The sequence below is a fragment of the Heptranchias perlo genome, chromosome 42 (genome assembly GCF_035084215.1).
Source record: "Heptranchias perlo isolate sHepPer1 chromosome 42, sHepPer1.hap1, whole genome shotgun sequence".
Classification (NCBI taxonomy): domain Eukaryota; kingdom Metazoa; phylum Chordata; class Chondrichthyes; order Hexanchiformes; family Hexanchidae; genus Heptranchias; species Heptranchias perlo.
Genome location: NC_090366.1, coordinates 8,665,391 through 8,736,981, shown reverse-complemented (window position 1 = coordinate 8,736,981; position 71,591 = coordinate 8,665,391). Strand labels below are relative to the sequence as shown.

General features: G+C 48.2%; 1 protein-coding gene across 4 annotated transcripts; it reads right to left on the bottom strand.

Moving 5' to 3' along the window:
• Window positions 1-25,433: 25,433 nt before the first annotated feature.
• LOC137306168 (guanylate-binding protein 1-like) lies at window positions 25,434-56,742 on the bottom strand. Of its 4 annotated transcripts, none has more exons than XM_067975230.1 (16): window positions 56,525-56,742; window positions 52,553-52,764; window positions 50,717-50,844; window positions 46,951-47,054; window positions 46,051-46,238; window positions 43,297-43,521; window positions 41,688-41,848; window positions 40,263-40,491; window positions 37,412-37,539; window positions 36,232-36,341; window positions 33,962-34,149; window positions 31,841-32,083; window positions 30,738-31,018; window positions 29,679-29,891; window positions 28,326-28,428; window positions 25,434-26,944 (listed from the first exon to the last, which is right to left on the bottom strand). In XM_067975230.1, the coding sequence occupies exons 2-16, from the start codon at window positions 52,743-52,745 to the stop codon at window positions 26,538-26,540; spliced, it is 2,901 nt and encodes a 966-aa protein (XP_067831331.1). In that variant the 5' UTR covers window positions 52,746-52,764; window positions 56,525-56,742; the 3' UTR covers window positions 25,434-26,537. The 4 variants fall into 4 exon arrangements, with proteins under 4 accessions (XP_067831331.1, XP_067831330.1, XP_067831332.1 ...); XM_067975229.1 differs by having other exon boundaries at window positions 56,587-56,742; XM_067975231.1 differs by lacking the exon at window positions 56,525-56,742 and adding an exon at window positions 55,370-55,652.
• Window positions 56,743-71,591: the final 14,849 nt, after the last annotated feature.

Genomic DNA, 71,591 nt, shown 5'->3' with positions numbered 1-71,591 from the left:
TACATCAAAGATGCTATCCTCATTGACCCCTCCTTGTTACATCCTCAAAAAATCCAATCAAGTTTGTCAGACATGATCTTCCCTTAACAAATCCATGCTGACTCTCTTTGATTAATCCATGCCTTTCTAAATGATGATTTATCCTGTCCCTCAGAATTTTTTCCAATAATTTGCCCACCACCAAGTTTAGGCTGACTGGCCTGTAACTACTCGGTCTGTCCCTTTCTCCCTTTTTAAACAACAGTACAACGTTAGCCTCCGGCACCACACCTGTAGCCAGAGAGGATTGGAAAATGGGAATGATTGAAAAGTAACTTTCTCTTAGTTTTCCTTTATTCTTTCGATAAGAGAGTTTTCAGTATGTCTGACTGTCTCTGTATTGTGCTGTTCATTCTAATATGCCTAACCACTGAAGCTCCTTGTACTCACCTATCTAGCTCTTAGCCAACCTTGGCCCCAGCAGACCAATCACCCCCTGCTAACGGTAAAGACCAGGCTGAGATATTGACACACAGGCCTAAACCGACACCAGTATAACCAATGTAACAGCCAGAAACGATAATCGTAAATCTGGGCTCGTAAATAGTTAGCAACGCTGGCAATAACAGCATCAATTAAATATGCAATTAAAGCCAAGATTAATTGAGATTAACATTTCTAATCGCGATTAATTTTTTTTAATTGCCTGACAGGCCCTTTGAAAAGTTCTGTTCAGTACGTGTAGTCCTCCCATGGAACTCTCCTCCTATAATACTCTCATTGAACAATACCGTATGGTACCTGTGCAATCGGCGAGAATAGCCCAGAACTGCATCTGAATTCACAATAAAGGACAGAATGGGAAACGGTGTCCGTGTGGAATTGGAATGTGCTAGGCCGAAGTTACATCATTTAGATTTGTATTTTATTCAGGGAATAACAGTTTAAACTGGAGTATGGTCATCTCCTTGTTTGTAAGTGACTCAGCAACTACTGTGACCCCATCAGCCCCGTGGAATCACTTATGATTCGGGTGGTTGGGTGCCCATTGGCAACAAGAGGAGGTTAGAGTCACCGTCCAATTAACAGCTGGGCGATACCATACTTTAACTTCCTGGGGCTCTATTCTGACCTTTGAACTTATTCTGTTGTCCAGCCGAATGCAAAAAATTCCAAGCAGCAGCGCAGAAAAGTAAAGCAAAGGAAGAAATCCAACGAGCCCGTGAGCAACTCCCGGCAGATGAGGAGTGCATGATGGAGGAAAACTATCTCCAACTCAAAGAAAAGCTGGAAAAAGAACGTGCAGATTTTTTGGAGGAACAAGAAAGGGCTCAGAAGCACAAAATGGGAGAATGGGTAAAATTGTTTGCGGAATCTCTCAATCAACAATCAGATAAAAAGCAGAGGGAGATAGATGATTTAAGGAAAGACCAGAAGGAAACTGAATCCTCTTCCTGGTTACAGTCTATTTGGGAATATGTGTTAAGATTTTTTGAAATTCTATTCCTTAAGTTTCAATTAGCTCTTTGCCGTTTCAGTATTTTGAAAACTGCCCAATGCATATTATGATTTTGTACTTCCACAGATGCAGTAATATAGAAATATCGTGCACCCATACTCCGTGTTGCCTCATTGTAACATTGAGTAGTGTATTACTTGCCCTTCAAAAGAATCATGCCAAAATTTGCTGAAAAAAAATAACATCCGTTCCTTACACTGGGACTTCAGCAGTCCTTCCTCCCTGAATCAACCCATGTAATCAGACATGCGGGTGCCAAGGCAGGCACCAAGCCACCCACCCCCTCCCCCATGGTGTGACGCCTAGGAGATTTTAACTCCCAGAGGTGATTGTGGTCGGAGAGGAGGAGGTAAATCCGGGGTAAGGGAGGCTTGTTCTTCCCGGTCTACAAGGAAACCTAAAAAAAAATAAAAATACGTACCTTTTTAAGCCTCTTCTAGCTCTGCTGCAGCCTGCTGCCGGCTTTCACTAGTGTCTGGCCTCACTGCCGTGGTTGGCAGTTAAAATAGCCTCAGGGTCCAAATTATGTCATCGGGCCCCGACATTTAAATAAATAATGGGCTCCCCCCCACCCCGCGTTCAGTGGGCAGGTACGACGCTGTCGAAAGCCCAGCAGTTAAAATGGCAGCAGGAGTGAACATTTCGAATGCAGCGGGAAGCATCCGACTGCCATTTTAACCACCTGCCCGCCCACTTTCCGCTGGGCAGGCAGGGTTAAAATCTGGCCGGTTGTCTTTTCTCAATGACTTTGCTCGTTTTTGTAGTGACTCTCAGCGTAGCAGCGAAATGTGTCAATACGCAGCTGCATCTTACGCTTGGGTCTTCACTTTACGTGTATCGCTGCTAAACCCATTTCTGAGCTCAGCATTAATGAGACTCTGTGCCCACTCACGAGCGGAATGAATGGTCACTCCAGGATGCACATCGAACAGTAGTCACGGTTATGTAAAGATGTGGGGGCTTTACAGTGCATTCCCACCACATGCCTGGTGGAAGAGTGGCAAAAGTGCCAGAAAATAGGCTGCATCTCGGATATGCCAGGTCCCAGCCTTCTCCGCCAGCCTTATTTGGGGAGAAACCTCCGCCAACTCCAAAGGGCATCAGAAGGCCCATAGTGAGGGGAAGGGGAGGCCCAGGCCGGGAACGTCGTCGCCCACAGCCTGGTGGAACAGTCACATTGGGTCAGTGTAAGGAAAATGCCTCTAAGTTACCTCAAACGTGTCCTCAAGATGGAGTTTCAGCTTAAAATGGGCTCGATAGTTAAATGGCTGGGAAATTGAAACTAATTAGGAAAGAATTTGCATTCATATAGCACCTTTCACTTCAGGATGTCCTAAAGCACTTTAGAGCCAATGAAGTACTTTTGAAGTGTAGTCACTATTGTAATGAAGGAAACACAGCAGCCAATCTGCACACAGCAAGGTCCCACAAACACCAATCAGATAAATGACCAGCTGTTTTAGTGGTGTTGGTTGAGGGATAAATATTGGCCAGGATACTGAGGACAACACCCCTGCTCTTCTTGCAATAATGTCATGGAATCTTTTATGTCCACCTGAGAGGGCCTTAGTTTAAGGTCTCATCCGAAAGACTGTACCTCCAATAGTGCAGTACTCGCATTGAGAGTATCAACCTAGATTATGTGTTCAAGTCTCTGGAGTGGGACTGTGAACCCACAACTTTCTGGTTCAGAGATGAGAGGACTACCCACTGAGCTAAAGCTGATACTCTTACTTAAAGCCATAAAGGCTTGTGTATTTAGACAAAACATTCCTCACTCATGATGGAAGGACCTGTGTTTGAAGACACAGGCCCGATGATAGCTCGTGAGTGGAATTTTAATATGTCATGCCTTATCTGGTCCTGTATGAGACCTTTTGTGGAAGAGTTAGGGAGCAAAAGTGTGACTTGGCATGTCTAGGTATCCATGCCTTGTTAACTGGAGATCTCCAAGAGCACTTACATAGCTGTTAGAAGTGACTGACACCAAAAAAAGGTGAACCCATCTGACACATAGGAACACAGGAAGTGCTAGACGAAAAAGACCGAGGTCCATCTAGTTTACCTTTTCCATCCCGACAGTCATGATACAATGATAATGGAGTTGTTAATTAATCATAGCAATCAATCTCTATCAATTAATCTACAACATGAGGCGAGGAAAACCCCAGTGGTGGAGAGTTTTGGGAACCATAGGTTCAAAGTCACCTGTTCCTCCAAAACATACTACACTTACCACATGTCATGTTAAATATTATTTTCAAAAAGAAATCTATCTAATTTGCATTAGAATGAATCAATACTAACTGCTTCCACCATCTCCCTGGGGAGCCTGTTCTATAGATTGAACACTCGCTCACTAAAATAATATTTCCGCAGTTTAATTTTGAATTTACCCCCCTAAAATCACAGAAATGTGTCACTCAGATTGGTCAATTGAATGGAAAGGGTTCTTTTTAATTCACTCTCTGCTGCACACATCAAGTAAGCATTATCTATGGGTCCTCCACAGTGGGAGGAAAACTGCAAGAAGAGGGCAAAGGAGGAGCCCCTCCTTCCCATGGCAATTAATGTGCTTTACTCTGAAACCTTTACTGTTCAAATAAAGTAACTCCCTTCACGCTTTTTCAAGATTTCTTTAGACAGCCTTCCATCCCTTCCCCACCCCCTCCCTCCACTCCTTTCCACCCACTCCCCACTCCCCACTCCCCCTTCCCCCTACCATCTGCTGTGGCTCGGAGTGACTATTGACAATGCAGCAGGCCAGCAGTATTGACATTACAGTAACTATTGACAAGGAACCAGACCAGCAGTGTTGACAACGTGACTAACCAGCATAGTGACATTACAATGACTACTGACAACGTGACTGACCAACATCATTGACATTACAATGACTATTGACAAAGCGACTGACTGGCAGTGTTGGTATTACAATGACGACTGACAATGCGACTGATCGCCAGTTTTGGTATTACAATGACTATTGACAAAGCGACTGACTGGCAGTGTTGGTATTACAGTGACTATTGACAACGTGACTGACCGACATAACTGACATGGTAGCCTACCTGCATGGTCTCACAGACGAGTCACTAAACAGCATCATGAATTGTTCATTCAAGGAACCTTCTTTCTGGCACAAGGGATCCAGGTATTGCAATCGTACCAATCATCCATCTGATTCCACTGTAGTATCTTCAGCCATTACCTACCTTTCACCCGCACGAGAGCTGGTTTCACCACAATGACCATTCCCCATAATCAGCACTCTGATTCCCATTTTGCAGTCCCAGTTTAAGTGGTCCCTGGATTTGGTGTCACAGTATAAGTGGTCCCTACATTTGGTCTCTCAATGTAAGTGGTCCCTGGATTTGGTGACACAATATAAGTGATTCATGGATTTGGCGTCACTGTGTAAGTGGTCCCTGGGTTTGGTGTCAAAATGTAAGTCATCCCTGGATTTGGTGTCACAATGTAAGTGATCCCTGGATTTGGTGTCATGGTGTAAGCGGTCCCAGGGTTTGGTGTCACAGTATAAGTGGTCCCTGAATTTGGTCTCTCGATGTAAGTGGTCTCTGAATTTGATGACACAATGTAAGTGATCCCTGGATTTGGTGTCATGGTGTAAGTGCTCCCAGGGTTTGGTGTCACAGTATAAGTGGTTCCTGAATTGTTCACATTACAGTGACTATTGACAATGCAGCAGTGTGGAATCGTGACATGACAAGGACTATTGACAACGTTACTGAACAGTATCACTGCATGACAATGGCTATCAACAAAGAGACCGACCAGCATCAATATGACAATAACTATCGACAAAGCGAAAGACCAGCATCAGTGACATGATAATAACTATCGACAAAGCAACCGACCAGCATCGTTGACATTAAATGACTATTGCCAACAGGACTGACCGGCATCGTTGACATTACAATGACTATTGACAACGCGACTGACCGACTTCAGTGACATTACAATGACTATTGACAACGCGACTGACCAGCGTCAGTGACATTACAATGACTATTAACAACGCGACTGACCAGCGTCAATGACATTACAATGACTATTGACAACGCGACTGACCAGCGTCAGTGACATTACAATGACTATTGACAACGCGACTGACCAGCGTCAATGACATTACAATGACTATTGACAACGCGACTGACCAGCGTCAGTGACATTACAATGACAATTGACAACGCGACTGACCAGCGTCAGTGACATTACAATGACTATTGACAACGCGACTGACCAGCGTCAGTGACATTACAATGACTATTGACAACGCGACTGACCAGCGTCAGTGACATTACAATGACTATTGACAACGCGACTGACCAGCGTCAGTGACATTACAATGACTATTGACAACGCGACTGACCAGCGTCAGTGACATTACAATGACTATTGACAACGCGACTGACCAGCGTCAGTGACATTACAATGACTATTAACAACGTGGCCTACCTGTATGCTCTGACAGACGAGTCACAAAACAGCCTCATGAATTGTTCATTCAAGGAATCTTCTCCCTGGCACGAGAGATCCAGGTGTCGCACTGGTTACATTCAATCATCGGGCTGCCCGAAAAGAGCGTCTGACAATATGTGACCAGGTCCCACCAATCGTCCATCTGATTCCACTGTGGTAACTTCTTCCATTACCAACCTTTCACCCACACTAGAGCTGGTGTCACCACCATGACCATTCCCCAGACTCGGCACTCTGAATCCCATTTTGTATTCACGGTGTAAGTAGTCCCTGCATTTGGTGTCACATAAGAACATAGGAAATAGGAGCAGGAGTAGGCCACATGGCCCCTCCAGCCTTCTCCACCAATCAATTAGATCATGGCTGATCTTTGACCTCAACTCCACTTTCCCACCCTATCCCCATATCCCTTGATTCCCCTAGAGTCCAAAAATCTATCGATCTCAGCCTTGAATATATTCCATAACTCGGCATTCACAGCCCTCTGGGGTAGAGAATTCCAAATATTTGCGTGAAGAAATGTTTCTTCATCCCAGTCTTAAATGGCCGACCCCTTATCCTGGGACTAGGACCCCCTAGTGTAAGTGGTCCCTGGATTTGGTGTCACAGTGTAAGTGGTCCCTGGATTTCATGTCTCGGTGTAAATGGCCCCTGAATTTCATGTCTTGGTGTAAGTGGTCCGTCCATTTGATGTCATAATATAAGTGGTCACAGGATTTGGTGTCACGATTTAAGTGGTCCCAAAATTTTGTGTCACAGTGTAAGTGGTCCCAAGATGTGGGGGGTGTGGCAATGTACGTGGTCCCTGGATTTCGTGTCTCAGTATATGTGGTCCCCGGATTTGGTGTGACAGTGTAAGTGGACTCTCAGTGTAAGCCTTCCCTGTATTTGGTCTCCCGGTGTGAGCGTTCCTTGGATTTGGTCTCTCGGTGTAAGCGTTCCCTGGATTTGGTCTCTCGGTGTAAGTGTTGCTTGGATTTGGTCTCCCGGTGTAAGCATTCCCTGGATTTGGTCTCTCGGTGTGAGCGTTCCTTGGATTTGGTCTCTTGGTGTAAGCGTTCCCTGGATTTGGTCTCCCGGTGTAAGCGTTCCCTGGATTTGGTCTCTCGGTGTGAGCGTTCCTTGGATTTGGTCTCTCGGTGTAAGCGTTCCCTGGATTTGGTCTCTTGGTGTAAGCGTTCCCTGGATTTGGTCTCCCGGTGTAAGTGTTCCCTGGATTTGGTCTCCCGGTGTAAGCGTTCCCTGGATTTGGTCTCCCGGTGTGAGCGTTCCTTGGATTTGGTCTCTCGGTGTAAGCGTTCCCTGGATTTGGTCTCTTGGTGTAAGCGTTCCCTGGATTTGGTCTCTCGGTGCAAGCGTTCCTTGGATTTGGTCTCTTGGTGTGAGCGTTCCCTGGATTTGGTCTCCCGGTGTGAGCATTCCTTGGATTTGGTCTCTCGGTGTAAGCGTTCCTTGGATTTGGTCTCCCGGTGTGAGCGTTCCCTGGATTTGGTCTCTCGGTATAAGCGTTCCCTGGATTTGGTCTCCCGATGTGAGCGTTCCCTGGATTTGGTCTCCCGGTTTGAGCGTTCCCTGGATTTGGTCTCTCGGTGTGAGCGTTCCTTGGATTTGGTCTCCCGGTGTGAGCGTTCCCTGGATTTGGTCTCTCAGTGTAAGCGTTCCCTGGATTTGGTCTCTCAGTGTAAGTGTTCCTTGGATTTTGTCTCTCGGTGTGAGCAGTCCCTGGATTTGGTCTCCCCGTGCGAGCGTTCCCTGGATTTGGGTCTCTCGGTGTAAGCGTTCCCTGGATTTGGGTCTCTTGGTGTAAGCGTTCCCTGGATTTGGGTCTCGGTGTGAGCATTCCCTGGATTTGGTCTCCCGGTGTGAGCGTTCGTTGTATTTGGTCTCCCGGTGTAAGCGTTCCCTGGATTTGGGTCTCTCGGTGTGAGCGTTCCCTGGATTTGGTCCCAGAGAGTGAACTCGAGGTCACCGCCCCAGGCACTTCCCTCACATGCTTTCCATCTTTTTCCCAGCTCTTTCTTTTTTCAGCCTTCGAGTTTTGCTCCTTTTTTTAATGCGGGGAGGAGCTGAATCTCTTTCCCTTTCGAGCCCCCTCGGCTGCTCCATGCCCCTGCGCTACCTCTTATGATCGGGTATCTGGCGAGTGTGAAGGAGAGCGAGGGACGGGCTCGAGCCGCGCGCTCGAAGCCCAACCGTCAACGCGCGAGCGCCCGCTGAGAGAGCGCGGGAAAAAAAAGACAGGGCCGGGATTGGAGGACAAGTGAGCACGTGGGGCCGGGGGGGGCGGGGCTGAGCGTTCGAACCCCAACCGTCAAGGAGCGAGCGGAACAAAGGCAAGCGGTGATTGGAGGACCGGCGAGCACGTGGGTCGGGGGAGGGGAGGAGCCCGGGACCGACCGGTCTCAGGCAGCTGGAGAGATCGGGAAAAGGGCTGAAGGGCTGTCCGCCTCTGAGGGGAAATCTGGGGGCTGGATCTGGCATCAGAGGGGGTGATCCGTGGGGTGTGAGTGTCCCGTCCCCCTCCATGTCCCCTGTCCCCCTCCATCCCCGCACCCCCCCCTGTCCTCTAGCCCCCTCCATATCCCCGTCCCCCTCCATCCTCCTCAGTCCCCGGTCCCCTTCCATCCCCCTCTGCCCCCTGTCCCCTCCATTCCCTTGTCCCCCTCCATCCCCCCCTGTCCCTCTCCACCCCCTCCGTCCTCTTTCCCCCTCCATCCCCCCTGTCCCCCTCCGTCCTCTATCCCCCTCCTTATCCCCATCCCCCTCCATCCTCCTCTGTCCCGTGTCCCCTCCATTCCCTTGTCCCCCTCCATGTCCCCTGTCCCCCTCCATCCCCCTCTGCCCCTGTCCGCCTCCATCCCCCTCAGTTCCCCTGTCCCCTGCCATACCCGTCGCCCAACATCCCTCTGTCCCCTGTCATCCCCCTGTTCCCCGGCGTACCCCTCCGTCCCCTGGTCCCGCTCCATGCCCCTCTGTCCCTCCGTCACTCTGTCCCCCGCCATCCCCCTGTCCCCCTCCAACCCCCTGTCCTCCAACATCCCCCTGTCCCCCTCCAACCCCCTGTCCCCCTCCAACCCCCTGTCCCCCTCCAACCCCCTGTCCCCCAACGTCAAGTGGAAAAAACAAATTCGGAAAGTGTAGTTTCTGCATCAGATTTATCATTTAATAATCTGTGAGGCTCAAGTGGAGCATAAATGCTGGCATAGACCAGTTGGGCCGAATGTCCTTTTTCTGTGCTGTGGACTCCGTTTAACTTGATGAACAGTGGAGCGAACACAATCGCCACCCTCTTATTGTTTGAGAATTGCATTCTGTGCAATATTGCAATCGCAACACAGACTGGAAATAATCCATGAGCCAAGTTATGGCCAAATGAACGGTGCTCGATTCAGAATAAAATACCCCATAAAATGTGGATGCTGGATTGGATGGTGTCCCGACCGTGAATTTGAGGGTCTCGGAGTAAGAAGAACGGAAACTTTTTTTGAGTTCCCACCCATTCAACCAGATCCCAAGAGAAATACGGATGCGAGAGGCTATTGGATCCATTCTAGTTCACCCATCCAGAAATACTCTGAACCCTCCCCGTCTCCCATTGCGGCATCGAATTGTTTCTTAAATGGTTGTAAAGTCTTGGAGGGTTTTATGGGCTCCCACAACCAATACGGGTAAGTGGTGTGCACGTGGGGTGGAGACAGTAACAAGCTAAACTGCAGACAGATTCACTTCCGCCCCTGGTTGAATAGCTTGCTGCCCCTGATGACGACATGGACAAGGGACCAGGAGGCAAATCAATAGCCATGTGTAAGAGTCTAAAAGGAGTAGAGAAGCAAAGGGATCTAGGGGTATAGATATACAAATCAGTAAAAGTAGCGACGCAGGTTAGTGAGGCCATAAAAAAAGCAAACCAAGCCAAGCACTAGGGTTCATTTCTAGAGGGATAGAATTGAAAAGTAGAGAAGTTATGTTAAACTTTTATAGAACCTTGGTTAGACCACACATGGAGTACCATGAACAGTTCTGGTCTTCATATTATTAAAAAAATATAGAGGCACTGGAGAAGGTGCAAAAAGGATTCACAAGGACCACACCAGAACTGAGAGGTTATAACTATTAAGAAAGATTGAACAGGCTGGGGTACTTTTCTCTAGAAAAAAAGATTGAAAAGTGACCTGATAGAGGTCTTTAAAATTATGAAAGGGTTCTATAGGGTAGACGTAGAGAAGATGTTTCCACTTGTGGGGGAGATCAAAACTAGGGGCCCACAAATATAAGATAGTCATTAATAAATCTAATAGGCAATTCAGGAGAAACTTCTTTATCCAGAGAGTGGTTAGAATGTGGAACTCACTGCCACATGGAGTAGTTGAGGCGAATAGCAAAGATGCATTTAAGGAGAAGCTAGATAATTACATAAGGGAGAAAGGAATAGAACATAAACACCGGTATAGATTAATTGGGCCGAATGGCCTGTTCCCGTGCTATAAGTTCTATATAATTCTATATATAATGTACCTGTACTCTAGCATCCCGCCATAAACTCCGTTCCCTAGCCGCCGACTCCATCCCTCTCCCTGGCCACTGTCTGAGGCTGAACCAAACTGTTCACAACTTTGGCTTCAGATTTGACCCTGATCTTCCGACCCCATATCCCCTCCTTCGCCAAGACCATATGCTTCCACCTCCGTAACATCGCCAGTCTCCACCCTGCCTCAGCTCATCTGCTGCTGAAACCCTCATCGATGCTTCTTTTTAACCTCTAGACTTGACTATTCCAATGCTCTCCTGGCCGGCCTCCCATCTTCAACCCTCCATAAACTTGAGCTCATCCAAAACTCTGCTGCCCATACCCTAACTCGCACCAAGTCCTGTTCACCCATCACCCCTGTACTCACTGACCTATATTGGCTCCCAGTCAGGCAACACCTCGATTTTAAAATTCTCACCATTGTTTTCAAATCCCTCCATGGCCTCGCCCCCTCCCTATCTCTGTAACCTCCTCCAGCCCTACAACCCTCCGAGACCTCTGCGCTCTTCCAATTCTGGCCTCTTGTGCATCCCCGATTTTCTTTGCTACCATTGGCGGCCGTGCCTTCAGCTGCCTGGGCCCTAAGCTCTGGAATTCCCTCCCTAAACCTCTCCATCTCCCTACCTCTCTCTCCTCCTTTAAAACACTCCTTAATACCTACCTCTTCGACTGTCCTAATATCTCCTTATGTGGCTCGATGTCAAATTTTGTTTGATTTATGCTCCTGTGAAGTGCCTTGGGACATTTTACTATGTTAAAGGCGCTATATAAATGCAAGTTGTTGTTGTTATATTCCAATTCGGGCTGTTTTTGTGTTTTACATCTACAGAGAGGTATTTATTTCTTTTCGTTGCTTTCAATTAATATTTAATGATACATTTGTTTCTCACAGGTGGTGGGATTTCTGTTTTTATCCTGGTGTTTATGATAGCAGGAAAATTGCTGTGAGCGGTATTATTAAACAAACACATCCCCCAAGGCAGCAGGTTCTGCTTCCACTATTTGAACAGAAGAGTCAACCATCTGACTCAAGAGATTTCATTCCTTCCAGCAGCAAGAAAAGAAATTCTAATCCGCACGCTTTCGCTGCTGCTGGAATTGCAATGAGTGCAGTCATTTCCAGACTCACATCCTGCTTTGTTTTAGTGGGAACTGTTCCTGTAACTGGAGCACATTGGGAATGAAACAGGTGGAAATTATACTGTGTTACAGAGCAATATTTCACTCCAAGCTGTAATGTACAGATTCACTTGCAAGTTCTCAGCATCGAGTCAGTGTGCCTTCATTTAATTTGAAATATTGGACTGTTTACTATAGTCAGTGATACTATGGTGTTATTTAAAGTGTGATGCATGCCTTTGACGGAAACCAATGTCTGCTGTTCTCACTTCTCTATTGGACGTCATGCTGCTTGTCAGAACTTGGCCAGTTAGCCCATTGTTTGTGTGTTGACCCGGATAGAAATGGGTGATTGGCTTCTTGGCCATCAATGGCCAGCCAGATATCTCGCTGTTTCCCAACCGCAGTCGCTTAGCAGAAAGCTCGAGTAGATTGGGATCAGGAATGGGAACTGTGACTGGTGGATCTCTTACAGCCTTGGTACATTGAGTCTGACTGAAAGAATATGAATGAATGAATGAAAGACTTGCATTTATTGAGCGTTTTTCATGACCTCAGGACATCCCAAAGCGCTTTATAGCCAATGAAGTATTTTTGAAGCATAGTCACTTGCAATCTAGAAAACGCAGCAGCCAATTTGTGCACAGCAAGATCCCACAAACAGCAATGCGATAATGACCAGATCATCTGTTTTAGTGATGTTGGTTGAGGGATAAATATTGACCAGGACACCGGGAAGAACTCCCCCTGCTCTTCTTCGAAATAGTGCCATGGGATCTTTTACGTCTACTTGAGAGGGCAGATGGGGCCTCGGTTTAAAGTCTGATCCGAAAGACGGCACCTCTGACAGTGCAGCACTCCCTCAGTACCGGCACTGGGAGTGTCAGCCTGGATTATGTGCTCAAATCTCTGGAGTGGGACTTGAACCTACGACCTTCTGACTCTGAGCTGAGAAAGACACCACTGAGCCATGCCTGACACTGTTTTATGCCACTTTGACAAGATGGGAACAGCGCAGCTAAATGGGTGGAAACTCAGGGAAATAATCTCGATAAGGGACCAACCAAACCACAGCAGATCTGAGAGTTAAGTGAGCAAGGATCAAAACAACAGCAGTGGAGAACCAGGACATTGAATATTCTGTTACAGGAAGCTGAACAGTGAATGTGGCTTGAGTAAGTTACATTAGATTGATTGGTTTTGTGACTTTGGTCATTAGATACATCATTCTCTGATTCTGTTTGCAGTAAATATATGCAATTCTTTCTGACTTTAGACATTAAAGGGAACAGTTCTCCATGATTATTGCCTGCTACATCTTTGAATGTTCGATAAACGTGATTTATTTTTTGTAAAATAAGAACACGCTTCTTCACAATGAGTTTAGGATTTAGGTGTAGTGAGAATACGAAAACACTCGCCCTTTATTGTGATGTCACTAACACTTGTCGATCACAGGAAAGATCACCGTTACTAAGGTAGGTAACATCGGAACAACAAGAGGCCATTCAGCCCCTCAAGCCTGTCCTACCGTACAATTAGATCATGGCAGATCTGTATCTTAACTCCATCTACCCACCTTGGTTCCGTAACCCTTAATACCCTTACCCAAGAAAAATCTAACCAATCTCAGTTTTGAAATTTTTAATTGACCCCCAAGTCTCAACAGCATTTTGGGAGAGAGAGTTCCAGGTTTTCACTCCCCTTTATGTGAAGAAGTGCTTCCTGACATCACCTCTGAACGGCCTGGCTCTAATTTTAAGGTTATGCCCCCTTGTTCTGGACTCCCCCACCAGAGGAAATAGTTTCTCTCTATCTACCCTATCGAAGCCTTTAATCATCTTAAAATTACCGTTAAAGGATTCCTTAAGCAGTTGAATACATTATTGCCTGCATTTGTTGATTACATTTCATATTTACGTCAGATATTGGAGTCAATTTTCACTTTTATCCCCCATTTCACATCCGGATTTCCGTTTCCATTGAACTGGTGGCTGATCCGTTTCTCAGCCGGCAGTGAAAGTAAAAATTCGGAAAAGGAAGGACATTGCTGACTTAAAGTGATAATGATATTATTTGGGACAGGTTTGGTCTAAAATGATATGCATTGATTAATACTTCATTGGACGTTAACCACTTATCAATAGCAGGGAAAGAATTAAATAACTGATGTATTTTATTACATTGTTTTTTTATGCATTGACCTCCTTTCCTACTATTCCAGACACCACCCTGCTTCTAACTTTGCTGCCTGTTGCTGCTCACTGTTTCTCTCAGTTTTGGTCTCCTTCTTTATCTCAAGCTTCTGTATCCTTGATCCATTCCTTCAATCTGCCATCGTCCTTCTACAATAAGCAACGGAACCAACAACTTGCATTTATATAGCGCCTTTAACGTAGTAAAACATCCCAAGGCACCTCACAGGAGCGATTATCAAACAAAATTTGACACCGAGCAACAGGAGGACATATTAGGACAGGTGACCAAAAGTTTAGTCAAAGAGGTAGGTTATAGGAGCGTCTTAAAAGAGGAGAGAGAAGCGGAGAGGTTTAGGGAGGGAATTCCAGAGCTAAGCCGAGACAGTTGAAGGCATGGCCGCCAAAGGTGGAGCGATTAAAAGAGGCCAGAGTTGGTGGAGTGCAGAGATCTCGGAAGGTTGGAGGACTGGAGGAGGTTACAGAGATAGGGAGGGGTGAGGCCATGGAGGGATTTGAACACAAGGATGAGAATTTTAAAATCGAGGCGTTCCCAGACGGGGAGACAATGTAGGTCAGCGAGCACAGGGTGGGCTGGGCTCCTTCAGCTCTTCCTGTTTCTTGCTCCAATCATTGTTCCCAGGCTGACCCCGTCTCCCAATCGGCTGCCTTAACCCCCCGTAACCCGTTCAATCCCTCCATCAAATAAGAAAGCCCAGAGTGCGGGGACCAAGGTTACCCCCTCAACCATCAATTCCGCATCACAATATCTGCACCTCCTTCCGCAGGTTAACAAGGCCATTAAAAAAGCAAACCAAGTATTGGAGTTCATTTCTAGAGGGATAGAATTGAAAAGCAGGGAAGTTATGTTAAACTTGTATAGAATCTTGGTTAGACCACACTTGGAGTATTGTGAACAGTTCTGCTCTCCACATTATAAAAAGGGTCTGGGGGCACTGGAGAAGGTGCAAAAAAGATTTATAAGGATGATACTGGAACTGAGAGGTTATAACTATCAGGAAAGATTTAACAGGCTGGGACTCTTTTCTCTAGAAAAGAGAAGACTGAGGGGTGATCTGACAGAGGTCTTTAAGATAATGAGAGGGTTTGATAGGGTAGACGTAGAGAAGGTGTTTCCACTTGTGGGGGAGACCAAAACTAGGGGCCATAAATATAGGATAGTCACTGATAAATCCAATAGGGAATACAGGAGAAACTTCTTTACCCAGAGAGTGGTGAGAGTGTGGAACTCACTCCCACAAGGAGCGATTGAGGCGAATAGCAAAGATGCATTTAAGGATAAGATGCATAAGTACATGAGGGAGAAATGAATAGAAGGATATACAGATAGGGCTAGGTGAAGTAGGGAGGGAGGAGGCTCATGTGGAGCATAAACACCGGCACAGACCAGTGGGCCGAATGGCCTATTTCTGTGCTGTAAATTCTATGTGATTCCACAGCCCATCATCCAATCCCAGGTTAAAATCAGAAGTCATTGAGATTGGTTCACGACCCTTGTTGGTTCTGCGGGTCATCACCCTGTTCTCTCTCAGTCGTTGTCTGCTAAACAACCTCTTCTTCCTTTATTTGTCTATTTCCACCCTTTTTATTCATCACCTTCTATTCACGTCAAACCCACCTGAGGTGTTTTATTTGGTTCCGTTTATTTGTCTCAAATTCATGATTGCTTCTCTTAGATATTTCCTTCAAAAGACATGAGTCGGCTTTGGTTTAGTTTTCAATTCAGGGAGTGTGTTGCAAGATTCAGATTTAAAAACAGTTTTGCCTCTTTCTGAAGTTCCTGAACCACTTTCAGTCAGTTTCTGACTTACCAACACTTATAAGAACACCAGAAATAGGAGCAGGTGTGGGCCATACGGCCCCTCGAGCCTGCTCCGCCACTCATTAAGATCATGGCTGATCTTCGACCTCAACTCCACTTTTCTGCCCAATCCCCATATCCCTTGATTCCCCTACAGTGCAAAAATCTATCAATCTCAGCCTTGAATGAACTGAACGACTCAGCATCCACAGCCCTCTGGGGTAGAGAATTCCAAAGATTCACAACCATCTGAGTGAAGAAATTTCTCCTAATCTAAATGACCGACCCCTTAACCTTAGACCACGCCCCCTAGTTCTAGACTTTCCAGCCAGGGGAAACAACTACTCTGTATCTATCCTGTCAAGCCCTCTCAGAATCTTATGTTTCAATGAGATCACCTCTCATTCTTCTAAACTCCAGAAAATATAGGCCAATTCTACTCAATCTCTCCTCATAGGACAACCATCTCATCCCAGGAATCAATCTAGTCAACCTTGTTACACCACCTCTAAGGCAAGTATATCCTTTCTTTGATAAGGAGACCAAAACTATACACAGTACTCCAGGTGTGGTCTCACCAAAGCCCTGCACAATTGCAGGAAGACTTCCCTTACTCTTGTACTCCAACCCCCTTGCAATAAAGGCCAACATACTATTTGCCTTCCAAATTGCTTACTGTACCGGCATGTTAACTTTCTGTATTTCTTGTACGAGTACACCCAAATGCCTCTGAACACCAACGTTTAATAGTTTCTCACTATTTAAAAAATATTCTATTTTTCTATTCTTCCTATCAAAGTGAATAACCTCACATTTCCCCACATTACATTCCATCTGCCACCTTCTTGCCCACTCACTTAACCTGTCTATATCCCTTTGCAGACTCTTTGGGCAGGGGTGCAGGTTCTCGGCGGGTGGGCAAGCCGCGCCCGGTGAAATTAGTGGGTTTCCCGCGCGATCGTAGCAGGCAACGCACTAATTGGAGCCACTTACCTGCTCCTCCAGGTTCCCCACTGCTGGTCTGCGCGTCGGGCGGGCTGCGCATACGCAGTAAGATCTGTCAGCTGGAGGCGCTCTATTTAAAGGGGCAGTCCTCCACTGACAGATGCTGCAACAAATAGCAAAGATGACTGCATGGAGCAGCCCAGGGGGAAGGCTGCTCCCAGTTTAATGATGCCTCACCCCAGGTATCAATACATGGGGTGAGGAGGAGGGGGAGGACAGAGATCTTCCTCCCGGCGGGCAGGAGGAAGCGGCCTGCCTCTGCCACCAGGAAGGCCTGGCTCGAGGTGGCAGAGGAGGTCACCAGCGCCACCAACATATCGCCCACCTGCACACAGTGCAGGAGGCGGTCCAATGACCCCAGTAGGTCAGCCACAGTGAGTACACGTAGTCTTTCCCCTACACTCCGTCTGCCACATCACCGCCCTCACCCCACATCTCCTTCTGCACTGCCAACACTACTCTGTCACATCACCCCTCATACCCACTCAAACACCATCCTCATCTTACCTGCACCTACTCACCTCGCCAGTACTCACCCCGCCACTACCACGCAACCCAATCCTCATAGAATCTCATGGCTCTATCCCATACTCACCCTCTCGTGCATCTCTCTCACGGCCAGCCTCACTCAACCTGCCACCACCTGTGCTGCAGCCACAGGGCATGCATCACATATGTGCAGTAGGCAGCGTAGGGCAAACGTGTCGTGAGCATGAAGGGGATGCACAAGGGTGTTTGAGGGTTTGTCATGGTTGTTACTTATATTGAATTTCAGAACAACTCACATCACACATTATATTGGCACCATTACTGCCATGTCTTCGCAATTCCTGTCCGGTTTGTGCAATAATGCCCACTCCTGGGTATCACTATGAGGACCCACCACTGATGCCACCCATTGTGTCACTGCAGAGTGGGTGTAGGTGTATTTGCAGGGCTCTTCTGCGCAGACGACTGAGAGACATCAGCGATGTCCCCGGTTGCACCCTGGAAGGCTGCGGAGGAGAAGTTCGGGAGGGCAGTGGTGACTTTGACAGCGACAGGTAGGAAGATGGTGCACGGGCCAGCCAGGAGCAGCTTGGCATGAAAGAGGCTGCAGATGTCCACGGCTACATGTCGAGTGACTCTGAGCCTCCGTGTGCACTGCTGCTTAGCGAGGTCCAGGAGGCTGAGCCTCGGTATGTGGAACCTGTGGCGAGGGTAGTGCCCTTTGCGATGCATCTCTCTCTGCGGTAGCCCTCCCTCCTGCAGTACAGGTGGATGTGTCACAGCACTCTGTTGTGGAGCTCCACGTGTCAGAGGTGGACGGCGTGGATGGCGAGGCTGGTGAGGCTGGTGATGCTGTTCGCCCTCCGAGGAGGTCATGACTGCAGCTACGGCGGCCCCCATCCGCAAGATGTACATCTGAGGGGGTCCGCAAGGTAGGTACATGTCTCCGGACCCCGGGGTAAGTGTGCAGGTTGGTGACTTTGACCGTCAGGAGGAGGGTGGTGGAGGCCAATCTTTGTCCCAAGTGACAGAGTGGCCTCCTGCAATGGGTGAGGGTCTCCCCCCCCCCCCGCCCCCTGTCAAATGGACCTTTGCAGCTGCCACAGGCTGACAGCTGCAACACGTCCATTCGATCTGGGAGTGTTTCCCCCAGTGTGGGAAACAGTCCCATGTTGATCCAAAATCACACACAGTCCCTTAATCAGGTCAGTTAATGACCTGAAATAGCTACATAAATACTCTCAAGTGGCATCCCGCTGGCTTTAATTGCCTGCGGGATTCCCACCAGCGGGGGCTGCGCGCGCACGCCGGCGCGTCAGCGGGGAACCCAGAAGTGGGCGGGATCGAGGCGGGATCCGGTCGGGATCCTGGATTTTACGATTTTCAAGGCCCCCCCGCCGAGAACGCACCCGATAGCGGGTGCTAAAATCGGGCCCTTTATGTCCTCCTCACAACTTACTTTCCCACCTAGCTTTGTATTGTCAGCAAACTTAGATACATTACACTCGGTCCCTTCATTGAAGTCGTTAATAAAGATTGTAAATAACTGAGGCCCGAGCATTGATCCTTATGGCATCCCACTAGTTACAACCTGCCAACCTGAAAATGACCCGTTTATCCCTATTTTCTGTCCATTAACCAATCCTCTATCCATGCGAACATATTACCCCTAACCCCATGAGCCCTTATCTTGTGTAACAACCTTTTGTGTGGCACCTTATCAAATGCCTTTTGAAAATCCAAGTATAATACATCCACTGGTTTCCCCTTATCTACCCAAGATCCAACTCTGCTTTTGTCTTTTGAGAAACCGGATATGTACTTCCCACACGAGCTGTTCCACAAATTCCGTATTTACGGAATCATCCAGGCTAAATTCAGAGAGCAGTTGAAAAGCTAGGTGAAATATCCATTAACAATAATTGTTAAATTATTTAAACGGTAAAAAAATGGGCAAGTTTTCTAAAGTTGGAATACAATTCTGCACCTTCTTGGACAATCAGGCCTTTGCCACAGCGGGTAAAAGGAAACGATTCACTCCTGTCTGGTACTACACGGCCCATGTGGGGGTGTCTCAGTGTCAGCTCCTGTACATGTACAGTACACACTAGGTATGAATTCTAGGCCAGTTGGGATGTTAGTTTTCTCTTGCTCTCTCTGAGTTTGTGTCACTCCTTTTCTCTGATTCTGTGACTGTGTCTGTCTTTTTCTCTCTCTCTGTTACTGTTTCGTTCTCTCAGTCCTTGTCTCTTTCTTTCGCTCTCTCTGTCCCTGTTCTTCTTCTCTCTGTCTCCCTCTCTTTCTTTCCCTCTCCCTCTCCCCATGTCTCTTCCCCTCGTTTTGTCTCTTTCTTTCCCTCTCCTGATCTCTCACACTCTTGCCCCATGTCTTTCTCTCTCCCCTCTTTCTTTCCTTCTCCCTATCTCACTCTCTGTCCCTCAGTTTTTCTTTCTTTCCCTCTCCCTAGCTATCACTCTGTCTCTCTCTCTGCCTTTCTCTCTGTCTTTCCCTCTTGTTATCTCTCACTCTCTGTCTCTCTCCCTCTTTCTTTCCCTCTCCCGAGCTCGCAGTCTCTCTCCATGTCTCATAGCATCATAGAAAGGTTACAGACGGAAGGAGGCCATTCGGCCCATCGAGTCCGTGCCAGCTCTATGCAAGAGCAATCCAGCTAGTCCCACTCCCCCGCCCTTTCCCCGTAGACCTGCAAGTTTTTTCCTTTCAAGTACTTTTGAAGGCCATGATTGAATCTGCCTCCACCACCTGCTCAGGCAGTGCATTCCAGATCCTAACCGCTCGCTGTGTAAAAAAGTTTCTCCTCATGTCACCTTTGCTTTTTTTGCCAATCACCTTAAATCTATGTCTTCTGGTCCTTGATCCTTCTGCCAATGGGAACAGTTTCTCTCTATCTATTCTGTCTAGACCCTTCATGATTTTGAATACCTCTATCAAATCTCCCCGCAACCTTCTCTGTTCCAAGGAGAACAACCCCAGCTTCTCCAGTCTATCCACGTAACTAAAGTCTCTCATTCCTGGTATCATTCTAGTAAATCTCTTCTGCACTTTTTCTAAGGCCTTCACATCTTTCCTGAAGTGCGGTGCCCAGAACTGGACACAATACTCCAGTTGTGGCCGAACCAGTGTTTTGTAAAGGTTCATCGTGACTTCCATACTTTTGTACTCTATGCCTCTATTTATAAAGCCCAGGATCCCGTATGCTTTTTTAACCACTTTCTCAACCTGCCCTGCCACCTTCAACGATTTGTGCACATAAACCCCCAGATCTCTGTATTCCTATACGCCTTTTAGAATTGTGCCCTCTAGTTTATATTTCCTCTCCTCGTCCTTCCTACTGAAATGTATCACTTCGCATTTTTCTGCATTAAATTGCCATCAGCCTGTCTATATCCTCTTAAAGTCTATCACTATCCTCCTCACTGTTTACTACCCTTCCAAGTTTTGTGTCATCTGCACATTTTGAAATTGTCCCCTGTGCACCCAAGTCCAAGTCATTAATATATATCAAGAAAAGCAGTGGTCCCAGCACTGACCCCTGGGTAACACCTCCCTCCAGTCCGAAAAATAACCGTTCACCACTACTCTGTTTCCTGTCCCTTAGCCAATTCTGTATCCATGTTGCTACTGCCCCCTTTATTCCATGGGCCGCAATCTTGATAATAAACTTACCGTGCGGCACTTTATCAAACACCTTTTGAAAGTCCATATTCACTACATACACTGCATTGCCCTCATCGACCCTCTCTGTTACCTCATCAAAAAGCTCCATCAGGTTTGTTAAACACGATTTGCCTTTAACAAATCCGTGCTGGTTTTCCCTAATCAATCCACACTCGTCCAAGTGACTATTAATTCTGTCCCGGATTATTGTTTCTAAAAGTTTCCCCAAAAGGCTCTTACTCTCTTTTTTTGCCTCTCCCTATCTCTCATTCTGTCTCTCTCTCTTTCTTTCCTTCTAATTATCTTTCACTCTCTGTCTCTCTCCCCTTGTTTCTTTCCCCCCACCTCCTCTCTCTCCGATCTCTCTCTCTCTCCCTCTGGTCACAGTTTCATATCATGAAGCAAAACCGTGAAGCTCAGGAGCAAACTGGTTTGAATTTGATATTTTTAATCCTACATTAATTTGATCCTCAGCTCATGTGACAAATCCATCCTGATAATAATTATGGCCAGAATTATGGGATGACTCACCCACACTCTGGGCAGGACCCAGCCTGTTTCTGATCAGTGTGCTTAGTCCCATACACCCTGGGGAATGGGCTCAGTCACCCATCTCCTGTCTCTCGGAAATGTTTCACACATTTCAACTCTCACCAGTCAGACTGGCGATTGTGTGTTGACGAGGACGAGGGCTGGTAATAGTTTGAGACCCAGTGAGGAGGTGAGAACGGAGCAGCAGGGAATGATCGCAGAACAATCGGGCCCACCAGCTCACTCTCTGATCCGTGTGTCCGGGACAATACACAACACCTCAGCTCCAGACCAGGAACAGGGAGCTGGTGTTAAAGGGGCCCTGTCCTCACAAACTGCTGGAACTGGGGGATGGAAAACAGGCTTGGGTCTCAGGTGGTGTTATAGGGGCTCGGTGCCTCATAGAAACAATGATTTATATTAAAGAGCAGGGCTCTGCTCCATCACAGCCTGATACAGCACACGGCAGAGTAACGCACTCTCTAAACCGTGCCATTAAATACTCCCACAGCAAGTACAGCACCGGTTAGATACAGAGTAAAGCTTCCTCCACACTGTCCCATCAAACACTCCCAGGGCAGGTACAGGGTTAGATACAGAGTAAAGCTCCCTCTACACTGTCCCATCAAACACTCCCAGGGCAGGTACAGGGTGTTAGATACAGAGTAAAGCTCCCTCTACACTGTCCCATCAAACACTCCCAGGGCAGGTACAGCATGGGTTAGATACAGAGTAAAGCTCCCTCTACACTGTCCCATCAAACACTCCCAGGGCAGGTACATAAATGCAAGTCTATTTTTCTTTTCTTTATTTCTCCCTCTGTTTCTCTCCTTCCATCCCTATCTCTTTCTCTTGTTCTCTGGTACTCTCTCTCTGTTACTCCGTCTCCATCCCTTTCCTTCCCATTCTCTGTTACTCCCTCTCCATCTTTATCTCCAGCTCCCTGTTACCATCTCTCCATCGGTCTGTTACACTCTCTCCACCGTTCTGTTCATCTCTCTCCATCGCCCTCTGTGACTCATAGAAAGTTACGGCCATTCGGCCCATTATGTCCCTGCTGGCCGAAAAAGTGCAATCCAGCTTAATCCCACTTTCCAGCACTTGATCCGTAGCCCTGTAGGTTACGGCACTTCAAGTGCACATCCAAGTACTTTTTAAATGAGTTGAGGGTTTCTGCCTCTACCACCCTCTCAGGCAGTGAGTTCCAGACCCCCACCACCCTCTGGGTGAAAACATTTCTCCTCAGCTCCCCTCTAATCCTTCTACCAATTACTGTAAATCTATGGACCCTGGTCACTGACCCCTCTGCTAAGGGAAATAGGTCCTCCCTATCCACCCTATCTAGCCCAGTCATAATTTTATATACCTCAATTAAATCTCTCCTCAGCCTCCTTTGTTCCAAAGAAAACAACCCAAGCCTATCCAATCTTTTCTGATAGCTAAAATTCTCCAGCTCTGATAACATCCTCATAAATCTCCTTCGTACCCACTAGTGCAATCACATCTTTCCTGTAATGTGATGACCAGAACTGTACGCAGTGGGAACTGTGTCCTAACTAGTGTTTTATACAGTTCCAGCATAACCTCCCTGCTCTTATATTCTATGCCTCGGCTAATAAAGGAAAGTATCCCGTATGCCTTCTTAACCACCTTATCTATCTGTCCTGCTACCTTCAGGGATCTGTGGACATGCATTCCAAAGTTCCTCTGCACCTCTCAGTATTCTATTTAATTGTGTATTCCCTTGCCTTGTTTGCCCTCCCCAAATGCATTACCTCACACCTCTCTGGATTGAATTCCATTTGCTGCTTTTCTGCCCACCTGACCAGTCCATTGATATCTTCCTGCAGTCTACAGCTTTCCTCCCCACTATCAACCACACGGTCAATTTTTGTATCATCTGCAAACTTCTTGATCAAGCCCCCTACATTCAAGTCCAAATCATTAATATATACCACAAAAAGCAAGGGACCTAGTACTGAGCCTTGTGGAACCCCACTGGAAACAGCCTTCCAGTCGCAAAAACACCCATCAACTATTACCCTTTGCTACCTGCCACTGAACCAATTTTGGATCCAACTTGCCACTTTCCCTTGGATTCCATGGGCTTTTAGTTTTTTGACCAGTCTGCCATGTGGGACCTTGTCAAAAGACTTGCTAAAATCCATCCACATCAAATGCATTACCCTCATCGACCCTCCTTGTTACTTCCTCAGAAAATTCAATCAAGTTAGTCAGATATGACCTTCTTTTAACAAATCCATGCTGACTGTCCTTGATTAACCCGTGCCTTTCTAAGTAACGATGTATGCTGTCCCTCAGAATTGATTCCAATAATTTGCCCACCATCGAGTTTAGACTGACTGGCCTGTAATTACTCGGTCTATCTCTTTCTCCCTTTTTAAACAACGGTACAACGTTAGAAGTCCTCCAATCCTCCGGCACCACGTCTGTAGCCAAGGAGGATTGGAAAATGATGGTCAGAGCCTCTGCTATTTCCTCCCTTGCTTCTCTTAACAGCCTGGGATACATTTCATCCGGGCCTGGCGATTATCTACTTTCAAAGATGCTAAACCCCTTAATACTTCATCTCTCACTATGTTTATCCCATCCAATATTTCACACTCCTCCTCCTTAACTACAATGTCTGCATTGTCCCCCTCTTTTGTGAAGACAGACGCAAAGTATTCATTTAGAACCATGCCCACATCTTCCACCTCCGCACACAGGTTACCTTTTTGGTCTCTAATAGGTCCTTCTCTTTCCTTCGTTATCCTCTTACTCTTTATGTATTTATAAAAGATCTTTGGATTTTACTTGCCAGTATTTTTCATGCCCTCTCTTTGCTTTCCTAATTTCCTTTTTAATTTCACCCCTGCACTTTCTATACTCCTCTAGGCTTTCTGTAGTATTGAGTTCTCATAATCTTCCCTTTTTTGCTGTATCCTACTCTGTATGCTCCTTATCATCCAGGGAGCTCTAGATTTGGCAGTTCCACCCTTTTTCTTTGTGGGAACATGTTTACTCTGAACCCTTGAATCTCTCCCACTGCTCTGACATTGATTTACCTTCAATTAGCTGTTTCCAGTCCACTTTTGCTAAATCACTTCTCAGCTTAGTAAAATTGGCCTTTCCCCAATTGAGAACTTTTACTCCTGTTCTATCTTTGTCCTTTTCCATAACTTTGCTATGTGGGATCTAAAAGGGAATTTAAAAAGAGGTTTTGAAGGGGTTTTATAAAAACAGGGTTTAAAAAAGGTTTAAAAGGTGTTAAAGATGTATAAAGCATTTAAAAAGGTTTTTTTTAAAAAGGGTTTAAAAAGGGATTTAAATGGAGTTTAAAAATGGAGATTAAAAAAAGTTTAAGAGGGTTTAAAAAGGGGATTTAAATGGAGTTTACAAAGAGGGTTTAAATGGAGTTTGTAAAAGAGGTTTAAAAAGGAGTTTAAAAAGAGGGTTTAAAAAGGGGATTTAGAAGGAGGTTGAGGGAAGTGACCTCACCACACAGACATAAACGGCGCTGCCTCGTCCCTCCGCCATCTTGCCAATACCCAGAAGTAACCTCACCTCCACCGCCTCTCCGGGGCGCAGGGTCACAATGTCAGGTGCCTCGAACTCCCAGAGTGCAGAGCGCCCCGAGCTGTACATCGATGGGGTCTTTTCTGCGCCGCGTTGTGGGAAGGTGGGGCCGCCATTGGCCCTGAACACGTTCCCATCCCTTTGAACCCCTTCTCCACCCTCCGAACACCATCCCCACCCCTGAACCCCTTCCCCCACCCCCTGAATGCTTTGCTCACCTCCTTAACCCCTCCCCTCCCCTGGACCCCTTACCCACCCAGTGAAACCCTCCCCCCTCCCCTGAACCCCTTCCCCGCCCTCTGAACCTTGTGAATGTGATGAGGGCTTTGTATAAACTGAAGACACTCAGTATTAATGGTGACCACAGTCCACTCGCCCTTTGGTAAAATGAACCTCTCTAATTTATGATTCCCAAATCATGTTAAAATGCGACTGTTCCTTGTATTATGTGACCTCCGGCAACACAGACTTGTGGAAAACTCATGCTCACACATTTAATAACAACCATTTAATGAACGAATCCACACGACACGTGGTCACTGTTGTAATGTAGGAAATGCAGCAGCCAATTTGTGCAAAGCAAGCTCCCACAATGTGATAACGGCCAGATAATCTGTCTTAGCGATGTTGGTTGAGGGATAAATATTGGCCAGAACACCAGGGAGAACTCTCCTGCTCTTCTTTGACGACCGCCTGAGAGGGCGGACGGGGCCTCGGTTTAATGTCTCATCCGAAAGACAGCACCTCCGACGGTGCGGCACTCCCTCAGTACTGGCACTGGGAGTGTCAGCCTGGATTATGGGCTGACGTCTCTGGAGTGGGGCTCGAACCCACGACCTTCTGACTCAAGGCGAGAGTGAAACCCACTGAGACACGGCTAACACTGTACAACATTATAAACACTGTAAACACAAACTATTTCAGGGGCCAAGTCGCAGGGACACACTGGGGTGTAGATGCTTTTCCACTCTCACTCCTCAATGAGCCCAGTCACTCTCTCAGGGTCCTTCCCTCAGACTGGGACTGACCTGAGCTCGAACAGGAACAGAAAAAGGCCCTAAATTCAATCCCCAGATAAAAAGGTGCTTGGATATAAAGGCCCGTACTGGGCAGCTCTGTGTGAACGGATTCCATTTGTTTCAGTCTAGTCCAGGGATTGGACACCAACACTGGCCAGAAAAAACATGGTGCTGTTTCTGGGATCTTGCTGTGTGCAAAATGGCTGGCTCATTTGCCTACATAACAGTGACTTCATCTCAAAAAGGTAATCCAGTGAATCTGAAGTGCTTTGGGACATCCAGAGGATGTGAAAGGTGCTATATAAATGAAAGTTCCTTCCTTCTTTAATAAACAGTAAAATCACTCAACCCGTATCTACGCTCTGAGTTGGTGGCGAATTGTGTGGCCTGTAGAGCATTATATAAGGAAAGGTTCATTGTGGACCAGTCCCTTGCTATCTCTTCCTACATTAGTGAATCACGGTTTGGGGGATAAGATCTCTGTTTGGGGGACAGTTTTGCCCCTCTGGATACAATCCCTGATCAACATCCCCCAACTCCAGCACCAATGAGAAGCCAAGGGTGCAACTCACTCTCAGAAGAATTTTTTGAACAAATTTACTGCTAATTTGGCACCGAAAGGGATGAGTTTGGAAAAACCAGGCAGGACCAGAGTCGCAGTGTCGAGCGCCAGGTCCACGAATGAAGGGGATTCGGTGTCTTCCCGTTGCTTCCTCAGGGAGTCTATCTCCCTCTGCATGTCACGCACACGGTCCTGAAATCCCTCTTGCTTCAGGTTTTCCTGCTCCAGTAACCTTTGCTTCAGGACCTTCTCGTGCTCCTGGACCAAGCTGATCCGGTCCTGCTCCGCTTTCTCTCGCAGTTGCTGCAGGTGCTCGGCCATCGTCCGTCTCTCCTCCTCCAGAATCTGCTGGGTAGCTCGTTCCTCCTCTTCCTTCGCTTTCCGTTCCTGCTCCGCCATTTCCGCCCTCTCCCGTGAGGCTGGTCAAAGGAAAAAAAAAACATCGAGGAATAAGTTAGAAAGGTCAGTGCTCCGGTCCCACCAAGCCTTGGGCACATTTCAATCCAGCTGCCCAACCTCAAATGTAATAACGGCCCAATCATTAAATAAGACCCAAAAGTTACCATGACAACTGTAGCTAGGCTCCCCTTCATTCTCGATTAAACTATTTACCACATTATCGCTGAGCGACTAGAACAAGTCTTCCCAGGGCAGTGCTCGTCAATGGGGACATCTCCCAGAGCCTTGTGTCTAGGTGCGGGAGTACAATCTACATTGAGATTATAGTGTCAGCCGAGGCCCAGTGGGTCTCACTCTCACCTCTGAGTCTGAACATCGTGGTTTCGAGCCCCACTCCAGAGACTTGAACCCATAATCCAGGCTGACACTCCCAGTGCCAGTACTGAGGGAGTGCTGCACTGTCGGAGGTGCCGTCTTTTGGATGAGCTGTTAAACCGAGGTCCCGTCTGACCCTCTCAGATGGATGTAAAAGGTCCCATGGCCTTTCGAAGAAGAGCAGGGGAGTTCTCTCCGTTGTCCTGGTCATTATTTATCCGTCGACCAACGTCATTAAAACAGATTATCTGCTCATTATCTCACTGATGTTTGTGGGAGCTTGCTGTGCATAAATCAACTGCTGCGTTTCCTACATTACAACAGTGTCTACAATTCAAGAAGTTTATAAGATATTAAGGGGAACAGATAGGGTGGATAGAGAGAAACTATTTCCGCTGGTTGGGGATTCCAGGAGTAGGGGCACAGTCTAAAAATTAGAGCCGGACCTTTCAGGAGTGAGATTAGAAAACATTTCTACACACAAAGGGTGGTAGAAGTTTGGAACTCTCTTCTGCAAACGGCAATTGATGCTAACTCAATTGCTAAATTTCAATCTGAGATAGATAGCTTTTTGGCAACCAAAGGGATTAAGGGATATGGGCCAAAGGAGTTAGATCACAGATCAGCCATGATCTTATCAAATGGCGGAGCAGGCACGAGGGGCTGAATGGCCTACTCGTGTTCCTATTTAATTGTCTGTTTAGCGTTTTGGGATGCCATGAGGACGTGAAAGGCGCACACGTTACCGACTCTGAGTTCTTTGCTTTACACCAGGCGCCATTCACCAGCACCGAGATTACTGACATTGATCGCAAGGGGGAAAGAGAGAGAGCAGTGGGGGAAGGAGCAGGGGGGAGTGGGACTAATCTTTCAAAGAGTTGGCACAGGCACGATGGGCCGAATGGCCTCCATTCTGCGCTGTAAGATTCTATGGTTCTAAAGATATTTGAAAAGGTAGACGCTGAGAAGGAGAAGGACCGTTGACCCAGTCTGATGGGTCGACTGTTCTGTTTTTGTGAACTGTACCTGCGAGCTCTTTCTCTCTCGCTGTCAGGTTTATGTCGGCCTGTCGAAGGGATTCCGAGAGTTGCTCCTTACGTTCCAGGAATGTACGAAGAACTTGCTCGGCCTGTAAAGCGAATGGGTTTTTGTTTTAAAGAAGTTTGTATCCTTCAACAATGGGAGTGAGGAACCGATGGGAGAGGTCAAAGGACAGAGGGCAGGGGGCAGGACAGCCCCAGTCGGAGAGAAGGCCGTGGTGGGGGGGGAACCTGAGGTAAATCAAGTTGTAGCCATTAGGCGGCACCAAGCTTCGGTTTATAAAGTCTTTACATCGAAGAGGAAGTGAAAGTGGAGGGAGCTGAGGGATCCGCAGTTTGGAGTCCTGGAAAGGAATGAGTTTGAGTCTGAGACTCTGTCGTGAGTTTTGATTTCAATGCCTGTTAATAAAACATACGGGATCTTGGGCTTTATAAATAGAGGCAGAGAGTATAAAAACAAAGAAGTTACGCTAAACCTTTATAAATTCACTGGTTACGCTCCAGAAGTCCAATTCTGGGCACCACACTTTAGGAAGGATGTCAAAGCCTTGGAGAGGATGCAGAGGAGATTTACTAGAACGGTCCCAGGGATGAGGGACTTCAGTTATGTGGAGAGACTGGAGAAACTGGGGTTGTTCTCCTCAAAGCAGAGACGGTTAATTTAATAGAGGTGTTTAAAATTCTGAGGAGTTTTGATAGGGAAAAACTGTTGCCATTGGCAGGAGGGTCGGTAGGCAGAGGACACAGAATTAAGATAATTGACAAGAGAACCAAGGGGGAGATGAGGAGACATGATTCAAGTGAATGGTGGAATAGGCTCGAGAGGCTGAATGGCCTCCTCCTCTTCCTATGCAACAGTCTTGAGGGGCTGAATGGCCTCCTCCTGTTCTTCTGGTCATTAAGGACAATGGGGTATATTTGAAACTTGCCGCCCAGGTCTATTAATGAACCTTGCACCTCAGCCTACCATTATAGAAACAGCTCAATTCCCATTTCCACTGAGATCAGTTTCTCACCTCGGGGCAAAAAGTTGAAAATCTACCCCACGGTTTCAGACACGGGCTGGGAGTATTTCTCAATCTGGGTTAGGAGAATGGAGATAAAGAGGCTCGAAAGGGATATGGGGATCGGGCAAGAAAGTGGAGTTGAGGTCGAAGATCAGCCACGATCTTATTGAATGGCGGAGCAGGCTCGAGGGGCCGTATGGCCTGCTCCTGCTTCTATTTCTTATGTTCTTATGAACGAACCCAACATTTGGCTGGGCTCCTCCTGGTCAACATCAAATGCTTCTGGATCCCCTCAAATAATCCAGCAACGTTCCTGGCATTCCAACACATACCTGGACTCCTTTCCCTGGTGTAGCTCGGTATTTCTCAACCAGCAATTCCTTGTCCTTCTCAAACTCTGCGTATCCTCCTGATTTTGTGTACGACCCATTCTTGATCTTATCTTCCATCGGAACTCCCAGCTCCAATATGATGGCGTTCGATTTGTCCACAGATTCTTGGAAGTTCTTCTTGCACACGGCCGCATATATTTCAGCCACTGCATTCTGTTATCAACAAGGACACAAGATGCTTACACCAAGATCGCAGTGTTATCGAATAAATAATAAAGGATTTTAACATTTACATTCTAGACTCACTCTATGCTGTGTTCACAATACGACCTCTCCTCAACCTCCAAGTCAAGTCCATTGTCCTACCTTCTCCCACTCAGCAACACAGGAAAAAAAATGCCTGAAGGATATTCAGTTACTTTAACTTGTAACATTAATTGTTTCAAGCTCAATAATATCTTCCATCTGCATGCACTTCCTGTCTACAAATCATCGCTTCCTGTGGCAAGCTGCAGTCAACTTTTCCCCATTCTCTTTATAATGGAAAAGTCTGCACTGGGAGTGTCGGCCTGGATTTTGTGCTCAAGTCTCTAGAGTGGGGACTCGAACCCACGACCTTCTGACTCAGAGGTGAGAGTGCTACCCACGGAGTCACGGCTGACGCCTACAGTCTCCGGACCATGCACCATTTAGAAAAAATAATTTAACAGAAAAAACATTGCCAACTGGTGAATCTCCCATGGTCAGTTACACACACAAGATGATGACGGAGTGCGGAGAAAGACTTCAGCCACTCACTCCACAGAGACACCTAGTGGCCAGAGCCTGTCGCTACATCGTGACAGTTAACATAACAAAATTGAGTGGGAGATGTTGACATCGGAATTTACAATGAAAAATGTTGTGACAAATGCTTGATCAAAAATCGTAAGTAATGTTTATGGAGAGAAAAAGTTTTCCAATATCCAGAAATATTATATCAAAAATGATCAACTGATCCTTCCAAAGACATAACTCAACAGGTCCAGGTGACCGTAGCAACGATACAACTTAAATTACCATTAGTTCCTGCTGATACTTCTGCCCTTCATCCTTGAAGCAGCGTTCCATGAAGAGGTGTAGGGACTCTGACTGGCACTGATGATGAACCTCCAATAGTTCCTGCAAGGTTCCCGTCGGGAGCTGGACCAGTTTTCCCATCTGTTCCTCGTAGGCCTTGGTCGCTTCGCTGACCGCGGCCGAGTTCTCGATCTGTGCCAACGCATGGACCGCGCTCTCCAGACACGGAATCTTCCCGCTGCGGATAGCGTCCACGTAGGTGACTGCCAGGGTTCCCAGCACTGAGGGAGAGAGGCACAGGATGGGGGAACTATTGGCGTCAACAATACACAATGTTTCTCCTGGACATATTTTGTGATAGTTTCCTTTAAACACCGAGTGTTAATCACCTGCGATGTGAGTGATTCAGTGGATGAGAATCTCCCTTTAACCATGTGTGCTCTGAAAGTCAGTGGTAGTTCAACAGACTCCCATCATATATCTATCCTAACCCTCCATCATGCCCTCAGCACTCACTCTCAAAGCTGCTGAGGTGCATCATAAGTTTGATCGTACTTCAATCCAATTGCATCAAATCTCCACAGTTTGTGGAGAAAGACTAAGGGGGGGAAGGGGGGGGAAGGTTTTGACAGGCTGCCTGATTTTCACGTCTAGCGATTTGAATGCAAGTGACGATCGGGCGGTTTCTGTAACGGGCGCAGACCCACTAACGCCAGTTTGATTCCCGGGCGTGAGCTGGGAAACCCACCCCCTTGTCTCCCACGACCTTCTGACTCAGAGGTGAGGGGGCTACCCACTGAGCCAGGGCTGACACCGCAACGAGGTGCGAAGAACTAATTGAACTGCCCGAAACAGTCGGGGCAATTAATCCGTTATCCGCAGTGCCCTTGTAATCGAAGCCTGTGGTACGGACAGATGGTTGGCGCATTTCCCCAATATAGAGGACTGCCCGTGACCAGAGCGGACGGTGTAAGTGGTGGGGACCGCGGTAATATCAGTGACCCACACTGTCCCTCTCCATCACGCACATCCAATCTCTGCCATCTCTTGGTTTATCCTTCCAATCCAACTTACCGTCCTGAACTATTAGCTCAGGGACTTACATCTCCCGTTGACCATGTGGCCCCCTTTCAGTCTCTTGATCTGCGCCGTGCTGTAGACGTAAGTCACAAAAGCACGGGCCTGTTTCACGAAGGCTGGATCCAGGCCGGAGTCCGCAATCAGATCCATGTTTCTCATCACTTCCTTATCAGCCGGTCTGTCAAACACAAAACATTTCCGGGTTGGGAAGTATTCCCGGATGCACTCCCTGGGCAGGTTAAAATCCTGAACTTTTTTACTTGAGCCTGGGGGGGAAAGAAAAAATACGAAACAAAATCAATTTTTAAAAAGCTAAAGCTAAAGCTGTACAAATCAGGATTGTCTGCCGGGGCTCAGTGGGTCTCACTCTCGCCTGAGTCAGAAGGTCGTGGGTTCGAGTCCCACTCCAGAGACATGAGCCCCATAATCCCAGTGCAGTACTGAGGGAGTGCTGCACTGTCAGAGGTGCCGTCTTTCAGATGAGCCGTTAAACCAAGGCCCTGTCTGCCCTCTCCAGTTGACGTAACAGATCCCACGGCCACTATTCGAAGTGGAGCAGGGGGAGTTCTCCCCGGTGTCCTGGCCAATATTTATCCCTCAATCAACATCAATAAAACAGATTTTCTGGTCATTATCACATTGCTGTTTGTGGGAGCTTGCCGTGTGCAAATTGGCTGCTGCATTTCCTACATTATAAGAGTGACACCACTTCAAAAGTACTTCATGGACTGTAAAATGCTTTGGGATGTCCTGAGGTCGTGATAGACGCTGTACAAATGCATGTCTTTCCGATCACCAGTTCGGACACAGTTAGAATATTGTGCCTAGTTCTGGGCGCCTTACTTTGGGAAAGATGTCAAGGTCACGGAAAGGGTGCAGGAGAGATTCCCTGTGATGATCCCAGGGGTGAGGGGCTGGCGTTAAGAGAGACTAGAGAAACTGGGAGCTCTTTTCATCGGAACAAAGATCACTAAGAGGAGATCGGAGAGAGGGGTTCGAAATGGTGAAGAGATTTGATCAAGTGAGTCAGTAACTAGAGGCTAGAAATTGAAGATCATTACTGAAGGAACAAAGAGAGAGGTTAGGAGAATTTTCTCACGCAGGGAGCTGTTAGGGCATGGAATGCATGACTGGAAACACTGGGGGAAGTAGGATACATAATAGCTTTCAAAGGAGAAGTGGACAAATAATTGAAACAATTTTTTTTAAAAAGGTTACGGGGAAAGGGCTAAGGGAACAGTTCATTTCGAGAGAGGGGACAAGCGTGTTGGATCAAATGGGGAAATGGCAGGGGAACAGGACTAAGGGACAACTCCTTCACAGAGAGGGAGTATTGTTAGAGAAAGTAGATTGGAACTGTTGTCTCTGTCCCAGGAATTAAGGTTGTAAATGCAGAGTTTTACAAATTTTATTCAAGGAATTGACGCTCACGGCGATGCAAAGGCTGTGGGAGACCTCGAGTTACAATTGCCGAGCTCAAGCTGCAGGGTGACTAACCCTCGATCTCTAAAACTTCCTCACAATGGTCTCGCTTTAAAAGCTCAGCTAAAGGGCCCTTAACATCACCTCCTCCATGATCTCAACTCCTGGTTTACATTGACTTACATCAGCTCAACATTCCCGAGAGTGGGTCCCGGGATATTAGGAGCTGAAAGATTCCACAGCACAGTCTCAGGTCTGAACATGAGCCACCTTATCTGTTTACATCTACAGAAAAGTATAAACATTTAGTCCATTAGAAGGACAGAGCTTTCAAACACCAGCTTACATTGGGCTGTCTGACTGACATTCTCCAGACACTAGTTGCTTCAACAACTCTCTGGGAGAAGATGCTTTTGACCCACAAAATGGAGTCTTGAATAAACCCTTCCTGCACGTGTCCCTAACAGGTACATGAATGTTGGACCAAATGGAGATGGGGCAGGTGAATGGGACTGAGTGGCTAGCTCGATCAGAGATGGGCTGAAGGGCCTGCTCTGCGTGGCTACATTCTCTGATTCTAACTAAGGATTGACCAGAGGCAATTGGTACACATGGGGGAGGGGATTCAACTGGTGGGACACTGAACGATCGAAGAGGTTTCTAACTCTGGATAACACTACTGGTTCCTGCCGTCTCTTGGCTGCCGATTTCCCCGGGCTTACCGTGCTTCAGTTTGAGAGCGTTGTCCAAGTAATCGTCCGAAGACACATCTCTGTCGTTCATCTTCAGCTCCAGGGTGAAATCTCGAACTGACCACACAAAGGCCGGGAAGAATCGGACAAACTCCAACGATTCATCGACCCCGCCCGCTGATTTCACTTTGATGAGCTCAGTCAGTTCCGTGACGTAACTGAGAAACAGCTAAGGATCGGGTTTACCGACGGGTACAAGAGAATCAGTGACCATGAATCAAGGACCTATCTCCTCTCATAGCCATAAGCAATGGGATTGAAACAGCAGGAAATTTTTGCTCCAGGAAAGTGTCAATTTATTAATAAGGCTCCAGATATTCATTCTTGGGATGTGGGGCTCACTGGGCAAGGCCGGCATTTATTACCCATCCCTACTTGCCCTGCCCTGAGAAGGCAATGTTAGGCCTTCTTATTCAACCATAGCGATGTGCTTGCTAGGCCACTTCAGAGGGCAATTAAGAGTCAACCACATTGGTGTAGGGACTGGTGTCACATATAGGCCCAGACTGGGGAAGGATGGCAGGTTTCCTTCCCTAAAGGGACATTAGTGAACCAGTTGGGTTGTTACGACAATCCGACAGCTTCACAGTCACCTTTACTGGTACCAGTTTATTCATTTCCAGATGTTTAAAAACCGAATTGAAATCCGCAAACCGTCCATGGTGGGATTTGAAATCAAATTCTCTGCGTTACCTGTCCGGGCCCCCGCGTTACCTGTCCAGGAAAATAACCATTACATTACCTCAGTTACTCTTCTGCACTTTGATTTTAGAAAACTGGACATGTAATCTGGAAGGACAGTAAACCCAGTGGGTTAGAACCTACCAGAACCTCAGGAATTGACCAATAATAGTTCTATTTTAACCTGGCCACCAGTTGGTGTGAAGGGCCAGAACCCAGAAGGGGTTTGTTAAGCGGTAACGTCCAGCTCCCATTCTACAAGGCAGATTCTAAAAGTAAATTGTCTGCCATGGCTCAGTGGGTCTCACTCTTGCCACTGAGTCAGAAGGTCGTGGGTTTGAGCCCCACTCCAGAGACCTGAGACCATAATCCCGGCTAACACTCCCAGTGCAGTACTGAGGGAGTGCTGCACTATCGGAGGTGTCGTCTTTTGGATGAGATGTTAAACCGAGGCCCTCTCAGGTGGACGTAAAAGATCCAACGGCCACTATTTCGAAGAAAAGCACGGGAGTTCTCCCCGGTGTCCTGGGCCAATATTTATCCCTCAACCAACATCACAAACAGATGAGATGGTCATTATCACATTGCTGTTTGTGGGATCTTGCTGTGCGCAAATTGGCTGACATGCTTCCTACATTACAACAGAGACTACACTTCAAAAGTACTTCATTGGCTGTAAAGCGCTTTGGGACATTCTGAGGCCGTGAAAGTTGCTATATAAATGCAATCTTTCTTTCTTTTAAAATGGTGGCTGTGGCCAAAATAATATCTTGAGTCACGATCAGGTAATATCATTCCATGCACCGGGATTATCCCTGTACATAAGAGAAGTTCACCAGTTTAATCCCTCTCATCTTTTCTGGCTTTGGATACGTTGTCCTAGTAATCATTCTACATCAGAGTCGGGATCAAGTGACTAATGGACCATGAAGGGCATCATAATTTACCAGAATGGTCCCAGGGATGAGGGACTTCAGTCATGTGGAGAGAGACTGGAGAAGCTGGGATTGTTCTCCTTAGAGCAGAGAAGGTTAAGGGGAGATGTAACGGAGACGTTGAAAATTATGAAGGGTTTTGATAGAGTAAATAAGGAGAAACTGTTTCCAGTGGCAGGAGGGTCGGTAACCAGAGGACACAGATTTAAGGTGATTGGCAAAAGAGCCAGGGGGGAGATGAGGAGAATTTTTTTTACGCAGCGAGTTGTTATGATCTGGAATGCGCTGCCTGAAAGGACGGTGCAAGCAGATTCAATAATAACTTTCAAAAGGGAATTGGATAAATACTTGAAAAGGAAAAATTTGCAGGGTGGGTGAGGGGATAGGGGGAGATTAGGGCTAATTGGACACTCTTTGAAAGAGCCGGCACAGACATGATGGACCAAATGGCCTCCTTCTGTGCTTTAAGATTCTATGGTATTCTATCTATGTACCACAAACCCAGCCTTGCTGATCACCCTGAGGTCATGAAAGGATCTGTATCAATTCAGGGTCTTTCGCCTATTTAATGTAGTGCACTTGAATACGAGTGAGTGGGGTTTGCAGATAACACACGAAGGATACTGTAGTTTCTGCAGTGCATATTCATCGATGGTGCCCAGACTATTGTACACCAACATGCTGCTCAGGAGCACAGCAAGAGCAAAGATCCAAGAGTCATTCTTCTCGTCGCCCTGCAGAGAGATTGCAACAGTCACACTTGGCGTTCCATCATTCCCCACAACACCCCCCCAGTGCCAGGACTGAGGGAGTGCCGCACTGTCGGAGGTGCCGTCTTTCGGATGAGACATTAAACCGAGGCCCCATCTGCCCTCTCAAGTGGATGTAAAAGATCCCACGGCCACTATTCGAAGAAGAGCAGGGGAGTTCACCCCGGTGTCCTGGCCCAATAGTTATCCCTCAACCATCACTAAAAACAAATTATTTGGTCACTAGCATGTTGCTGTTTGTGGGACCTTGCTGTGCACAAATTAGCCACTGTGTTTCCTACATAACAACAGTGACTACACTTCAAAAAGTACTTCACGGGCTGTGAAGCAATTTGGGATGTCCTAAGGTTGTGAAAGGCGCTATATAAATGCAAGTCCTTTTTTTGTTTCTTTTTTCCCTCTCACAGAACAGACACAACACTGGGACCATTCTATATTCCAAACACAGGGTGTTAGATGATGCCACTGTGTAAGACTGGGTCACCCCGGAGTGATGGGTCCACAGTCCACATCTACCCGTTACCGGGCCGCCCATTGAGAAATAAATTAGAGCCAGGCCATTCAGGAGCGAAATCAGGAAGCATTTATTCACACAAAGGGTAGTGGGAATCTGGAACTCTCTCCCCCAAAGAACTCTGGGTGCTGGGGCTCAATTGGAGCTTTCAAGGCTGAGATCGATAGATTTTTGTTGGGAAAGAGAATCAAGGCAGGCAAATGGAGTTGAGGTACAGATCAGCTGTGATCTGATTAAATGGCAGGACAGGCACGAGGGGCTCAATGGCCTCCTTCTGTTCCTATGTATCAGGCTTGAGGGGCTGAATGGCCTTCTCCTGTTCTTACGTTCCAGTGCAAATCACTAAGCAATGTCTGTTGTTCAATCGGTTAATTAATATCAAAAAGTTGCCCCTCCCATACTTCCCACCCTCTCCTGGAATGTACATTAGGAAGGTGGAACTTGAGAGTATTCCTCAGTTGAACAAATGATTCTGTGATCCATGAAACACATCAGTTGATTGAGAGATAGGATGGCTCACCTTCTCCACATCACCCAGTCCTTCTGTGTCCAGTAATACGAGGCAGTGGTCGGGCTGTAGCGGATGAGGCACACACCACATCCAGATCCCTTTGGTCTGGGATTGAATGGTTGATCCAAGAGAGAAACCTGTTTTTTGTTTCGGAGAAATACAGGACAGTTACTTATTCGCGGAATAACAGCAAGGCCACCTTTAAACACGAAACCAAGGTCAGGGCCAATGCGGGCAAGTATTCACATAGAAAATCGTCAAAGAATTGATTTGTTCTTAGGATGTGGACAACACTGGCAAGGCTCCATTCATTGCCCAACTCCTAGCTGCTTTGAAGAGGAGGCGGTGAGATGGACCTTCGATTGTGCTTTGTAGTAACTTTTTGTTTTAATAACTGAATGGCTTGCTGGGCCACTTCAGAGGGCAATATAGAGTCAACCACATAGTGTGGGACTGGAGTCACGTGTAGGCGGCGCTGGCTGGGGGGGTGGGGGGGGGTCACAGGTTCCCTTCCCTGAAGGGCGTTAGTGAACCAGTTGGGTTTTTGCAACATTTTTTTCTGGTGCTAACCCAGTGATTGCTGATTTATTGAGTTCCATTGGTGGGATTTGAACTCATGTAAGGAAATATAGGTACAGGAACCAGACTCGAAAGGGTTAATTAGTCAAGGCTTTAGCTGAAACTACAGTACCATAACATAGACTGCTTTTAAATGAACTTACTGCAACTGCAGACTAACAGCCATGAGAATCTTGTTATTGCAAACTAAGGGAGGGACATATCTCCTTCAGACATACTGACTAGTACTCCCATTAGCTTCAAAGCCTATAGGAGGATTCATCAACTGCAGGGAAACATTGTGCTCAGAATCTTGTTATTGAGAATAAGGAGAGATGAGGGGAGGCCACAAGGCACTCTCTCTTCTGGACAAGTACGTGTCATCTATATGATTGGGTAAATTGAGGGAAGTATTTGGGAAAGATTGGATATATTTTGCCGCAGTTCCGTTTTTTGGGTATAACTGACAGGATCTGAAACTTGTGAGTGTCAAGGACAGAAAAGAATGTACCAGACGGGAGAACGAGAGTACGTGAATGAAGGAACGGGGAACGAGATCGCGGCTCCTACCCAAAGGACAACGGGCAATAGAATTCTCAGTCGTGTTTTGCAAAGCTACTGCTTAAATACTGTAATGTGTTGATTCTCACTCGTGCTAAATAAAGTCACATGGTTATTAACCATGATGGTGTTAGTCTCGAACAATTGAACAGAGAAGTCAAATTGATTACACTCAGAACCTCTGGGGTGTTAGTCATGTACCATAACCACTACCGTAACCCACCGTACCCTTGCATTGTGCAGAGCTTGGGTGCTCGTACTGATCTTAATCTACGTTTATCATGATTTTATATAAACTTTTTAATTCATTCTCAGTATGGGGGCAAGGCTGGCATTTAGTGCCCATTCCTAGTTGCCCAGGGTATGATACAGCCAAACAGTTTGCTAGGCCATTTCAGAGGGCATTGGTGTGGGACTGGAGTCACAAAGGCCCAGACCGGGTAAGGACGGCAGGTTTCCTTCCCTAAAGGACACTAGTGAACCAGTTAGATTTTTACAACAATCCGACAGCTTCACGGTCACTTTTACTGATACCAGCAATTTTTTTTAAAATTTCCAGATTTTGTGCGATGGTGGGATTTGAACTCACGTCCTCTGGGTTATTAGTCCTGCCCTCTGGATTATTGGTCCAGTAACATAACCAGTACTCTACCTGTGTAGTGTGGGATCTTGCTGTGCCTTTGTTTTCCTGTCAGCGAGAAATCATGCATCATACAAATTGGGCAAGAAATGAACCAACTACTGGCTTACCCAGTTGCCCAAGCCCTTGCCTGATTGGCGCCTGGACACTGGGAGGCCCAACCTCAGAAGGGGCAGTGAGACCCAGAGTGTCACCAGCTGAAGATGGGTTCAAGGTGGAGTCATCAAACCGAAGGGGAGGTAGTTGTTGATGGGACTTGAGAGGGACGTAAAGAAACCATGGGGGAGAATTTCCCCGGAGCTCCTCCTGATCTGCTGCCGTAACTTCAGCGTAAGTGCATCGGAGACCCGGAAAGTACGACGTAAAGGGCATTTACGTCACTCTTTCTGGGCTTCCATGACACGCCACAGTCACAGCAAGGGAAACGGGAAAAACTTCTTGAAATTCACCCCCATGTCTTCAAAAAACCGAAGGAAATAAGACTTTCATTGCCTTGTTCAACATTTCAAATCCCCCATGGCCTCATCCCTCTCCTTATCTCTGTAACCTCCTCCAGCCCTACACCCCTCCCTATCTCTGTAACCTCCTCCAGCCCCGACAACCCTCCGAGATCTCTGCGCTCCTCCAATTCTCTTGCACATCGCCGATTTTCATCGCTCCACCATTGGCGGCCAGGCCTTCAGCTGTCTAAGCTCTGGAATTCCCTCCCTAAACCTCTCCGCCTCTCTCTCCTCCTTTAAGACGCTCCTTAAAACCTACCTCTTTGACCAAGCTCTTGGTCACCTGTCCTAATATCTCCTTTTGTGGCTTGGTGTCAAATTTTGTCAGATTGACGCTCCTTAAGCCGTTTTACTACATTAAAGGCATTATATTAATGCAAGTTGTTGCTATTTGCCCTGCGGGAAGGATGGGGGAGGTGCACCCGACACAACTTTATTCAGTGCAAAGTGGGATCACCAACAAAAGGGTGGACGGAGCTGGCAGTTGAGGGCACTAGTATGAAGAAGGAAGAGAATGAAGGAGGACACATGATGATGGAACCCTTCTGTTGATGGAGAGAGAGTAGATACTGGGTTAAATGTGATGGTTCGGAGTTTGTACCTTTCTGTTTCCCAGCGAGCTTGTTCATCAGGTAGGATTTCCCGGTGCGATACAGTCCCACTATAGCCACCACCATCACCGGTTGGCTGATCTCCGACAGGATGTTCAAGGCCTCTTGGTTCACCTGGAGTTCACCAGACGCGCTGTTCTCAATCAAACACAAGGGCTCCTCCATGTTGTAATGGGCACGACCTTCACTTGGGCTCGTGAGGGGAACAATCCTTTCCATCTAACGCACAAAGGAAATTACAAGACCCATCAACCAATGGGAGGAGAGTTTGATCAAGTAGCCTTTGGGAGGATGACCTGGAAGCTAAGGCCAGTAGATAGTCGGTCATCACTAGAGCAAGACTAGAAGGAGATGGCAATGGGCAAGGAAAAGGACTTGAGTTTGACATAAACAAGTTTGGCATGGCCTAAGGACATCCCAAAGCGCTTCACAGCCAATTAATTACTTCTGAAGTGTAGTCACCGTTGTAATGTAGGGTATCGTCACAACCAATTTGCACACAGCAAGCTCCCACAACAACAATGAAATGAACGACCAGATCATCTGTTCTGGTGGTGTCGGTTGAGGGATAATTGTTGGCTAGGACACTGGAGATAACTAGTTTGGCGCCAACCTGTCTACGTTTCAGCTGTTATCGTTGTGTTAAGGTTGATGTTTATAACCATTAAAAATTCATAGAATCGTAGAATGGCTACAGCACAGAAGGCGGCCATTCGACCCATCGAGCCTGTGCCGGCTCTTTGTGAGAGCAATCCAGTTAGTCCCATTCCCCTGCAGCCCTGCAAATTTTTTCCCTTCAAATATTTATCCAATTCCTTTTTGAAAGCCATGATTGAATCTGCTTCCACCAACCTCTCGGGCAGCTCATTTCAAATCATAACTACTTGGTGTGTAAAAAAGTTTTTCCTCATGTCGCCTTTGGTCCTTTTGCCAATCACCTTAAATCTGCGTCCTCTGGTTCTCGACCTTTCCACCAATGGGAACAGTTTCTCTCTATCTTCTCTAATTGTCTTATCTTCCACATAAGCAAAACACACAGTCCAGTGAGAATTGAGTGTATGCGGCGTGACATTGCCATCTACTGGTGTAGCAGCATGTGACACACAAAGTTCACATCACAATAATTTCAGAATTGATGGGTTTAGAGCAAATCCTCTGACATTGTTCATCTAGGTGTAAAGATAGGCTCACTTTCAGTAATTCTTTTGTATTCTCTGCTGAGAACTTGCCTGGAGTGGTTAAAGTTAAAGGCAGACCCGAGGGATACCCTACTGGTGAGTATATAGACGAATAACTGGATTGTCCTTACTGTCGATATTAATAAAACCAACAAATTGATTTATGTCTGGCGTCCAATCCTCTATAATTTGGATTAATTTTCTTGGTCGATGTAACACTGGTCAGTAAATTGATACCTTGGGTTGGTTGACTTTCTTCTCCCTTTTTCTAACGGTAACATATTTGTCCAGTTCGACAATTGGCTCCTTACACAGGACTATGTCACAGAGATTCTCCAGAATGATCACTTGGCCGTTGGACATCCAGCTTACGCAGGTTTCAATCAATTTACCCAACACTGAAATAGATTAGAAAGCATATCACATCATCTTTCCACCACCTACTGGGCACACGTCAGGACTATGATGGAATACTCTCCACTGGCCTGGATTGGTGCAGCAAGAAGCTCAACACCATCCAAGACAAAGCAGTCCACTTAATTGGCAACCCATCTGCCACCTTAAACACCCACTCCCTCCACCACTGGCACTTCACTACAGTGTGTACCATCTACAAGATGCATGGCAGCAACTCGCCAAGGCTTCTTCGACAGCACCTCCCAAACCCGCGACCTCTACCACCTAGAAGGACAAGGGCAGCAGGCACATGGGAACACCACCCCCTGCACCTTCCCCTCCAAGTCGCACACCATCCCGACTTGGAAATATATCGGCCGTTCCTTCATCGTTGCTGGATCAAAATCCTGGAACTCCCTCCCTAACAGCACTGTGGGAGAACCTTCACCACATGGACTACAGCGGTTCAAGAAGGCGGCTCACCACCACCTTCTCAAGGGGCAACTAGGGATGGGCAATAAATGCTGGCCTTGCCAGCAACGCCCACATCCCCAGAATAATTTTTATAAAAATCAGTACAACGTTTCAAATTCTATTAAACACTTTAATGCCTTACAGGGCATGTGATGTACAAACCTATCGTTTATTATTGTGTTTTAGTGTAAAGGAATATGTCAAGTTAGCTAATCTGCTTGCGTCTACATTATCCCTTCCCCCCGAGTTTTACTAGCCTGCCTCATATCTATTCTCAGTCTTTTAATGAATGAAACTTCGATCCCATCAAATGGTCATTGGAAAAACATTCCCCTTTTCCCAACTCCGCTCTCCCTTCCTTCATAATAACGCTATCTCAACAACAACTGGCATTTATATAGCCCCTTCAACTTAGTAAAACATTCCTAGGCGCTTCACAGGAGTGTTATCAGAGAAAATTTGACACTGAGCCACATAGAGATATTAGGACAGGTAAAGAGGTAGGTTTTAAGGAGCGTTTTAAAGGAGGAGAGTGAGGCGGAGAGGTTTAGGGAGGGAATTCCAGAGCTTAGGGCCTCGGCAGCTGAAGGCACGGCCGCCAATGGTGGAACAATTAAAATCGGGGGATGCGCAAGAGGCCAGAATTGGAGGAGCACAGAGATCTCGGAGGATTATAGGGCTGGAGGGGGTTACAGAGATAGGGAGGGGGGCTGAGGGCCATGGACGGATTTGAAAACAAGGATGAGAATTTTAAAATCGAGGCCTTCTCAGACCGGGAGCCAATGTAGGTCAGCGAGCACATGGGGTGATGGGAGAACGGGACTTGGTGCGAGTTAGGATATAGGCAGCTGACTTTTGGATGAGCTGACATTTACAGAGGGGGGAAGTCGGGAGGCCGGCCAGGAGAGCATTGGAATAGTCGAGTCTAGAGGAAGAAAGGCTCGGATGAACTATGGGTCAGAAAAGGAGAACTTACTCTGCCCATTAATCTCGTGACCTCCCAGGATAGTTTTCACTTGACCCCTGAGAACATAGCCCCTCAGCCTTTCCGACTGAATCTGGAAGTCGTGCTCCAGATGCCCCTCCAAGACCTCATCCAGGCTCTTTGTGCCAGCTTCTGCACACGGCTGGCAAAATTCAAAGCACTTGTGTTTAGGGAATAGTGTCTTGAGGCAGTAACTGACCGAACAGTCATCGGTATCTGCAAAACATAAATGGGGAATCTGTGTCTTGATTCAGGGTACACACCGAAACAAGCAGACGCACAAAACAACAGACTATACACTTGTCATTGTGATATACAGTGAAACCTGTAAATTACCAACACTTTGGGGACTGACATTAGCCGTCGTATTTTTGCAGGCGTCCTTATTTTCAACATGGGCGCTGTATGTACGGTAAAAATTTTCAACAGAATGGCAAGTTCTTTACCCAGCATCCGTAGCGGCAGATAAACCCCTCTATCCCCGGGACAGAGCCGTGCGAGCATTCAATCCCAGAGATAGAGCGCTTTCTCTGCCGCTGTGCACGCTGGGTAAAGAGCTCGCCATTGCACAAAGAAGACGGTCCTTTCACAAAACCCGCCGCCGCCTCGGCACGCTATACCTCACGAGAATTTGGGGAGGCAGGTCGGCAGCAAGCTGCACAGCGATCCCAACTCCGTGAATGTTCCCAGGTACAGAAGTTTTGCAACAGACTGTGTCCTGTGTTTTCAGTTGGAAATCGAGCTTGGTGCATTGACGTCTGTCTGTAGTTCGCAATTTGCCAGCGTCCATGGTTCTTGTATATTTTTTAAGTTAATTGGGTCTCAATAAGTGTCCATTTTTTGCAGGTTTATACAGGTTTCACCGTATTACAAATCTTGCATCTTCGTGCACTTCCTCTCAGCTTTTTTCCATTAATAATTCCTACGTCCACATTTATAATGGGAACCGCCCATGTAAACAGGTCACGGTGTAATTACACCCTCCCACCAGTGGTGGGGCTGTAACAGCCCAGTTTCCCTTCAGCCTGTACCGTGGAAGAACTTGATCCTGCAAATAATCCTGCTTCACTGCCATGTTTTGTCAAAGTATTATATAAAAATAAGGACAGAATGTATGTGTTTAAAACAGGGACTCGTCTGCACGCCCTGGTCCAGTTATCTCCGATTGGCTTGTATTCCCTTGAGTTTAGAAGGTTGAGGGGTGATTTAATGGAGGGGTTTAAAACGATTACAGGATTCAATAGGGTAGATAGAGAGAAGCTATTTCCTCTGGTGGGGGAGTCCAGAACAAGGGGGCATAATTAGAGTTGGGCCATTCAGTAGCGAAATCAGGAAGTACTTCTTCACACAAAGGGTGGTGGAAATCTGGAGCTCTCTCCCCCAACAGGCTGTGGATACTGGGGGTCAATTGGAGCTTTCAAGACTAAGATGTTGGGTAAGGGTATCGAGGGAAGTGGAACAAAGGCAGGTAAATGGAGTTGAGGTCCAGATCAGTCATGAGCTGATCGACTGGGGGAACAGTCTCGAGGGGCTGAATGGCCTACACCTGTTCCTATGTAACAGTCTCGAGGGGCTGAATGGCCGCCTCTTGTTCCCATGTAGCAGGTTCGAGGGGCTGAATGGCCTCCTCCTGTTCCCATGTAACAGGTTCGAGGGGCTGAACGGCCTCCTCCTGTTCTTATGTTCTGCAGAATGAGACCATTCGGCCCATTGCGCCTATGCTGCTGCTGGTTGTTTAACTGGAGCTGTCTACTCCAATCCCATTTCTGTGTCCTTTCCCTAGATCCTTTCTACATTCTTCCTTTTCAAATCCTTATCCAATTCCCTTTGAATTGATGTTACAGCCTGTGTCCCAGTAGCCCCTTGGGGTAAAGCCTTCCACGTTCCGAAAACCCTCGGTGTGAAAACATTTCCTCTAACTCCCCCTTTTGATCTTCTAGTGACCGTCTCGAGCCTGTGCTCCTTGTTACCCATTCACTGACCGGTAAATAGACTCGATCACTAGTTACCCTCTGTCTCCAAACAGCCTCTCCATCCATGGGAGCACATTACCTTTAATACCATGTGACTCCCTTTTCATAACAAGCCTCTTGCTACAAGCTACAAGGAATTAAAAACAGAACATGCTGGAACGTGTTTCCAGCATGTTCTGTTTTTAATTCCTTGTAGCAAGACACGCTCGAGGTTTCAGCTCAGGTTCCTTCGCCAGAGGTCAGGCATTGCCCGCAGGAGTCAGTCGTGGCTCAGTGGTAACACTCTCACTCCTGAGTCAGAAGCTCCACTCCAGAGACTCAAGCCCCGTAATCCAGGCTGACACTCCCAGCGCCAGTACTGAGGGAGTGCTGCACTGTCGGAGGTGCCGTCTTTCAGATGAGACGTTAAACCGAGGCCCTGTCTACCCTCTCAGGTGGATGTAAAAGACCCCACGGCCACTATAGGAAGAAGAGCAGGGGAGTTCTCCCTGTTGTCCAGGGGCCAATATTTATCTCTCAACCAACATCGCTGTAAAACAGATTATCTGATCATTATCATATTGCTGTTTGTGGGATCTTGCTGTGCACCAATTAGCTGCCGCGTTTCCTACATTACAATAGTGACCACACTTCAAAAAAGTTCTTCATTGGCTGTGAAGCTCTTTGGGAGGCCCTGAGGGTTGTGAGAGGTGGTCTATCAATGCAAGCTCATGCCGTTTGTTTGCGGCTTGGGGCTTTTACCCAGATCTCTCTCGATTCACTCCACGCCTACCTTTCCCCATCGTCAGAATCGAATTCAGGTAATCGTCCGCGATCAGCCTGAAACCGTCCACGTAAAGCTCCAGCTCGGAGTCCCGGACGCACCAGAGAAACTCGGGGAACAGTCCGGAGAACAGGAATGTGTCGTCCTCACTGGCATCAGAATGTATCTGAACAAAGTCTGAGAGTTTTGTGATGAAGCTGATGGTTATTAAGGAAAAGGCACAAACGAAGCACACCTTAACTTGTGCTGTCCACCAGCTAATTACACCTGGTCAAAGGATCACATCCCCCGACTCTCTGCACAGTGTAAGATCTGGACATTTTGTTTACATAGAATTCTACAGCACAGAATCTATGCCGGTGTTTATGCTCCACAAGAGCCTAAAATGAAATTAGTCGAATTAAATCAAATGTTATTACTAATATTTTGCTTTTTCTCCCCCACAGTCTGCGGACTGTCGGAGGGAGAGATGGAGAGGGGGAGGGGTAAAGGTTTTCAGATGCGTTCTGATGGAGGGGGTCAAGGAAGGGAGTCAGAGAGAGACACAAATAAAGAAAGACAGGAATACAGGCATACACAAAGAGAAAAGGATGGATAGAGATACACAGAGAAAGAGACAGAAAGAGACAAAGAGATTGAGAGAGCAAGGGACAGATGCACAGAAGGATGGAGAGGCAGGCGCTGAGCGAGGGGGAGACGGGCCGATTGGGAGAGACTCAAACTGGGATATGGAAAAATTGGGGGTTTTGTTACTGAATCACAACTTCTTCAAAAAAATCCAATGTTGCTTCTCCACAAACCGTCGCTGTCCCCAAACCCCTCCCCGCACCTGTCCCCAAACCGCACCCCTCCCCAAACTGCATCCGTCCTGTGCCCGAATCTGTCCTCAATATAATGCGAAAAGGATACCGCAGTTTCTCCAGGGCCTCTTCGTCTATCGTTCCTTTGCTGTTATAGAGGAAGATGCTGCTGAAAATCAGAGCAAGGACGGACATTTCTGCTCCCTGATTGCCCTGGAGGAGAGAGATGGAGAAGCTGAGTAAGGGGATAAGGTGGAGGAAGGGGAGTGATGGAGAAAGTGGGTTGGGGGGGGGGGGGAATAAGGTGGAGGAAGGGGAGAGATGGAGAAGTAGGATAAGGGGGGAGGGGATAAGATGGAGGAAGGGGAGAGATGGAGAGGGTAGGTAAGGGGGGTGATAAGATGGAGGAAGTGGAGAGATGGAGAGATGGGGGAAGGGGGGAATGAGGTGGGGGAAAGGGAGAGATGGATGGGGGTAAGGGGGGGATGAGGTGGGGTAAGGGGGGGATGAGGTGGGGGAAGGGGAGAGATGGAGAGGGTGGGTAAGGGGGGGGATGAGGTGGGGGAAGGGGAGAGATGGAGTGGGTGGGTGAGGGGGGGATGAGGTGGGGGAAGGAGAGAGATGGAGAGGGTGGGTGAGGGGGGGATGAGGTGGGGGAGGAGGAGAGATGGAGTGGGTGGGTAAGGGGGGGGATAAGGTGGGGGAAGGTGCGATGGAGTGGGGTGAGGGGGGTAAGGGGGGATAAGGTGGGGGAAGGGGAGGGATGGAGAGAGTGGGTTGGGGGGATGTGATGGAGAAAGGGGCGAGATGGAGAAGTTGGATAAGGGGGGGATAAAGTGGGGGAAGGGGAGAGACAGAGAGAGTGGGTAAGGAGGGTGATAAGATGGAGGAAGGGGAGAGATGGAGTGGGTGGGTGAGGAGGGGATAAGGTGGGGGAAGGGGAGAGATGGAGGGGGGTAAGGGGGGGATAAGGTTGGGGAAGGGGAGAGATGGAGGGGGTAAGGGGGGGATAAGGTGGGGGAAGGGGAGAGATGGAGAGGTTGGGTGGGGGGGGGATGAGGTGGGGGATGGGGAGATATGGAGTGGGTGGGTGAGGGGGGGGATGAGGTGGGGGAAGGGGAGAGATGGAGTGGGTGGGTGAGGAGGGGATGAGGTGGGGGAAGGGGAGAGATGGAGGGGGTAAGGGGGGATGAGGTGGGGTAAGGGGAGAGATGGAGAGGGTGGGTGAGGGGGTATGAGGTAGGGGAAGGGGAGAGATGGAGAGGGGTAAGGGGGGGATGAGGTGGGGGAAGGGGAGAGATGGAGTGGGTGGGTGAGGGGGAGATGAGGTGGGGGAAGGGGAGAGATGGGGTGGGTGAGGGGGGGATGAGGGGGGAGGGGGAGAGATGGAGGGGGGTAAGGGGGGGATGAGGTGGGGGAAGGGGAGAGATGGAGAGGGTGGGTGAGGAGGGGATGAGGTGGGGGAAGGGGAGAGATGGAGTGGGTGGGTAAGGGGGGGGATGAGGTGGGGGAAGGGGAGAGATGGAGAGGGTGGGTGAGGGGGGATGAGGTGGGGGAAGGGGAGAGATGGAGTGGGTGGGTAAGGGGGGGATGGGGAGAGATGGAGTGGGTGGGTAAGGGGGGGATGAGGTGGGGGGAAGGGGAGAGATGGAGTGGGTGGGTGAGGGGGGGATGGAGTGGGTGGGTGAGGGGGGGATGGAGTGGGTGGGTGAGGGGGGGATGAGGTGGGGGAAGGGAGAGATAGAGAGGGTGGGTAAGGGGGGGGATGAGGTGGGTGACGGGGGGATGGAGTGGGTGGGTAAGGTGGGGATGAGGGTGGGGAAGGAGAGAGATGGAGTGGGTGGGTAAGGGGGGATGGGGAGAGATAGAGAGGGTGGGTAAGGGGGGGATGAGGTGGGTGAGGGGGGATGGAGTGGGTGGGTAAGGTGGGGATGAGGTGGGGGAAGGGGAGAGATGGAGTGGGTGGGTAAGGGGGGGATGGGGAGAGATGGAGTGTGGGTGGGTGAGGGGGGATGAGGTGGGGGAAGGGGAGAGATAGAGAGGGTGGGTAAGGGGGGGATGAGGTGGGTGAGGGGGGGATGGAGTGGGTGGGTAAGGTGGGGAAGAAGAGAGATGGAGTGGGTGGGTGAGGGGGGGATGGGGGAGAGATGGAGTGGGTGGGTGAGGGGGGGATGAGGTGGGAGAAGGGGAGAGATAGAGAGGGTGGGTGAGGGGGGTATGAGGTGGGGGAAGGGGAGAGATGGAGAGGGTGCGTTGAGGGGGGGGGGATGAGGTGGAGGGAGGGGAGAGATAGAGAGGGTGGGTGATGGGGGGGATAAGGTGGGGGAAGGGGAGAGATGGAGAGGGTGGGTGAGGGGGGGATGAGGTGGGGGAAGGGAAGAGATAGAGAGGGTGGGTGAGGGGGGGATGGAGTGGGTGGGTAAGGGGGGGATGGAGTGGGTGGGTAAGGGGGGGGATGGAGTGGGTGGGTAAGGGGGGGATGGAGTGGGTGGTAAGGGGGGGGGGGGGTATAAGGTGGGGAAGAAGAGAGGGAGTTTGGGGGCCCGGAATTAACGCTAACTCTTCCTTCAGTGGTATCTATCTACTTCTCCACAGGGATCTCCCGTCTCCACTGAACAGTCTCTTTGACCTAAAGTAACCTCTCTCCCTCCACCTGAAACTCAGTAAAATTATTGACCTCACACCTGAGTTTTCAAACTGAAACTCCCTTATTTCCACACTGCTTCTTTCATCCGACTAAGAGCCAGTTGAATTGTGTCTTCTCCTGGGAACACTTTTGCGAATCAGCACAGTGGGTGAGGGGAGCTGTTCGACTCTGGGGGGCATCAACCAGATCCAATCTTCACCCAACACACACACCAGGCAGCGATCTAGCGTGGGAATTGAGGCTGATATTCCCCCCACGCCCCCACTCCCTTCCCCAGACACCCTGAGGGGCAAATTGTAGCCTTACTGTGGCCCATGAGGGGGATCAGATGACTCAGTACAGGCCGGGGGAATCCATCCTGGGGCCTTGTGGCCTGCAGAGTTTAATAGGCCACCAGGCACGGTCTTTAACCCACTGTGGAATGAACAATAAGCTAACGTTACAAAATGTAAAAACAAGGAGGCAATGTTTTACTACAAAGCACTGAATAGACTGCGTTCAGACTGTAAGCACAGGCCGTAAATGGATTCCCACCACATTCCTGGGCCATGGAAGCCTTCTCCTCTTTGTCAGATTTTCCAGGTTTCCCTCCCCCTCGACTATTCTGCCATAACCTCCTGGGGACCCACCATACTTCTCCCATTACCTTGCGGCATCATCCCTTTTGTCATTCAATCACTCCTGTTCTCTGCCCTCCGCCCTGCTTCCACCCCCCTTTCAGGCAGCGCATTCCAGATCATAACACCTCCATCAAATCTCCCCTTAACCTTCTCTGCTCTGAGGAGAACAATCCCAGCTTCTCCAGTCTCTCCACGTAACTGAAGTCCCTCATCCCTGGGACCATTCTAGTAAATCTCCTCTGCACCCTCTCCAAGGCCTTGACATCCTTCCTAAAGTGCGGTGCCCAGAATTAAACACAATACTCCAGCTGAGGCCCTAACCAGTGTTTTATAAAGGTTTAGCATAACTTCCTTGCTTTTGCACTCTATGCCTCTATTAACAAAGCCAAGATTTTTAACAGCCTTCTCAACTTGTCCTGCCACCTTCAAAGATTTGTGTTCATACACCCCCAGGTCTCTCTGTTCCTGCACCCCCTTTAAAATTGTACCATTTAGTTTATATTGCCTCTCCTCATTCTTCCTTCCAAAATGCATCACTTCTCACTTTGTTTTTTATAATAAACAGCTTGTTTCATTCTCAATCTCTCTCTATTGTTTCCCCATTTTACCTGTTCCTTTGCTTCAAATCCATCCACATCCAAAATAATCAGACACTGACCATCATGAAGAGGGTGAGGGAGACACCAGATCCACATCCCCCGGACTGGGGGCTTGGTCCCAGACGCCAGGCGGAACCCTGCGCATGGTAAAAGAACAAACCTGCATTTACGAGGTTAAACGATAAAATCAGGTTGCAGAGACTGGGCTTGTATTCCCTCGAGTGTAGAAGATTAAAGGGTGATCTAATTGAGGTGTTTAAGATGATTAAAGGATTTGATAGGGTTGATAGAGAGAAACTATTTCCTCTGGTGGGGGGAGTCCAGAACAAGGGGGGCATAACCTTAAAATTAGAGCCAGGGCGTTCAGGGGTGATGTCAGGAAGCACTTCTTCACACAAAGGGGAGTGGAAATCTGGAACTCTCTCCCCCAAAAAGCTGTCGAGGCTGGGGGGTCAATTGAAAATTTCAAAACTGAGACTGGTAGATTTTTGTTGTAACAGGCTCGAGGGGCTGAATGGCCTCCTCCTGTTCCTAAGTAGCAGGTTCAAGGGGCTGAATGGCCTCCTCCTGTACCCGTGTTGCTGTACAGGACCTTTCACGTCCTTGGGACGCTCCAAACCACTTCACGGCCAATTAAAGGCAGTCACTGATTCTGGAGGCAAACGCAGGGGACAATTGGTGCACAGCAAGATCCCACAAACAGCAAATGAGATAAATGAATCTGGGTTTTTTTTGGCTGAGGGATAAATGTTGGCCAGGACACCAGGAGACATAGGAAGACTTGCATTTCTATAGCACCGTTCACGACCTCAGGACATCCTAAAGTGCTTTACATGTGGTCACTGTTGTAATGTAGGGAAACGGGGCAGCCAATTTGCGCACTGCAAGCTCCCACAAACAGCAATGTGAGATAAACAGATTATCTGTTTTAGTGATGTTGGTTGAGGGATAAATATTGGCCCTGAACACCAGGGAGATCTCCCCTGCTCTTCTTCGAGTAGTGGCCGTGGGACCCTCGTATGTCCACCTGAGATGGCCAGACGGGTCCCTCAGTTTAACATCTCATGGCACCTCCAACAGTGCAGCGCTCCCTCAGTACTGGCACTGGGAGAGTCGGCCTGGATTATGGGCCCAACTCTCAGGAGTGGGGGCTCGAACCCACGACCTTCTGACTCAGAGGCGAGTGTGAGACCCATTGAGCCACGGGTGAGGCGGGAGGAACGTGCTGCTCTCCTTCGAACATGTGCCCTAGACAGACAGGTCCTCAGTGGTGAAGGCACAGGGCCAAGATGGAACCTGAGACTTGCCTCAGCTGCATGGCCCAGTAACACTCCTTGCCTCACGGCGTGAGAGGGGGTCTCCGAGATCTCCATTTCATTCACCCCCCGATTCTGAACAAAGTTGAATTCGGCCTCAATAAAGACAGTTCCGTTGTCTCGCTGAACAACTTGCATTTATATAGCACCTTTAACATAGTAAAACATCCCAAGGCGCCTCACAGGAGCGTTAATCAAACAAGATTTGACACTGAGCCACATAAGGAGATATTAGGACATGTGACCGTAAACCTGGTCAAAGAGATAGGTTTTAAGGAGCGTTTTAAAGGAGAGAGAGGTAGAGAGGTAGAGAGGTTTAGAGAGGGAATTCCAGAGCTTAGGGCCTAGGCAGCTGAAGGCACGACCGCCAATGGTGGACTGCTGGAAATCGGAGATGGTCAAGGGGCCAGAATTGGAGGATCGCAGAGTTCTCGGAGGGTTGTAGGGCTGGAGGAGGTTACAGAGATAGGGAGGATGAGAATTTTAAATTCGAGGCGTTGCCAGACCGGGAGCCAAAGCACGGACCTACCTTTCCTCCGATTGACCAGTCTGTTCATGAGGTAGGACTTCCCGGTGTTTGGGGGCCCAAATATCGCCACCACCAGGACAGGCTCGGTGATGCCGGCCAGGATTTGTAAGGCATCTTGGTTGAGCTTCAGAGACTCTGAGGGAGAGACCTCGACGAGGCACATGGGCTCGTTCATGTAACCATCAGAGGCCATCTGGGCGATTCTCAGATATCTGGAAAAGAAATAGAACAGAGTTGGTTGAGAGTAGTTCAGTACTTGGGGCGTTACGGTTGACTTAATCTGTTTTATTGGGACAAGAACATAGCAACGATCAAACAAATCCAGTCTTTACATCCATATCCTTTCCCTGACCATTTCCTCTCCTCCTCCGACCCTTTGTCATTCCATTCCCTGCCCATCCAACTCCCTTGGGAATGGGCAGTGTTGGTATTTATTGCCCATCCCTCATTACATGGAACGTACAGCACAGAAACAGGCCATTCGGCCCAACTGGTCTATGCCGGTGTTTATGCTCCGCACGAGCCTCCTCTCACCCCCCTTCATCTAAACCCTACCAGCTTATCATGTTACCCTAGGTGATCCTAGGACAATTGCAGTTCATGATTAATTGACTTGTACAACAGCAAGACTTGCTAGACCACTAGAGGGAATTTATGGTCAACCATGTAGAATGGAACTGGAGTCACGGGTAGGCTCAGACTGGGGAGGTGGGTTGGATCCCTTGCCCGAAGGACTTCAGTGAACCAGTTGGGTTTTTACGGCAATCCAGTAGTCATTTGATCAGGTGCCATCCAGAAATTACCGGATTTATTGAATCCAACGTCACAACTTGCCCTGGTGGGATTTGAACTCATGAACTCTGGGTTGCTAGTCCAGGATCACAAACACTACAGGACTATTCTTCAAACTTGACAGCACTGGGAGCGTGACAGGGAGCAGGTGTGACGGGAAGCAGGTGTGATGGGAAGCAGGTGTGACGGGAAGCAGGTGTGACGGGAAGCAGGTGTGACGGGAAGCAGGTGTGACGGGAAGCAGGTGTGACACAGGAAGTACTCGCTAGGTCCAAGACATTTATTACAAGATGGTGATAGGTTTGAGAGGAAGAGTTCAGAAACTCGCTCCACCATATTGTCAACTGGAACTATATTGTGACTGTTGACATAGGAAAATTGAATGGAAATGTGACATAGCATTTCCTATTGTAAATTGCTGACAGAAAAGTGTGACCAAAAATCATAACAACCGGGTCTTAGAGAGTGAAATTATGAGGACAGGTTGCATAAACTTGACTGGCATTCCCTTGAGTTTTAAAGATCGAGGGGTGATCTAATCAAGGTGTTTATAATGTTAAAAGAATTTGATAGGGCAGAGAAACCATTTCCTCCAGCGGAGGAATCCAGAACAAGGGGGCACAATCTTAAAATTAGAGCTCGGCTGGAGTTGAGGTTCGGATCAGCCGTGATCTAACTGAATGGCGGAGCAGGCCCGAGGGGCTGAATGGCCTCCTCCTGTTCCTACGTTATAGGCCCGAGGGGCTGAATGGCCTCCTCCTGTTCCTAAGTAAACTCTGCGGACGTCCCTAATTATATTTGACGATGTTGTCATAGTCTCACGTTGTAAAGTTAGAACCGACAGAAGTTCTCAGCCGAAGCCTGAAAATCGAGGGGGGTAATTATATTCTCGATGAGTTGACTTTTCAGCCGGTGATGGTAATGCAGCGAGGCATTAGCAGAATGAGGTCAAACAAAAACGTGAGGAAGTCATTCTGCAGCGAGACAGAAGGAACTAGCCGGTCCTAAACACAGCTTCCTCTTTCACTGAGAACCACAGGAAGTTATCAAGTTACACTAAACTTTTCCGTTAATCCCTGGTAGTTTTTTTTTTAAAGAAACAATTGGGACTCATTTTGACGTGCAGAATCAGTTAAGTAGAACTTAGGCCCAACGCTGTTTACTTTTCCCTCCTTGAATCTCCACAATTAGCAATGGTTACCGTACCTCAGCGGGCAAAACCATCAGGCCTGCTGTTTAATGGCTCCATTCAGCCACTTCCTGCTCTCTGTCTGGGAGGCCGAGACACAGACAGGGTGTCTTTGCATCTCTGCTCTGAGTCGGGGGACTGAGGGTCCGAGATATTACCCGCACTAACCGCCAGCCGTGGCTCAGTGGGTCTCACGCTCGCCTCTGAGTCAGAAGGTCGTGGGTTCGAGACCCACTCCGGAGACTCGAGCACAAAATCCAGGCCGACACTCCCAGTGCAGGACTGAGGGAGCGCCGCACTGTCGGATGAGATGTTAAACCGAGGCCCCGTCTGCCCTCTCAGGTGGACGTAAAAGATCCCACGGCCACTATTCAAAGAAGAGCAGGGGCGTTCTCCCCGGTATCCTGGCCAATATTTATCCCTCAAGGAAAAACAGATGATCTGGTCATTATCACATTGCTGTTTGCGGGATCTTGCTGTGCACAATTTGGCTGTGCACAACAGTGACCACTCAATAAGTTACAGGGTGAAGTAGAGATGGAGGGAGAGAGAGACGGAGGGAGAGAGAGAGAGACCAAGGAAGAGACAGGGGAAAACAGGGAGGGGGAGAGACAAGGAAAAGAGGGAGAGCAAGAAGGAGAGACAGGGGGTACTGAAGGAGAATGAGAGAGGGAGATAGAGGGAAACAGAGTGAGTGAGGGGGAAGGGAGGATGCAGAAATGGGCTAAAGGACTGACAGAGAGGGTAAAAGAAAGCAGAAAAGGACAGAGACAGAGTGAGCAAGGGGAGAACATGGGAAATGCTAAACGAGAAAAGACCAGGCCCATCGAATTCACCTTCTAGCATCCCGGTGGTCACATGATACATCGATAATGGAGTTGTTGATTAATTATAGCAATCAATCTCTATCAATTAGTCTAAAACAGACCCAGACATGAGGTGGGAACCTTTGAGAAAGGGAGCGACAGGTGGAGAGAGAGAAACAGACAGACACACACACACACACACAGAGGCAGACCAGGGCAGAGAGGGAAACAAAGGCAGAGAGAGAGAGAGACACACACACAGGGAAACAGAGAGGCACAGACCAGGGAAATAGGGACCGAGAGTGGAAGACAGGGACAGAGGGAAAGAGGGAAAGAGGGAGGGGCAGGCAGGGAAAGAGGGAGGGGCAGGGAAAGAGGGAGGGGCAGGGAAAGAGGGAGGGGAGAGGTTAACAGAGACAGACATAGGGAAACAGAAAGAGGGAGGGAGAGAGACAGCGGGCAACAGAGACGAAGACTGGGAATGACAGAAGGAAACAGAAAGGCAGAGGGAAATAAAGAAAGGCAGAGAGAGAGACACACACACACAGCGAAATGGAGAGAGGAAGAGAACAGAGAGACACACCCAGAGGGAAACGAGGGAAACAGGGAGAGACGGGAAGAGAGTGTGATAGACTGTGCAAGAGATAGAGAGGGGGGGGGAGAGAGAGAGAGAGAGAGAGAGAGTGCTAGACTGTGTGAGAGAGAGAGAGAGAGGGGGAGAGAGAGAGAGAGAGGGAGGGAGAGAGAGAGAGGGGGAGAGAGAGAGAGAGGGAGGAAGAGAGAGGGAGAGAGAGAGGGAGGAAGAGAGAGGGAGAGAGAGAGAGAGAGAGGGAGGGAGAGAGAGAGAGAGAGAGAGGGGGAGGGAGAGAGAGAGAGAGAGAGAGAGGGGGAGGGAGAGGGAGGGAGAGAGAGGGAGGGGGAGAAAGAGAGAGAGAGAGAGAGAGGGAGGGGGAGAGAGAGAGAGTGCTAGAATGTGCGAGAGATAGAGAGGGCGAGAGAGTGCTAGACTGTGCGAGAGATAGAGAGTGGGGGGGGAGAGAGAGTGCTAGACTGTGCGAGAGATAGAGAGAGCAAGAGAGGATCCCAGGTAACGCAGGTAAAAGGATTGGTCACAAATAACAGAACAGTTTAATTTCAGTTAACAGACAGCGAGTAAACCAGCAGTCGCCCGACAGTTTCACAAACCTGATCGACAAACGGTAAGTCCTGGTTTAGACCGGGTATGGAACCAGTTCAGTTGATCCTACCTGTCGGTGCAGGTGATGGGGTCTGAGAGTTAGACGTGAATCTGTGCAGTAATTCCCCCAGTCCCTGTATCAGAACAGGGTCTCTGTTAACAGCCTGAGTGCGAGCCTCCTCGATGATTCTGAGCTCGGAGCTGACTCTCCAGATACACACTCTCTCTCTCTCTCTCAAACTGAAACTAAAAGCTCTTACAGTAAAAGCATCGAGGAGGGAGAGAGTCAACCAATGGGACAGGTTTCGACATCTTAAGAGGTGCAGAGAAATGTGTCCAGGCTCCGAACAGCAGCAAATCTCAACTCCCCGTCTCCTAATGTCTATAGATTTACAGCGATTGTTGCTCCTGGTCCCTGCACACACTAACTCCACATCAGGACACTTGCTCAGTTAACCCCTCCCTGCCCAAGTCAGTGTTCATTCACAACATATTTTGGTCCTTTTTTTCTTGCCCTGCATTTTATTCCACTCCATTCCTGATTCTCAACTTTTAATTTCATCTCTGCACAAACACTGGGAGATTCAGAGATTCCCCATTAAACACAAATTGTACAACACTTCCTGAGGGAGTGAAGAGTCTCCTTCTCTCTGTCTCTTTCTCTGAACTCTTCTTTCTCCCTCTCTTGCACTCTCTCTGTCCTCCCTTTCTCTCTCCCTCCCTCTTTTTTTCTTTCTTTCTTCCTCTCTATCTCTCTCCCTCTCCCTCTGTCCCTCCCTCTCTCTTTCTCTCTATCCCTCCCTCTCTCCGTCCCTCTCCCTCTGGGGCTCGATGATGTTCTGACTGAGTTCCCTTCACCAGTCGAGTGACCAACACACAGACCTCTGACTCTCCCTCCATGCACGGCCAGGAATCAGGGAGCCCAGTGAAGAGAGGACCCTCCTAGAACAGGAAGGGATTTCTTCGTCCCACTTTGAGGAGCTGAAGGTTTCATTCCCTTCTGCAGCCCAGAATGTGGATTCGACAGATGGAATTCCGCTCTCACTTTCCCCCCTGTGTAGTGGCTGTCAGTGTGTATCAATGCAAACTCTGCCGGTATAACTCGGGTCAGATCCCTGGGTCCCGATTGCACTGGAGCCCAGGAGTGCGAGGCCTCCAGTGATGGGCCTACTCCGGGTGATGGGGCTGCTCACCGGGTGCAGTATAACTCCAGCCCAGTGAGAACTCGCACTTCAAAGGAGTGCCCAGGAAAGGCCATTGGATTGGTGGGGATCCTTTAAACACAAAGTGTTTCACTGTTAAAAGAACTTGCATTTATATAGCGCCTTTCACAACCTCGGGACATCCCAAAGCACTTTACAGCCAATGAAGTACTTTCTAAGTGTAGTCACTGTTGTAATTTAGGGAACGCGGCAGCCAATTTATGCACAGCAAGATCCCACAAACAGCAATGTGATAATGACCAGATAGTCTGTTTTGGAGATGTCGGTTGAGGGATAAATATTGGCCAGGTCACTGGGGACAACTCCCCCACTCTTCTTCTAATAGTGGGCATGGGATCTTTTACGTCCACCTGAGAGGGGCAGACGGGGCCTCAGTTTAACGTCTCATCTGAAAGACGGCACCTCTGACAGTGCAGCACTCCCTCAGTACTGGCACTGGGAGCTTCGGCCTGGATTATGGGCTCAAGTCTCTGGAGTGGGGGCTCGAACCCACGACCTTCTGACTCCAGAGTCCAGAGTGAGACCCACTGAGCCACGGGTGACACAAGCGTGAGATGCCAGTCTGAGGCCATCGGTGCAACGAACCCACAGAAGTGATCCGTAGAACCCCACAGATAAAGTGACGACTGATTCCACAGATTGTAAACTCAAACTGTGGAACAAATAGACAATTCAATTCAGTCAGACATCCTAATGGAGTTCAGCAACACCACAAGACAGAGGGAAGATTGTTTGTGTCTCAAAACCGGATAAAAACAAAACCGGATAATTCAGGGGGATTGGACGATCTCACTCCTGTAACAGTTGTGAGGAATAAAACTATTAGATTGAAGAATGTCAGGACCGGAGAGGTGTTTCAACTGGGTCCCAATCCCCGTGATTTTACCGTCTACAGTGAGATCCGTGAGATGGGCAGTGCCAGTGACCTGCAATGGGCAGTGCCAGTGACCTGCAATGGGCAGTGCCAATGCCAGGGTGTAAATGCTAATTTCAATCAGTGTGTGACCACACAGGACAGGGCAGGTTTCAATGTGTGACGGGATAGACAGGTTTCAGTCACTTTGTTCTGATTTCCAGTGCCCGGCAGTATTTTGTTTCTGTTTTGACAGTATGAGCAGCTCTGTTTACATCGCCATGGCAATAATTACAGTTCACATAACTCAGCAGTGAATCAGCCGTCAGTGACTCAGCCATGAGCTTTCATCCCTCTCTTTAGCTGCACTTCACTCTTCCAATTCCCTCCCTCGCCCTCCCATTGGTTCCTGAAAAGATATCCAGCTGTTACCGGGAAATCTCGTCAACCCAAGAATCCCGGTGACTAATCTCACCCCCACGTGACCCTCTAACACGACCTTCACCGACCTCCTGTGACCTGAGGCCTGTGAATCTCCTGCAGCCTTGACCTGTTCTACCTGTTCACATCTGGTAAAAAAAAATCTCCCCACCCCATTACGTCTGTCTCTCTTTCTAAGTTCACCCCTCACATTACGACACCTCAAACATTCAGTGTTGTCCAAGTTTTTCAAGAACTGAGAGGTTATCTTCATCAGGAACAATTGAACAGGCTGGGGCTCTTTTCTTTAGAAAAGAGAAGACTGAGGGGTGACCTGATAGAGGTCTTTAAAGCGGTTTGATAGGGTAGATGTAGAGCAGATGTTTCCACTTGTGGGGGAGACCAGAATTAGGGGCCATAAATAAAAGATAGTTACTAATAAATCCAATAGGGAATTCAGGAGAAACTTGTTTACCCAGAGAGTGGTGAGAATGTGGAACTCGCTCCCACAAGGAGTAGTTGAGGCGAATAACATCGATGGATTTAAGGGGAAGCTGGATAAACACATGAGGGAGAAACAATAACAACAACCTGCATTTATATAGCGCCTTTAACGTAGTAAAACGTCCCCAGGGTGCTTCACAGGGGCGATTATCAAACAAAATTTCACACCGAGCCACATAAGGAGATATTAGGACAGGTGACCAAAAGCTTGGTCAAAGAGGTAGGTTTTAAGAGCGTCTTAAAGGAGGAGAGAGAGGCGGAGAGGTTTAGGGAGGGAATTCCAGAGCTTAGGGCCCAGGTAGCTGAAGGCACGGCCGCCAATGGTGGAGCGAAGAAAATCAGGGATGCGCAAGAGGCCAGAGTTGGAGCAGTGCAGAGATCTCGGAGGTTACAGAGATAGGGAGGGGCGAGGCCATGGAGGGATTTGAAAACAATGGTGAGAATTTTAAAACTGAGGCGTTCCCGGACCGGGAGCCAATGTAGGTCAGCGAGCACAGAAGTGATGGGAGAACGGGACTTGATGTACGTTAGGATACGGGGCAGCAGAGTTTTGGATGAGCTCAAGTTTATGGAGGGTGGACGATGGGAGGCCGGCCAGGAGAGCATTGGAATAGTCCAGTCTAGAGGTCACAAAGGCATGGATGAGGGTTTCAGCAGCAGATGAGCTGAGGCAGGGGGTGGAGACGGGCGATGTTACGGAGGTGGAAGTAGGCGGTCTCGGTGATGGAGCGGATATGGGGTCAGAAGCTCATCTCTGGGTCAAATAGGACGCCGAGGTTGGGAACGGTCTGGTTCAGCCTCAGACAGCGGCCGGGGAGAGGGATGGAGTTGGTGGCGAGGGAACAGAGTTTGTGGCGGGGACCGAAGACAATGGCTTCAGTCTTCCCAATATTTAGATGGAGGGAATTTCTGCTCATCCAGTACTGGATGTCAGCAGTGCGACAAGTCAGACAGTGGAGGGGACGAGGGAGGTGGTGGTGAGGTAGAGCTGGGTGTCGTCAGGGTACATGTAGAATCTGACGTCGTGTTTTCTGATGATGTCACCGAGGGGCAGCATGTAGATGAGAAATAGGAGGGGGCCAAGGATAGATCCTCGGGGGACTCCAGAGGTAACGGTGTGGGAGTGGGAAGAGAAGCCATCGCAGGTGATTCTCTGGCTACGACTGGATAGATTGGAATGGAACCAGGCGAGCGCAGTCCCACCCAGCTGGACCACGGAGGAGAGGCGATGGAGGAGGGAGGTGTGGTCAACCGTGTCAAAGGCTGCAGACAGGTGGAGAAGGATGAGGAGGGATAGTTTACCACGGTCACACTCACAGAGGATGTCATTTGTGACTTTGATGAGGGCCGTTTCTGCACTGTGGCCAGGGCGGAAACCTGATTGGAGGGATTCAAACATGGAGTTGCGGGAAAGATGGTCACGGATTTGGGAGGCGACAACACATTGACGGACTTTGGCGAGGAAAGGGAGATTGGAGATGGGGCGGGAGTTTACAAGGACGGAGGGGTCAAGGGTGGGTTTTGTGAGGAGGGGGTCATGTCGGCAGATTTGAAGGAGAGAGGAACAATACCTGAGGAGAGGGAACCATTAACAATATCAGGTAACGGGGGGCCAGGAAGGGAAGTTGGGTGGTCAGCGGTTTAGTGGGAATCGGGTCGAGGGAGCAGGAGGTGGGTCTCATGGTCGAGATGAGCTCGGAGAGGGCATAAGGGGGGATAGGTGAGAAACTAGAGAAAGATGTGAGTTCGGGGCTAGGGAGGGGGGAAACCTTAGGGGAAGTTTGGCTCGGTGGGCTAGTGGAAGAGAGGGGAAACGGCAGAGGCAGCTGAACGGGTGGTCTCAAACTTAGTGACAAAGAAGTCCATGAACTCCTCACACTTTCTGTTGGAGGTGAGGGTGGAGGGGGCAGGGGAGAGAGGGGTTTAAGAAGACAGTTTGTTGAGGAGGAGAGAAGCCGGGGGTTAGAAAGAAATAGGTTATGCTGATAGGGTGAGATGAAGTAGGCTCGTGTGGAGCATAAACGCTGGCACAGACCAGTTGGGCCGAATGGCCTGTTTCTGTGCTGTTAATTCTGTGTAAGGGCGTCCCTCGAATTAGCTCCAGCTTTGAGCCCTTAAACTAATTCCCTTTAATAATTCTGCCAATTGCCTTTTGTACCCTTTAACCTGTCGATAACATCCAACCAATCGGATTTGATGTTTGCTTTTCTGACCTACCCTGTTTTCTGTTTATTGTAATTTGCTTTCGTGACGGTCTTTAAATTACGAAGGGACTCGGGCAGATTAAATGAGTGGGGAAAACAGGGGCAGATGGAGTGGGGAAAAGTGAGGTCATCCACTTTGGACCCGGGAAAGACCAATCGGAAAATTTCGTTCATATCTTTTGTGAAAGGAGCAGAGAGATTTGGGTGACCGGGTCACAAGTCACTATAAGCTGGTGGAGAGGTACAAATAGTAATCAGATAGGCGAAGGAATGTTGGCCTTTATCTCGAGGGTTGGATTACAAAGGGGTGAAGTTGTGTTCCAGCTGTACAGAGCTCTGGTCAGAGCCCATCTGGAGACACTGCATTCAGTTCTGGGCACCGCACCTCAGGAAGGAGATACTGGCCTTGGAGGGGGTGCAGCGCAGATTCACCAGAATGATACTGGGGCTAAAAGGGTTAAATTATGAGGCCAGGTTGCACAGACTGGGCTTGTATTCCCTCGAGTGCAGAAGATTAAAGGGTGATCTAATCGAGGTGTTTAAGATGATTAAAGGATTTGATAGGGGAGAGAGAGAGAAACTATTTCCTCTGGTGGGGGGAGTCCAGAACAAGGGGGCAGAACCTTAAAATTAGAGCCAGGGCCGTTCAGGGGTGATGTCAGGAAGCACTTCTTCACACAAAGGGGAGTGGGAATCTGGAACTCTCTCCCCCAAAAAGGCTGCGGATGCTGGGGGTTAATTTGAAATTTTCAAGGCTGAGATGGGTGGATTTTTGTTGGGTGAGGACATCAGGGGATATGGAGTAAAGGCGGGGATATGGAATTGAGATGCAGATCAGCCATCATCTAACTGAATGACAGAAAAGGTCGAGGGGCTGAATGGCCTCCTCCTGTTCCTTTGTAACAGGCTCGAGGGGCTGAATGGCTCCTGTTCCCATGTTTACTCTCCTTCCAATCTGGCCATTCAGCCACATTGTCAGGCTATCAGCTGTCTGTAGAATCTACTGCTCTGTGTCTGATCTTCCAGTCCCCATTCTCACTGCCCTCTTCTTATTGCCTCTCTCTCTTCCCTCCCTCTAACTGCCCCCTTCTCAGCCCAAGTCCCTTTGTAATTTAAAGACCGTCAAAGCAAAAGAAAGCAAATTACAATAAACAGAAAACAGGCTAGGTCATAAACTTGAGCTCATCCCAAACTCTGCTGCCCCCGTATCCTAACTCACACCGAGTCCCGTTCACCCATCACCCCCTGTGCTCGTTGACCTACATTGGCTCCCGGTCCAGGAACGCCTCGATTTTAAAATTCTCATCCTTGTTTTCAAATCCCTCCATGGCCCATGGCCCTCATCCCTCCTGCCCTACAACCCTCCGTAATCTCTGCGCTCCTCCAATTCTGGCCTCTTGTGCATCCCCCGATTTTAATCGCTCCACCATTGGCGGCCGTGCCTTCAGCTGCCAAGGCCCTAAGCTCTGGAATTCCCTCCCTAAACCTCTCCACCTCTCTCTCCTCCTTTAAAATGCTCCTTAAAACCTACCTCTTTGACCGAGCTTTTGGTCACCTCTCCTAATATTTCATAAGGCTCCAGAGTAGGCCATTCGGCCCCTCGAGCCTGCTCCGCCATTCAATCAGATCATGGCTGATCTTCGACCTCAACTCCACTTTCCCGCCCGATCCCCATATCCCTTGATTTCTTTAGAGTCCAAAAATCTATTGATCCCAACGACTGAGCATCCACAGCCCTCTAGGGTAGAGAATTCCAAAGATTCACATCCCTCTAAGTGAAGAAATTCCTCCTCATCTCAGTCTTAAATAGCCGACCCCTTATCCTGAGACTATGCCCCCCCGTTCTAGATTCTCCAGCCAGGGGAAACAGCCTCTCAGCATCTACCCTGTCAAGCCCTCTCATAATCTTATATGTTTCAATGAGATCACCTCTCATTCTTCGAAACTCCAGAGAGTATAGGCCAATTCTACTCAATCTCTCCTCATAGGACAACCCTCTCATCCCAGGAATCAATCTAGTGAACCTTCATTGCACCGCCTCTAAGGCAAGTATATCCTTCCTTAGATAAGGAGACCAAAACTGTACACAGTACTCCAGGTGAGATCTCACCAAAGCCCTGTACAATTGGAGCAAGACTTCCTTACTCTTGTACTCCAACCCCCTTGCAGTTAAGGCCAACATACCATTTGCCTTCCTAATTGCTGTACCTGTCTGTTAACTTTCTGTGTTTTGTGTACAAGGACACCCAAATCCCTCTGAACACCAACAGGGCAGGTTGAGAAAGCATACGGGATCCTGGGCTTTATAAATAGAGGCATAGAGTACAAAAGCAAGGAAGTCATGGTGAACCTTTATAAAACACTGGTTCGGCCACAACTGGAGTATTGTGTCCAGTTCTGGGCACCACACTTTAGGAAAGATGTGAAGGCCTTAGAGACGGTGCAGAAGAGATTTACTAGAATGATTCCAGGGATGAGGGACTTTAATTGCGTGGATAGACTGGAGAAGCTGGGATTGTTCTCCTTGGAACAGAGACGGTTGCGAGGAGATTTGATCGAGGTGTTCAAAATCATGAAGGGTCCAGACAGAGTAGATAGAGAGAAACTGTTCCCATTGGTAGAAGGATCAAGAACCAGGGGACATAGATTTAAGGTGATTGACAAAAGAACCAAAGGTGACATGAGGAAACATTTTTTACACAGCGAGTGGTTAGGATCTGGAATGCACTGCCCGAGGGGGTGGTGGAGGCAGATTCAATCATGGCCTTCAAAAGGGAACTGGATAAGTACTTGAAAGGAAAAAATTTGCAGGGCTACGGGGATAGGGCAGGGGAGTGGGACTAGCTGGACTGTTCGTGCAGAGATCTGGCACGGACTCGATGGGCTGAATGGCCTCCTTCCGTGTTGTAACCTTTCTATGATTCTATTTAATAGTTTCTCACCATTTACAAAATATTCTGTTTTTCTATTCTTCCTACCAAAGTGAATAACCTCACATTTCCCCACATTATACTCCATCTGCCACCTGTCACTTAACCTGTCTATATCCCTTTGCAGACTCTTTGTGTCCTCCTCACAGCTTACTTTCCCACCTAACTTTGGATCGTCAGTAAGCTTGGATACATTACACTCGGTCCCTTCATCCAAGTCATTGATATAGATTGTAAATAGCTGAGGCCCAAGCACTGATCCTTGTGGCACCCCACTAGTTACAGCCGGCCAACCTGAGAATGACCCGTTTATCCCTACTCTCTGTTTTCAGTCCATTAACCAATCCTCTATCCATGCTAATATATCACCCCCAATCCCATCAGCCCTTATCTTGTGTAACAACCTTTTATGTGGCACCTTATCGAATGCCTTTTGAAAATCCAAATATGCGACATCCATTGGTTCCCCTTTATCTACCCTGCTAGTTACATCCTCGAAAAACTCTAATAAATTTGCCAAACACGATTTCCCTTTCATAAAACCATGTTGACTCTGCCTAATCATATTATGATTTTCTAAGTGTCCTGTTACCACTTCCTTAATAATGGATTCCAGCATTTTCCCGAGGATTGATCTCAGGCTAACTGGCCTGTAGTTCCCTGTTTTCTCTCTCCCTCCTTTCTTGAATAGCGGGGTTACATTTGCTACCTTCCAATCCACTGGGACCGTTCTAGAATCTAGGGAATTTTGGAAGATCACAACCAATGTATCCACTATCTCTGCAGCCACCTCTTTTAGAACCCTCGGATGTAGGCCATCAGGTCCAGGGGATTTATTGGCTTTTAGTTCCATTAGTTTCTCCAGTACTTTTTCTTTACTGATATTAATGACTTTAAGTTCCTCACTCTCATTAGACCCTTGGTTCCCCACTATTTCTGGTATGCTTTTTGTGTCTCCTACTGTGAAGACAGATACAAAATATTTGTTTAACTTTTCTGCCATTTCCTGATTCCCCATTATAATTTCTCCTGTCTCAGCCTCTAAGGGACCAACGTTTACTTTTGCTGCTCTCTTCCTTTTTATGTACTTGTAGAAGCTCTTTCAATCCGTTTTTATATTTCTTGCTTATTTACTCTCATTCTATGTTGTCCCTTTTCATCAATTTTTTGGTCATCCTTTGCTGGTTTCTAAAACTCTCCCAATCCTCAGGCTCACTACTCTTCTAGGCAACATTATAAGCCTCTTCTTTTAATCTAATACTATCCTTAACTTCTTTAGTTAGTCACGGATGGATTACTTTTCCCATGGAGTTTTTATTTCTCAAGGGAATGTATATTCATTGTGAATTATGAAATATTTCTTTAAATGTTTGCCATTGCTTATCTACCGTCCTATCTTTTAATCTAATTTCCCAATCTACCTTAGCCAACTCGCCCCTGAGACCTATATAATTGGCTTTGTTTAAGTTTAAGACTCTAGTTTCGGACTTAAGTACATCACTCTCAAATGCAATGTGAAATTCTATGATATTATGATCACTCTTCCCCAGAGGATCCTTTACTGTGAGATTACTAATTAACCCTATCTCATTACACAAGACAAGATCTAGAATGGCCTGTTCCCTGGTTGGTTCCATGACATATTGTTCCAGGAAACTGTCTCGAATGCATTCCATGAACTTGTCCTCCAAACTACTTTTGCCAATTTGATTTGCCCAGTCTATATGAAGAGTAAAGTCCCCCACGATTATTGCATTACCTTTGTTACAAGCTCCTATTATTTCTTGATTAATACTCTGTCCGACAGTATAGCTACTGTTAGGGGGCCTGTAAACCACTCCCACCAGAGTTTTCTGCCCCTTGTTATTTCTTATTTCCACCCAGACTGATTCTATTTCCCGATTCTCCGACCCAAGATCCTTTCTCACCACTGTCCTTATCTCATCCTTTATTATCAGGGCTCCACCCCCTCCTTTTACATTCTGCCTGTCTTTTCTAAACGTCAAGTACCCTGGAATATTTAGTTCCCAACCTTGGTCACCTTGCAACCATGTCTCTGTAATGGCTATCAGATCAAACCCATTTATCTCTATTTGTGCCATTAGTTTGTCCATCTTGTTCCAAATGCTTCATGCGTTCAGATAAAGCGCCTTTAATTTTAACTTTTTACTATTTTTCCCCGATTTCACCTTATTCACTGAAGCACAATTACTGTTAAACTCTCTGTCCCTTCCTGTCACTACACTGCTCTATGGCCTTGACTTTTCTCTTTAAATTATAAATTTACCGTTACCTGAACCCTCCTCTCCCTTTTCTAGTTTAAAGCCCTATCTACCGCCCTAGTTATTTGATTTGCCAGGACGCTGGTCCCAGCCCGGTTTAAGTGGAGCCCATCCCATCGGAACAGCCCCCTCTTTCCCCAGTACTGGTGCCAGTGCCCCATGAATCAAAACCCCTGTCTTCCACACCACTCTTTGCTCCATCCATTTAACTCTCTGATCTGTTTGACCCTGTGCCAATTTGCATGTGGCTCAGGCAGTGATCCAGAGATTATTACCTCTGAGGTTCTGCTTATTAATTTGGTCCCCAGCTCCTCAAACTCCCTCAGCAGAACCTCATTCCTAGTTCCACCTATGTTGTTGGTTCCTACGTGGACCACAACAACTAGATCCTCCCCCTCATGCTCCAAGTTAATTTCCAGGTGCAAAGAGATGTCCTTAACCCTGGCATCGGGCAGGCAACACAGCCTTCAGGACTCCTGGTTGCGGCTGCAGAGAACAGTGTCTATCCTTTCCTTCCTTGTCAAATTTTGTTTGATAATCGCTGCTATGAAGTGAGTCGAGAAATTTTATTACGTTAAAGATGCTGCATAAATGCAAGTTGTCATTCAGGTGTTGGTTGAGGGATAAATATCGGCCCAGGACACCGGGGAGAACTCCCCTGCTTTTCTTCCAATAGTGTCTGTGGGATCTTTTACAACCACTTGAGGGGGCAGACGGGACCTCGGTTTACAATCTCATCCAAAAGACGGCACCTCCAACAGTGCAGCACTCCCTCAGTACTGGCACTGGGAGTGTCGGCCTGGATTGTGGGGCTCAAGTCTCTGGAGTGGGGGCTCGAACCCACGACCTTCTGACTCAGACGAGAATGAGGCCCACGGCTGACACCTGAAGTAAGGGTATTAGGGGATATGGGGAAAGGGCGGGGGATTGAAGACAGTGGAGGCTAAAGGCGCCTAGTTCTATGGGGGGAGAAAAGTGAACCAATAAACAGGACATTTGAGTTTAGAAGATTGAGGGGTGATCTGATTGAGGTGCTTAAAATGTTCAAAGGATTTGATAGGGGAGATAGAGAGAAACTATTTCCTCTGGTGGGGGAGTCCAGAACAAGGGGGGCATAACCTTAAAATTAGAGCCAGGCCGTTCAGGGGTGATGTCAGGAAGCACTTCTTCACATAAAAGGGAGTGGAAGTCTGGAACTCTCCCACAAAAGGCTGTGGATCAATTGGATCTTTCAAGGTGGTGATCGATAGATTTTTGTTGGGTAAGGGTATCGAGGGATACGGAGCAAAGGCGGGAAAATGGAGTTGAGGTACAGATCAGCCGTGATCTAATTGAATGGCGGAACAGACTTGAGGGGCTGAATGGCCTCCTTCTGTGATGTAAAAGTCACCTTATGAAATAGCTCAGTGGAACTTTCTCTCCACTGTTTAATAACCTGAGACAGGAGCAGAAAATACAGCGGAAAAAAAAGTCATTTTGATGCACACTGAAGATATTCTGACCTATTTAACAATTGCAAACCTCTGCAAAATAAAAACCAGCACCTCAAACCTCCCTGGACAAAACCATAGTGTCCGCTTCCCAGCAGAATTCCAGCCTTCAACTTCTAAATGTTTTATAACTTTTGGAACTCGCTCCAAAGTTCCCAATCTCACCTGGGGCTGAGAATCTTTTCTGAGCTTTTGTCTTTTTTTTTGAAAGACCAATGTTTCCGCTGGAAATCTGCAATCTCAAGAACTCAACGACAGCCCAGCGGGCTCTCGGCGTCTGCCCGTCGAAATCATCGTGCAAACTGGCGTCAGAGGATCGATTGGATCAGAACCCGCAGTACCGCATTCGGTCACCAGAGGGAGGCGTTGGGCTGCGATACCGCATTCGGTCACCAGAGGGAGGCGTTGGGCTGCGATACCGCAGTCGGTCACCAGAGAGCGGTGGTGAGCTGCACGAGTGAGTGTGTCACACACAGTATTCTGGGTGGGAGTGAGTGTGTCACACGCTGGATAATGGGTGGCAGTGAGTGTGTCACACACGGGACAATGAGTGGGAGTGAGTGTGTCAAACACTGGAAAATGGGTGTATGAGAATGTGTCACACGCTAGATAATGGGTGCGAGTGAGTGTGTCACACGCCAGATAATGGGTGGGAGTGAGTGTGTCCCACATCGGATATCTGGCAGAGTGTGTCAAACACCTGAAAATTGGTGCGAGTGAGTGTGTCTCACACAGGATAATGGGCGGGAGTGAGTGTGTCGCACACCAGATACCAGGCAGAGTGTGTCATACACCTGAGAATGGGTGGCAGTGAGTGTGTCACACACTGGATATCGGGCAGAGTGAGAGTGTCACACAACAGATAATGGGCGGGAATGAGTGTCACACACCAGATGATGGACAGAGTGTGTCACACGATAGTTAACTGGCAGAGTGAGTGTGTCACTTACCGGATAATGGGAAGAGTGAGTGTGTCACACACCAGATAATGGATGGGAGTGAGTGTGTCACACGCCAGATAATGGGTGGGAGTGAGTGTGTCCCACATCGGATATCTGGCAGAGTGTGTCAAACACCTGAAAATTGGTGCGAGTGAGTGTGTCTCACACAGGATAATGGGCGGGAGTGAGTGTGTCGCACACCAGATACCAGGCAGAGTGTGTCATACACCTGAGAATGGGTGGCAGTGAGTGTGTCACACACTGGATATCGGGCAGAGTGAGAGTGTCACACAACAGATAATGGGCGGGAATGAGTGTCACACACCAGATGATGGACAGAGTGTGTCACACGATAGTTAACTGGCAGAGTGAGTGTGTCACTTACCGGATAATGGGAAGAGTGAGTGTGTCACACACCAGATAATGGGCGGGGATAAGTGTGTCACACACCGGATAACTGGCAGAGTGAGTGTGTCACTTAACAGATAAAGGGAAGAGCAAGTGTGTGTTACACACTGGATAACACATGTTGGGAGTGTGTTACACAATTGGTAACAAATGGGCTGGAGTGAGTGCGTCACGCAATGAATAACACAAGCGGGTGTGTATTGGACACAGGTGTGAATGTTTTACACAATCTGGACGGACTGGCTACGATTTAACCACGACTCGCCCTCTGCCCCAGGCTCAGGGAACAAGCATCAAAGCAACGACGCACCCCATGGTCGACCAAGCCTCAGTGAGAAGGCGTCACTGCAATCAAAGCGTCTCTCAGGAGACCGAAGATCATTTTAACGATTTCACGGCAGGAAAAGACAAACGTTTAATGGCGACAGTCAGCGCGCAGAGATCAGGCTCGGAACTAAAGGCGCCTAGTTCTATGGGGGGAGAAAAGTGGAGGCTAAAGGCGCGGGGGATGGGAGCCCCCTGTACCCCTCCTGGGCGAGGGTACAGGGGGCTCCCATCCCCCGGGCCGTGTCTCGAATTTCCTGAAGTTTGTATTTTTCCCCCGATTCCCTCCCCACCCCTTGAAGGCAGCAATCGCCCCCCCCATCCACCCCCAAGCAATGAATTGTTGGCCAGATGTTCAACTGCAGCAGGCATCACAGTTGGGACCCAGAGCGAGAAGAGGCCGGTTTTAGAATTCCCACCGCTGCCTGAGGCCGGAGTCAGGGGTCAGGGGTCAGGGGTCGGGGCCTGGGAGAAAAGGGAGGGCCCAACAATCCCTTCAAGTGAAATTGGGGCTGAGCAAGGTGAAGGATGTTAATGGTGGGGAACAGAACAGAACTCAGTTTGGGTTCCGCCAGGATCACTCGGCTCCAGACCTCATTACAGCCTTGGTCCAAACATGGACAAAAGAGCTGAATTCCAGAGGTGAGGTGAGAGTGACTACCCTTGACATCAAGGCAGCATTTGACCGAGTGTGGCACCAAGGAGCCTGAGTAAAATTGAAGTCAATGGGAATCAGGGGGAAAACTCTCCAGTGGCTGGAGTCATACCTAGCACAAAGGAAGATGGTAGTGGTTGTTGGAGGCCAATCATCTCAGCCCCAGGGCAATGCTGCAGGAGTTCCTCAGGGCCGTGTCCTAGGCCCAACCATCTTCAGCTGCTTCATCAATGACCTTCCCTCCATCATAAGGTCAGAAATGGGGATGTTCGCTGATGATTGCACAGTGTTCAGTTCCATTCGCAACCCCTCAGATAATGAAGCAGTCCGTGCCCGCATGCAGCAAGACCTGGACAACATCCAGGCTTGGGCTCGTAAGTGGCAAGTAACATTCGCGCCAGATAAGTGCCAGGCAATGACCATCTCCAACAAGAGAGAGTCTAACCACCTCCCCTTGACATTCAACGGCATTACCATCGCCGAATCCCCCACCATCAACATCCTGGGGGTCACCATTGACCAGAAACTTAACTGGACCAGCCATATAAATACTGTGGCTACAAGAGCAGGTCAGAGGCTGGGTATTCTGCGCCGAGTGACTCACCTCCTGACTCCACAAAGCCTTTCCACCATCTACAAGGCACAAGTCAGGAGTGTGATGGAATACTCTCCACTTGCCTGGATGAATGCAGCTCCAACAACACTCAAGAAGCTCGACACCATCCAGGACAAAGCAGCCCGCTTGATTGGCACCCCATCCACCACCCTAAACATTCACTCCCTTCACCACCGGCGCACTGTGGCTGCAGTGTGTCCCATCCACAGGATGTACTGCAGCAAC

What these genes read in the sequence shown, in the direction of transcription:
- LOC137306168 (XM_067975230.1), bottom strand. Translation starts at nt 52,745, where the DNA reads ATGGCCTCTGATGGTTACATGAACGAGCCCATGTGCCTCGTCGAGGTC. An exon ending in ACTGGTCAATCGGAGGAAAG is followed by an intron (nt 50,845 to 52,552) that starts GTAGGTCCGTGC and finishes TACCATGCGCAG; the next exon opens with GGTTCCGCCTGGCGTCTGGG. An exon ending in AGTATCAGCAGGAACTAATG is followed by an intron (nt 29,892 to 30,737) that starts GTAATTTAAGTT and finishes TGTTGATAACAG; the next exon opens with AATGCAGTGGCTGAAATATA.